The sequence below is a fragment of the Gastrolobium bilobum genome, unplaced genomic scaffold (assembly GCF_033153095.1).
Source record: "Gastrolobium bilobum isolate Gb01-03AN ecotype WA unplaced genomic scaffold, APGP_CSIRO_Gbil_v1 utg8601, whole genome shotgun sequence".
In the NCBI taxonomy this organism is placed as follows: Eukaryota; Viridiplantae; Streptophyta; class Magnoliopsida; order Fabales; family Fabaceae; genus Gastrolobium; species Gastrolobium bilobum.
This window is the reverse complement of record NW_026900070.1, coordinates 44299-116387: the sequence shown is the minus strand read 5'-3', so window position 1 is coordinate 116387 and position 72089 is coordinate 44299. Positions and strand designations below refer to the sequence as shown.

At 34.0% G+C, this 72089-nt stretch overlaps 5 protein-coding genes across 9 annotated transcripts; 2 read left to right on the top strand and 3 right to left on the bottom strand.

Annotated features, from left to right (window-relative positions):
• The first annotated feature begins 17614 nt into the window (after window positions 1-17614).
• On the top strand, window positions 17615-25058 carry LOC133295199 (putative U-box domain-containing protein 50). Of its 2 annotated transcripts, XM_061493995.1 has the most exons (8): window positions 17615-17814; window positions 17905-18017; window positions 18112-18236; window positions 18341-18773; window positions 19779-19919; window positions 20766-21311; window positions 23171-23875; window positions 24601-25058. In XM_061493995.1, the coding sequence occupies exons 1-8, from the start codon at window positions 17649-17651 to the stop codon at window positions 24799-24801; spliced, it is 2430 nt and encodes an 809-aa protein (XP_061349979.1). In that variant the 5' UTR covers window positions 17615-17648; the 3' UTR covers window positions 24802-25058. The 2 variants fall into 2 exon arrangements, with proteins under 2 accessions (XP_061349979.1, XP_061349980.1); XM_061493996.1 differs by lacking the exon at window positions 17615-17814 and having other exon boundaries at window positions 17954-18017; window positions 18089-18236; window positions 24601-25050.
• Window positions 25059-25216: 158 nt separating this feature from the next.
• On the bottom strand, window positions 25217-31560 carry LOC133295200 (nucleobase-ascorbate transporter 11-like). 2 transcript variants are annotated; one of them, XM_061493997.1, is made up of 10 exons: window positions 30901-31560; window positions 29084-29181; window positions 28802-28972; window positions 28437-28537; window positions 28049-28184; window positions 27792-27842; window positions 26986-27273; window positions 26437-26671; window positions 25763-26043; window positions 25217-25567 (listed from the first exon to the last, which is right to left on the bottom strand). In XM_061493997.1, exons 1-10 carry the CDS (start codon window positions 31481-31483, stop codon window positions 25346-25348), a joined length of 2166 nt encoding a protein of 721 aa, XP_061349981.1. In that variant the 5' UTR covers window positions 31484-31560; the 3' UTR covers window positions 25217-25345. The 2 variants fall into 2 exon arrangements, with proteins under 2 accessions (XP_061349981.1, XP_061349982.1); XM_061493998.1 differs by lacking the exon at window positions 25217-25567 and having other exon boundaries at window positions 25834-26043; window positions 26441-26671.
• A 1228-nt stretch (window positions 31561-32788) lies between these two features.
• On the top strand, window positions 32789-38912 carry LOC133295197 (protein ecdysoneless homolog). The gene is made up of 5 exons (XM_061493991.1): window positions 32789-33938; window positions 34481-34819; window positions 36606-36730; window positions 37649-37812; window positions 38176-38912. The coding sequence occupies exons 1-5, from the start codon at window positions 32806-32808 to the stop codon at window positions 38353-38355; spliced, it is 1941 nt and encodes a 646-aa protein (XP_061349975.1). The 5' UTR covers window positions 32789-32805; the 3' UTR covers window positions 38356-38912.
• Window positions 38913-40589: 1677 nt separating this feature from the next.
• Window positions 40590-44489, bottom strand: LOC133295196 (protein NETWORKED 2D-like). The gene is made up of 3 exons (XM_061493990.1): window positions 44396-44489; window positions 42225-43528; window positions 40590-42164 (listed from the first exon to the last, which is right to left on the bottom strand). Exons 1-3 carry the CDS (start codon window positions 44487-44489, stop codon window positions 40590-40592), a joined length of 2973 nt encoding a protein of 990 aa, XP_061349974.1.
• A 17395-nt stretch (window positions 44490-61884) lies between these two features.
• Window positions 61885-65225, bottom strand: LOC133295198 (uncharacterized). Of its 3 annotated transcripts, none has more exons than XM_061493994.1 (3): window positions 64587-65225; window positions 63840-64452; window positions 61885-62298 (listed from the first exon to the last, which is right to left on the bottom strand). In XM_061493994.1, the coding sequence occupies exons 2-3, from the start codon at window positions 64303-64305 to the stop codon at window positions 62243-62245; spliced, it is 522 nt and encodes a 173-aa protein (XP_061349978.1). In that variant the 5' UTR covers window positions 64306-64452; window positions 64587-65225; the 3' UTR covers window positions 61885-62242. The 3 variants fall into 3 exon arrangements, with proteins under 3 accessions (XP_061349978.1, XP_061349976.1, XP_061349977.1); XM_061493992.1 differs by having other exon boundaries at window positions 64938-65225; XM_061493993.1 differs by having other exon boundaries at window positions 63840-65225.
• Between the last annotated feature and the right edge of the window lie 6864 nt (window positions 65226-72089).

Below are 72089 nucleotides of genomic sequence, written 5' to 3'. Positions count from 1 at the left end.
GACTTTTGTAGGCCTGGGCTTACATGTCTAAATTTGATTGTTGCAACCAAACTTAGACTTGTATGAAAGCTCGTTTAATAAAAAGGCCTCAGACTCCAATTTAAAAGCTCGGCCTTAGAGCCTCTCAGTCTGACTTAGTATACTAATTTTTATTGTTATTTTATATTTTTATACTACTCATAATAACTCCCTATTTCACCCTCATTTTATTAGTTAAACAGACTTTTTGAATGATTTTATTCTATATTATTCTGTTTGGATATACAATAAATTTATGAATTTTTATGAAATTATTAGTGTTGTTAATTGTATTTTCTGTTTGGCTAAATTTTTATTGTCTTATTTTTTTTAACAGGCTAAATCAGACTTTTATTTTTTATAAATAAGACAGGTCATAGGCCGAAAATTATATTTATAACAGGTAACAAGCTAGGTCAGGCTGACACATTTAAACACAGACTTAGCTTTTTAAGACACAAGTCTGGCCCGACTCGGCTCGTTAACATCCCTACTAGTGGTGATAGTGATGGTAATCGAGGGTGGCAGAGGTAGCCGATGACACCGTAAGTCCCCCATTAGGATAGTTTATCCTATTGTGGTCAAGATAAAGTGAACCACATGATAAGATTATCATATCCTGTTGGTTCACCAAAAAATGGACAAGAGCACGACATGATAGTTTATCTTATCCTGACCACCAAATGAGCTCTTAGAGTATTTGAACTTTTTGTCCCGGTAACATCTGAGCACAAGGTGTGTTGATTAACTAGGATGTTTTGTGGGAGTCAAATTGAATTTCATAGTGAGGGTAGTTTAACCTCCCAGAGTTGTTTTGGTGAGAAAATCAGAGCTATATAGATGGATAGAGTTGGGGTCAAGGGGTGGCAAGAAGATAGGGAAACTGATTGCAAGCTTTAGAGCCATGACAAGATAAAGTGCTTCACATTTCTAGATTTCATAAATCTCATATGACAAAAATGAATGGAGTGGTGTTGTTGAAAGGGTATTACTAGTTTTTTTTTTTATAGTTTGTGTTTTGGGACAGAAAGTTATCTCATAGTTTGGTGTGGTACAAAAATTTTCATTTTTTTTGTCCTTCCATCATTATTTTGTTGTGTCCATTGACCTTTTCAAAATCAAACATTGGACAAAGCATGTTGTCTTATTAAGTGCTTAAAATTTTAACAAATCAAATGCACCATTTAAGTTATTCAAATAGAGATATCAAAACAGGTTTGACCCATCACAACCCACCTTGATTAAGGGTCCCGATGGCTTAAGTTTATTTTTTTAAGCCAAATTGGTAATACATTTCACTTTTGTTCTAAAATATCTTACTCAATCTCCGTGTGGCTCTCTTTATTTGATTTCTTATTATAAGCGGATAAATTCGCAAAAAAATCAAGGTGGATTGAGATTTACAACTCATTTTAAAAAATAAGGCGAGGGTGGTTGGTATGTTTTATGTTAGCTTGGAGATAGGGCGAGGTGGGTCCCTCATATTGCCATCCCTGAATTTTCTAATGTGTCATTGGAGCTAATGCATCTAAATATAGATTAATTTAATTAAAAAAATATGCTTGAAAATAATTTTTGTTGTTATGCTCCTTGATATCGACATGTATAACTTAATGATTCTTTTGCTTGTTAATGAAATGGTTGTTTTTTATTTTTATTTATTTATTTAAATTTAGGAGGTATCTTTACTCAATCACCTTCAACTACCTTGATTGTCGAGTAGACCTTAAAACTAATTCCTCATTGAAACATAGAACATAATAAACTAGGACTAGGGTGAAATCAATCCCCCGTCTTTCCAAATATAAAGCATGAGACCCTATCCTAGGGACACACTCTGGTCACCACTCCTCGGGGTTAAAATCTACAAAATGGTTTATTCTAAAATCTAAAAAATAACTATTAGCGACATATATATTTCACCGCTAAAGCCCATAATTTATATAATAGTAACAAATTTAGCTATGGATAAATATCCATCGCCAATTGTAGATTGCGATGGAAAATTGTTCCATCTCAATTAAAAACTAAAATACTACTTTCAACTGGGAAACACTTCCACCTCTTGTTGTTATACACATGTATAAAACATTCAACCATGATATATTCTCATCCACTACCTCACAGTTTAATTCATTTTTAATCTAGCTTTTTTTTGGACATAAAATCCCATTGTGAGTTTTAGAGACAGTACAAATCGATCCTCCACGAGGTTTGTTATTCCTTTTGAGAGTTTCACTCCAAACACATCCGTTGTTGTCTAATCAAAATATGCTACTTTCAACACTGAATGCAAAATCCAATAATTTAATACTTCTTCTGTTTTATCCATTTTTCCCAAAGCATAATTTCTCAGAGAAACATTCCATATGCACAAATATAAGTCTCAAAAGTTTTCATTGTTCATTTTTGAATGCTCTAGATCATCTGACATATCATTCTTTAAAAAAGAAACCATTTCACCAACTAACAAAAGAATCATATATGTTGATATCAATGAGCACAACAAAAAGTTTTCCAATCATTTTTTTTTAATTTAATCAATGTATACAGATAGCTATCTTTTCAGAATCACCACCATTATCATGGTGATTCTTAACGATGACTTTCCTTGATAACCATTTTTTGAGATATCCAGAGTTTCATAGTATTTGGTGTTGTCACTAATTTTCAATGCCCTTCCAAACATCCTCACTCAAAACCTCTCACACGGATAAACACCAAAGATGGAAGAAGCGAACAACCACAAGAAGAAGAAAAATGAGACTCTAGGCCCATACTTCCAAGAGAAGAAGCACCAACATGCCATGCCATGTTTTGTTTTGCTTCTTGTTATTGTTTGCTTCTTTAAATTAGGGTGTCATTCATGTTAAAGTTTTTGAGATTATGGATGTTTGGAAGTACTTGGAAAAAAGAGCGACAACACCAAGTACTATGAAATTTTAGACATCTCTAAAAATGCTTCTTAATTAGTTCTTAAGATGAAGTGAGACTGCCTTATAAGATAACTTTACGAGGCTATGAACAGGATAAGGACAAAATATAATAGTCTATTTTATCCTATATCGTATATTATTTTCTCCTTCTTGTCTATTAAACCTGCCTTTATAAAAAGTTGCTCTGCAAAATAATACCCTTTTTAAAAGGAAAAAAATATTTACTCCGTGTTTGTTTGCCAAATGGAAAAAATAAAAGAAACAGAATATAACTACTAACGGAAATAAGATATTATTTATATTGTACTAATGGAGACATTTATTTATATTTAAAATCTGAATCACGCTTCTTAATAATATATTATTAAATGTTACCACACTATTTTATTTGTAGCATTTAAAAAAAAGCATTTATAATAACCGTGACAGAAAATTCAAATTTTAAAATAATATAGATACCGAGAAGACTTTAGATTTTGAGAGATCATTGAATAATCATCAGTTGTGATACACGCCTTTATTGCATGGACACGGAATAAAACCAATTTACGATAAAATTTAATTTTATAAAATTTAAATCTTTAATCGAACTTTCAGTGGAGGTCCTGGAGGACATGTATGTCCCCAATTATAATTTCCTTGCTAATAAGTAACGGGGCATGATATGTTTACCACAAAAAATTTTTACGACCTTTACAATTAATTTAATTATCGTTGATTTCCGTCAATTTAACGGTTATAATTTATTGAAGATTAATAATTACTTAATAAGTATGACCCAATAATTTCTAATAAATTATAACCGTTAGATTGATGGAAATCAACGATGATTAGATTAGTTGTAAAAGTCGTAAACTTTTTTGGTGGTAACTATATCTTTCCCCATAAGTAACATAATAAAACAATAAATAGTATTTATAAAAAAAATCAATTAATAAATAATCAACGGCTTAGTCATGAATAAGTTTTTATTTTTTTTCTTCATACATAGGATCTCATCCACTCTCCTTTTGACCATAATTTTATCTTCAACTTATAAGAAAAATATAAAATCTTATACAAAATTTTAATGATAATATTAAGGCATCTATTGATAATCAATTCACTTATATTTAATCATCTTTCAATTATCTTCCTTAATATTAAAGTGTAAACTATTTTGTACCCAAATTTTTTTTAAACCTATATTACATGAGTATATATAGAGGAGAGTTATATGGACAATTTTTTTTTTTACAAACTACACTATGTCTTACCGTAAAACTTCATTTAAAAATATTTTACCGATAAGACATAGTGTAATTTGTAAGAATTTGTAAACAAAAAATTTGTAAATATAACTTTTCTACACACACACACATATATATGAGTTTATTGTTTCTTATGTTATAGGATATAAATTTATCTCATATACACTCATAAAAGTATGTGAGCTTATGTGAGGAGAAGAGAAAGAAAGAAAAAATATGGACCTACACACTTGTATATGTGTATAGAAAAGAAATTCATCTCCTACCATATCAGAAACATTAAATCCTATATATATATATATGGAAAAAGTGTTTGTCATTTTAAATGACAGAAAATTATGTCATTTTAAGAGAGATACAGACACCAAAAATTTGAATTTTAAATTAAAAAAAACCACTCATTTTCTCTCTCTCATGATTTTCATTTTTCTGTGTCTATCTCTATCCTAAAATGACATAACTTATGTCATTTAAAATGACAAACACCAAACACTATATATATGTAAGGGTTACTTTTCTCCTTTTGTAGGAGAAAAACAAATTTTTCAGCAGACACATATTTTCATGGGACCCACATTTTCTAAAAAAAAAAGAAAAAAAAAAGACAGGCTCGTGTGTGTATATATTTGGGGTTTACTTTTCTCCTTTTGTGGGAGAAAAGCAAATTTTTCAGCAGACACATATTTTCATGGGACCCAAATTTTTTTAAAAAAGAAAAGAAAAAAAAGACAGGCTCGTGTAGGTGTGTGTGCATCTGCGTGTGGTGTGTTGGACCCCACCATTTTTCTTTTTGCCGGAAGTTTGATCTTCTATTGTTACCGCAGAAGTTGAAACCCATATATATATATATATATATATATATATATATATATATATATATATATATATATATATGAGGTAGGATCATTTGACACCGGTGTCAACTTTGAAGTTTGACATCTCATCTGAGAGCCGTTAGATAAATAGGCAGTAGGATCCTTTGCCAGGGTGTCAAACTTCAAATTTGACACCAGTGTCAAAGGATCCTGCCTCTCTCTCTCTCTCTCTCTCTCTCTATATATATATATATATATATATATATATATATATATATAATCCTTTGACACCTCATCTGAAAGCCGTTAGATAAAAAAAGATCAACGGTGTCACATGCTTACAAATCAGAGTCGTTGACCTTTTCTTATCTAATAGTTCTTAAATGGTGTCAAAGAATCCTGCCTCATATATATATTTATATATATATATATATATATATATATATATATATATATATATATATATTAATGTTTCTTATGTTGTAGTAGATAATTTTATTTTATATATACACATAAAAGTATGTGGGACTCATGCTTTCTTTTTATCTCTCTTTTCTTTAATTACATTGCTCCACATATTTGTATGAGTGTGTAGAAAATAAATTCTATTTCTTACTGTATGAGAAATATTGATCTCATATATTATATAAAATAATTTTTATAAACTTTATATAAAAGTAAATATTTACACATTAAAAACTTTACTTAAAAATATTAATATTTAAATCATAAATGCAGATATTCATATCATATCATGCACAGATGAAAATTTTATACGTAATATGTTAATATTAAATTAGTAGAATGAGTATATACATCACTAGGTGGTACATCTGTGAGTTGTGATACACGCCTTATTTTTATTTTTTTTTGGTGACCGGTGATACACGCCTTTACTACACATGGACACGGAATAATTTATTTCTTATCGTAGTTAGAACTCTTCACTCTTTTGCATTACGGTACAGCGATAACGATCTTTACAATTTCATTAAATCAAACCACTTATTCGTCGATTTTTTGTGTGCCTGTTGGACAACACCATATTATATCCCAAAATGCATTCATACAGGAAAAATAAAAGTAAAAAATTTTGAGAAGCAATATTACGTATTTAATAGATGACTTTTATGTTTCCGGATATAAAAATTCTCTTTTATATACGTATAAAAATGTATGAGATTTATTTTTTTTTCTCTCTTTTCCTTACATGGTCACACATAAGTTTCACATAATTTTATATGTATATACGAGATAATTTTATCTTCTACGATACAAAAAATATCAAACCCTTAATAGATATAAAAAATATAAAGAAAAATATATTTGTATATTACGTGAGACAAATTATCTCATTAAATATGAAAAATATATTTTCCAAATATAAAATAGATACCTAAACATGTTATTATTGTCAGTGCTCCAGTTTTTTTTTTATAATTATTATTTACAACTGTTGGATTGATCTTACATGGGACTGAATGACGTTATCTTAATTAGTTGACAATCAATGTTTTCCTATAAATTATTTCTTTAATATTATGAAACATGAAGTCAATTCAATTAAATTAAAACAGAGGTAGATAGCATGCTCATCAATTTAAATAAGCATAAAAATATAATTTTTAGTCAGAATAGTATACATACCTCAAGCTTTGCGTCATAAAAAAAAAAGACAAAGGTTAAGATAATTTATGAATCAACCGTTAAAAATTGTGAAGAATTAAAAAGATCATGCTCAAGCATGCGAAGAATATCTAGAACAAATGTATGGTAATTAATTCGAAAAACGGACCTGCCGTGCAATTGTTTTACGAAATTAAAGTTTTTAATTTCTACGAAGATATTTAATTATTTGGATTAGATGAGCTAAATTTAAATAGCCATTTAATTTTCTTAATTTTAGCCAAACCTATCTTGCTAATTAGGGGATGAATTTTATCATTATATTTAAGGTACATATCTGCTAAATTTTATGTGAATAAAACAATAGGTTATTACTTATTACTTAAGAGTTGTAATTTAAGTAATACTTTTTTAGTTAATTATTTGATCATTGAATAAAAAAAGATGAGTATTTTAGATACCTTTTACCCTTTAATCACAATTAATGAATAATCTGTCACTTGAATAATGTAAAAATATTTATATCCTTCATTTAGATCTGTAAATTCTTTCATGGGAATTAGTCAATTTTGCACACAAGTTTTTATTTTTATTTTTTAATGTTTTTTCTCTTTTTAAAAATGTCATGGTATTCCCTATTAAAAGTTCGGCAAATGATTTAAAAAATATAAAATTAAATTTTCCTGCAAACTGTAAATTTTTTTCATGTCCTTGTAGATATGAGATTTTGTATAAGCGTGTGCATATTAATAAATATTTATTATCACATTTGTTGATTATTGAAAAAATATTTGTCTTCTTAAATGATGGTCATTTTAGTTTTAAATAATATTTTTTATTTAAAATTTAAATAAAAAAATCACTTATATTCTCCTCCGTGATTTCTATTGTCTACCTTTTTCTCTCATTTAAAATGACATAATTTTATGTCATTTAAAAGACAAACACTGCTTACCAAAAAAAAAGACAAACACTAAACCCATTGATTATTCAATATTCAGTAATCTCATAATCTAAACTCTTGTCGAGATCTATTTTATTTAAAATATAAATTTTCTGTCAAAGTGACTATAAATAATTTTTTTTAAGATGCTACTAAAAAATTTGTCGACAAAATTTAATGATATATTTTATTAAGAAACTTGCTTCAAATTTTGACTATAAATAAAGGGTTTTATAATTCTCATGTTGAAGGAGAATTGAAATCTCATGTTGTAGAGATAAAAAGCATGTGGGACCCATGTGTAAGAAAAAATTATATGTAGGACCCATGTCAGCACGGAAATCGAAGGGTGTGTAGGAAAATTATAATTCTCATGTTAAATGAGAATTATAAAACCCATAAATAAATACCTTCCGGCTTCCGTGACAACTATAAAATAAATACCCTTAATATTGCCTGTAGTAACATTTTGTTTCTTTGATTTATTTTTTCTCTTTTGCAAACCAACAAGGAGTAAACAATATTTTTCTTTTCAAAGAAAGTGATATTACTTTACCTAGCGAATCTTACTAAGCTCGTTTGGTAAACATAATAAAATGAAAACAAATAAGATAATAGAGTTGGATAAAAATAAAAAATATATGGGATTGATAAATTTATATCTTGTGGAGTATTTGATGTGTAGTAGACAAACAATATGATAAGATAATCTTATATGATATTTGAGACGGATCATATAATAACATGATATGATATTAATAGACAAAAATATTCTTTTTTAAACATAGTTTATATAATTTTTTAAAATTTATTTTTAAACTATGTTTATTACTTATTTACACATTAGTTCTTATTTTAAATAATTAAAAAACATGTAAAAACCATAATTTTAAATCAAATATAATAAAATACATAAAAAATTACAAAAGAATTTAAAATAAAAAATATTATATCTTTACCAAATAATTTTTTAAAAGTTAGGCTTTAAATTGATTGTCAATATTGGTGGCCGGTGTGGTGCATGGTCATTTGAAGTGGTGTTAGTTGTGGGGGATGGAGATATTGAGTGATGGTGATGGTGCTGACAATGACAAGTGATGATTGTGATTAGGCGTGTAAATGAGCTAGGCTTTAGGTTAAATATCCCAGATTTGTGTAAAATATTTTAGGCTGGTCTGATCGATTAGCCAAGTGTAAGCTAAATTATAAGTTTGACATGAGCTATATATATGTAAGAGAATAGAAGATTTGGCCTGAGCCTGATAACCTGTTTAAGCCTTGAATAATTATATAAAATAACAAAAATAATATTACTTTATTATTTAAAATTATTTAAATAATAATTTTATTTAAAATAAATAATATAATATAGGTCAACATGTAGGCTCGACCTAGTAAAATAAAGCCTATGACCTACTTTTTAATCAGGCTTTTTTAAGGCCTTAGCCAACTCTATTACTACACATATCAAGTCAAGCCTGTCTTAACGTAAGCCAAGCTATAATCCCTTAATAAATCTCTTGACCTATTTACACCTGTAATATTTGTGATGAGTAATTGATGGTGGCGACAACGATGGCTAGTGGTGATGGTAATGGTTGGTACTTGGTGATTAAGGATAGCGATGGCCCAAGGTGGTGGCAGTGGCTGATGGCGACGACGGTGGTGGTTGGTGCAATGGTGATAGGAAGGGTGGTTGTAAAGTGGCGGGGATGGAGACAGTGACCAATGGAAAGTGTGGTGATTGATTGATGGCAACAACAGTAGTTACAATGATAGTTGGCTATGTTGCACCGACATGAGACACAACATGATGCTCCGACATATTAATTCAAAAAATGCTAAATTTCGACACGTTAGGACACGTTTTGATATTAAATAATATTTTTAATTTATGTAGTATATATTATATTTAATATTCATTGATTTAACAAAAAAATGAATTTAAACTTATAATACCCTTTAATTTTGCAAAGAAACATAAGATATCCAAAATATTTATACTAAACTCAATAAAATGGTAATCATAATCCAGCGAATCTAATAGTTGGAACTAAAAACGTAAAGCAACGCACCAAATGATGGTAGCTCAGTTGGCGCATAAAAGCTGAGCAAGTGAGGGTGAGAATGTGTGTTTGATCTTTCCCAATACCATCTTTGGGAGGGATTTAAAGCCTTAATAATGGACCCGCTCCGAACAAGATTGCCTCCCATGGAGGATACTTATGGTTTATAAAAATAAAATAAAATAAAAAATGTAACGCAATAATGCAACCTTCGAACCCATTTTTAAGTCTCTGCAATGCGTGTTGGAGTATCGAGGAGTTTTAGAGTGTCGGAGAGTGTCGAACACAACACGTCAAGTTTTTTTGAAGCGTCGGTGCATCATAGATGCCTGGTGCCTAGCTAGTAGTTAGGTGTGGTGGTGGTGGCGGCAATGATACTGTCAAAAAGTAAATACACATAAACTGAGATAATAGTTTCTTGCATTCTTTTTCTACGATTGATATCTCTATATACATATATGCCTAGCACTTAAATTGCTGTAAACATTTTGAATTTGTAAATATCCTAGTAACATCTATTCTAACTTTGAATTTACAACATATAACGGAAAGATTAAATTACAACTTTATTGCAGAAACGTATAACGGAAAGATTAATTGAGAACAAATTTGAATTCAAACTTTGAATTCAAATTTCAATTCAACACTCCCCCTCAAGTTGGTACATGGATGTCAATCATGCCTAACTTGCTAATTGCTTCTTCAAACATTCTTCCAGAAATCATTTTGGTCAATACATCTGCCAACTGATCTTCAGATTTCACATATGGGAATTGCATTACTTTTTGATCTAGCTTTTCCCTGATAAAATGTTGATCCACCTCAACATGCTTAGTCCTATCATGTTGGACAGGGTTGTGAGTAATTTCTATGGCTGCTTTATTGTCACAATGTAGCTTCATTGGCTGCTCATAACATATTCCCAAGTCCTTTAATACACTCTTAATCCACAATAATTCACAAACACCGTGTGCCATCCCTCTAAACTCTGCTTCTGCACTAGACCTTGCAACAACCTTTTGTTTTTTGCTTTTCCAAGTTACCAAGTTTCCTTCCACAAAGGTAAAGTACCCTGAAGTGGACTGCCAGGTAGATTTATCCCCTGCCCAATCTGAATAGGTAAATCCTTCTATGCCGTGGTTCTCCTTTTTTGAGAATAGTAATCCCTTCCCAGGTGAACCTTTAAGGTACCTAAGAATCCTGTATACTGCATTCATGTGGTCCACGCTAGGGGCATGCATAAACCTGCTCACTACACTCACTGCATATGCTATGTCTGACCTAGTGTGAGATAGGTAGATCAATCTTCCTACTAACCTCTGATATCGGTTAATATCTGTTGCCACCTGATCCGGATGTATCCCCAGTGCATGATTCATCTCCATTGGCGTCTCCACTGGCTTGCAAGCCAGCATCCCAGTCTCGGCTAGTAGATCCAAGACATACTCTCTTTGGAATAGAAAGATTCCATGGTTTGATCTTGCTATTTCAATTCCAAGGAAATACTTTAACTTGCCTAGATCCTTCATTTCAAACTCGGTTGACAAGTGTTGCTCTAATAACTTCATTTCATCAATGTCATCCCCAGTTAAAATCATATCATCCACATATACTATTAAAATAATTACTTTCCCTTCCTTGTGTTTAATGAACATAGTGTGATCTGAGTTACTTTGGTTGTATCCAAACTTCTTTATAGCCAAGGTAAATCGGCCAAACCATGCTCTGGGCGACTGCTTCAGCCCATACAGTGCCTTTTTTAACTTACATACTCTATTTTTTTCAGCTAGCTCTCTTTGGACTCCTGGGGGTATGTCCATATAGACTTCTTCCTCCAAATCTCCATTCAGGTAGGCATTTTTAACATCAAATTGCCTCATGCCAATTCCTATTTGCTGCAATGGATATTAGGATTTGAACTGTGTTCAACTTGGGCACCGGTGCAAATGTATCTTGATAGTCGATGCCATACTTTTGAGTGTAACCTTTAGCAACTAACCGAGCTTTATATCTATCAATACTTCTATCTGCCTTTAATTTGACAGTGAAGACCCATTTACATCCAATGGTCTTTTTCCCATTTGGTAGAGGTGCTAGTTCCCATGTGGAATTTTTTTGTAGTGCTTCCATCTCTACATTCATTGCTTCCTTCCATTTTGGATCCTCTAATGCTTCCTGTACACAATTAGGAATAGATATACTAGACGAAAGATCAGTAGTCAAAGCATATGATTCGGATAACCTATGGCTAGACACATAATTGGTGAGAGGGTATTTAACTTTGGATTTGGGATCAGGTTCATACAAAGGTTTTGGAATTCCCTTTGTACTTCTTTGTGACTTTCTAACACTAGGTATGACAGAAAGAGGTACACTATTAATTTGATCAACTAAAGGAATGCAAATAGCATTAGGTTGTACCTCTGTAATAAAGTGAGATTGCAGATCAGGGACATCCAAGGATATTTCCTCGGATATTGGTGTTAAACTGTGTGGTGTAGCTATAGGTATTGGAGGCACTGGATCAGAAACCACAGCTGGTGATGTTAAATCAGATGTTGTTTGGCTTGGTTCTGGCAGATTTGTGCTTGCTTGAATACAGGTCCAGAACTCTTCTTCTCCATGGTGTGCAGGTTGTCTCTCCCCTTGAGAAGAAGAGCCTAATACTCCCCCTGAGTAGTAGGATCCAGATTCGCGAAAAGAAGCCTCCAAGGTAATATAGAGTTTATGTGTGACCGGGTCAAAGCATCGATATCCCTTTTGTAAATTAGAATAGCCAACAAACATGCATCGAGTGGCACAAGGATCTAATTTATTTCGCAAGACCTTAGGAATATGAACAAAAACTGTACAACCAAAAACTCTGGGTTCAAGGTTAGGGATATGAGGAATAGAAAAAAAAGATTCAAGTTTCTGTTGGGGTGTTTGAAAGCCCAAGGCACTGGAGGGAGTCCTATTGATTAACAACTTCACCCCAATAGTGTTTAGGTATATTCATGTCAAAGAGAGAAGCGCGGACTATCTCCAATAATTGTCGATTTTTTCTCTCAGCCAAACCATTCTGTTGAGGGGTGTAAGGACATGAGGACTGGTTTCGTATGGCATGAGACAAAAGAAATTGGGTAAAGGTACTGTTTTTATATTCGGTGCCATTAACAGATTGAAGGACTTGAATAGAGGTCTGGTATTGGGTGTGAACCATGTTATAGAAATGCTGGAAAGCCAAAAAAAACTTCTTTTTTATGTTTCAACAATACAACCCAAGTCATGCGAGTACATTCATTAATAAAGGTGACATAATAGAGACATTTGGAAAAAGAAGGTACTTTTGCAGGACCCCAGACATCAGAGTGTATTACTTGAAAAGGAATAGAGCTTTTATTGATACTAGGCAAAAAAAGGAATACGATGGCTTTTGGCCAATTCATAAATGTTACACTGAAATTTTGCATCATTTAAAGCAACAAACAAAGTGGGAAATAACTTGCGAAGGTAACCAAAGGAAAAGTGGCCTAATCTTCTGTGCCAGAGCCAAATAGAGTCCCTAGCTTTATCAGAGCTGGTAGCAGCAGAGGCGCGAGCCAATTGATGTGCACTCTTCTGTGGAACCTCCAAGACATATAGCTGATCACGTCTAACACCATAGCCAAGTACCATCCAAGTGAGGATGTCCTGAAAAACACAAAAAGTAGGTCAAAAAGTCGCAGAGCAATTAAGTGTGGAGGTGAGCTGACTAACATATAAGAGGTTGAAATCAAGAGAAGGAACAATAAGGACAGAGTGAAGAGAGAGCGTATCAGATAATGAAATAAAACCTTGACCAGTAACCGGCGAGGTTCCACCATTGGCAGTGGAGATGAAAGACTTGGTTGAGGGACCAACATTAGATAACTGGGTAGGATCCCGAATCATATGATTTGAAGCTCCTGTATCAATGATCCAGTTAGAATTCCCAGATAATGTAGAGAGAGCCTGAGGCTTACCCAAGATACTGGTAGAAGCAACATTGGCAGAAGGAGGAGGGTCTGCGACAGCATCAATCAAACCCTTGCCAGGGACTTTCTTGCGTGGTTTCTTGGTGAAATCCCACCAATCCGGATAACCAATTAGTTCAAAACAGCGTTGTTGAGAGTGACCTTTCTCACCACAATGAGAGCAGGTGTACGAAGGCTTGTCGTTACGGTTGCGGCCAGAAGATGGAGAAGGTCCTGAGCGAGGTGGATGTGTGAGAAGGGCAGCACCATCACTGGGCTTAGGATATCCCATAGTATGATGTTGTTGAGCTTCTCTTCGGAGATAGGCATAAGAACTTTCAAGATCCAATTTGGGATCTTTGCGTAGAATCTCACCACGAACCTGATCAAAATCGACATCAAGACCACTAAAGAAAATATGACCCCTGAGACGGGTCATAGCCGAATGAAGATGAAGAACGCCATCAACCGTTGTGGACTCTGGAGAAAGACGATGATCAATCTCCTGGAAAATGGATAACAATTCATTGTAGTACACAGAGAGTGGCCGACCCATTTGTTTGGTGTTGAAGGATCATTGGTTGAGTTCAAAGAGACATGTCTCGTCAGAGCCATCATAGAAGGTTTTCTTTGTAGCATCCCAGATTTCTTTGGCAGTCTCGAGATGAAGAAAGCGTTGCATAAGAGGTGGGCTCATGGAGTCAATAAGCCAACTCTTGACTCGTTTTTTGTCAGTAACCCAAGCATCATATGTAGGATCAGTGACATTCAGTTTCAGATTAGCATCGATAAGAAACCCAACTTTGTTGCGGGCACCAATACGCATATCGAGAAGTTGAGACCATAAGGAATAGTTGGTATCATCAAGGACAATGGTAATAGGGAGGGATGAATGATCTTGTTGGAGAATAATGTTTTGGGGAACATAAGGGTGGTTGGAATTTTCAGAAGCAGAGTTGGCCGTTGAAGAAGAACAGGAACAATAACGAATACAGTTAAAAAATGGCGTATAAAAGAAGAGGATGTGATATGAGTGGGTGGGTTCAAAAAAAAAAAATTATGATGATTCGGGGCTTCACACTTAGAAAGGATCAGAACCTTGCTTCATACCATGTCAATAAGTAAATACACATAAACTGAGATAATATTTTCTTGCATTCTTTTTCTACGATTGAGATCTCTATATACATATATACCTAGCACTTAAATTGTTGTAAACATTTTGAATTTGTAAATATCCTTTTAACGTCTATTCTAACTTTGAATTTACAACATATAACGGAAAAATTAAATTACAACTTTATTACAGAAACGTATAACGGAAAGATTAATTGAGAATAGATTTGAATTCAAACTTTGAATTCAAATTTCAATTCAACAGATACCGATGACCAGTTGCAATTATGTGGTCTGATTAATGGTGGTGGTGGTTAGTGCCTTATAGTTGCGGGTGGTGGTAGCTAGTGATAATGTTGGTGGCTGGTAGCTCTTTGCGATGGCTGGTAGCAGTGGTGGTGGCTAGCCAATGGATGGTGAAGGCGGTAATAGGGGGTAGAGGTGGCTAATGGCCCGCTACAGTTAGTTGGTGACAAGGGCTGACCCTCATGTGCATAGAGCTATATTTGCCATGAGAGGGATGTGATATTTATATCACATTTTGTTCATTCCTAACCAAAGTCTCCCCTTATAATAACTTATTCTACTACGGACATGAAAAAACGAGTCAACATATCAGCTTGTGATATCGTGTTTGATCATCAAACAATGAGTAAGAGTAGAATATAATAGTTTATCATATTCTATCCTCTTTGTCTTGAACACCAAACCAGTCATAAAAATTATAATATAAATAGGCGAAGATCCAATATATTCTCAATCTATATGTAAGGAATTACAAAAAAAAAAAATTCAACAAAAATGTGAACTAGGAAGGATTGGTCGATGAAATATGAACCGAAGGCAATCTAATTCTGACCGGTAATAGATATCCGGGCTTTGCAATATTTGATTGATTACAATTCTGTATATTCCATTTATTATAAAAGTTTCTCAAGAATTCATTAGAGGAATGTTTCCAAAAAATTAATAAAAAATTTATTCTTGCTGACATTTTTTTTTTGTTAAAATAAATGCAGATCAAACATCATACAAATTTATACTCACGCGTTTTTCATATATTCTCAATTTCTCATGGAAACTAATCAGAGAACGTATTTTATAGTTTATGCAAATAATAATTTTGAACTCGCTCACCAACGAATAAAAAGAGAAAAATAATTTTTTTTCTATGTTTGGCCAGAGATTTTGAAAAAAATTGATAATACAATTCATTTTAAATAATATTTTTAGTAAATAATGTGTATTTAATGTTAATAAGTTTAAAATACATATCAGACTTAGTAGTGAGCCAATTGCACTTGTTTGAGATAACGCTCATATTATTATATATTTTTATACAAATTCAATTTAACCTGTTCGACTAATGTCCACCAATTAAATCAAATTAATCAATGGTTTATTGATCCGATATTCTGAACAAGTTGATAACCGGTGTGAGTTTAATAAAACTGCTAATAACACATTCTACTATGTGTACATTTAACAAAGGGAAAAATGTTTTCGCAGTTACTGCAGATAAGCTATTAATATTTATTCTCAAAACGACGTCGTTTTGGTATTGAAATCTTAAAAAATTATAAATATAAAAACTAATATAACCTTGAAATAAATTAAAATTACAAAAATACCATAATTTCTGTCCTAAAACGACGTCGTATTGAGCTTACTGCAATAACCCTTTAATAAATTGTGTGCTAGAAACAAAAAAAAAAAAAAAACAAAATTTAGGATTTGTTTGATTTTATTTTGTTTTTTCGTTCTTCTAAACTGATTTGCAAAACAAATTTTGAAAAATGATTTTGAAAATTAGAGAGCAATACAAGTTGTTTGAATATAATTAGATTTAGAGTTAAAATGAAGTTAGATTTATTTATAAAATTATCACTAATGAATTTTCATAATTATAAATTTGCCATCGCAAAATAACTTAAAATTGAAAAGAATTCAAGTTTATTTACTAAATTATTATTAATGAATATTCATAATTATAAAATTGCCACTACAAAAATAATAAACTAAAATATAAATTTTGAGAATATCTCTAGGGGTTTTCTAAATTTAATTTTAAAAACTAAAAAACATTTCTTGTTTGAGAGTCATTTTGACAAAATAATCTTTACCAAACATTGTTTTAAATTCTAAAAACCGAAAATCTATTTTAGAAAACAAACAGGTCACTAGTTTCGTATTTCTGCCGATTTGTGTAACTGGGCTGTTGGTTCATTACCTAGCTAGAACAGAAGAATAAACCAATTTTATTAAATATTATTTCTAACCATTTTTTTTCTTCACACAACAGTTAAAGAAAAAAAAAAACATTTTTAGAAAATGAAAGTAATTTTGAGAGGTGTGATAGTGATACTAACTATATATGGTAATCCATATTTGCAAACAAAAATGAGAAGTTGCCACTTGCCAATGTAATCACAAGTCTTGATGAAGCTAGTAATTTCACACGGCTTATTATAATACAGAAAAAAGAACTAAAGTGAATTCAAGGGAGAGCCATGGAAATTTACGATTGAAATACAAAATGGTAAAGAAGATGATATATACGCCAAACATGACAAGGCATACACAAAAGTCCAAAGCTGGCCATCCCCTTCAACTCTTTCCTTGAAAATGCTGATAAAAGCTGTAATATAATAGAGTTTAAACCAAACACTTGTGAAAATCGCATAAGGAAGCTTTGAAAATGATGATAAACCAATAACCTTTTTGGTTTTCTTTTACAACGTTATTTTCACACTAAACCTTTGTCAACACAATCTAGACTTAAAAGGTATACGCGGGTCTCTTCACACGGGCATCCCTGAAATTGTTGACCTTGCTTCTTCTTCTTCTTCTTCTTCTTGATTCTGAGCAACTGGAGAGGGAAATTGAGTAGCTTGGAACAATCAAATGGATGCAAACCAACCAGAGAAAATCTATGTTGCTGTTGGCAATGATGCACAGGATGGATTTATGACTTTGCATTGGGCTCTCAAGAAATGGAATTCTCATCCAATTTCCATTGTTATTCTCCATGTGACTTGCAATGTTTCCGTGGATTATGTTTATACACCATGTAAGTTGGGCTTAGTGTATCAAGCTTGGTTGTTTGTTTTTTTTATTGAAATTCAATTGGGTTTCGCTTAGTTTTGTGATTCTGTTGCAGTTGGGAAACTTCCAGCAAGATCTGTGAATGATGAGAAACTAGAAGTTCTCAGGAAAGATGAGCAAGAGAAAATCAACAAGCTGCTTTCCAAGTTTGTTGCTTTGTGTGGCACGGTATTTACAATTTTAGTACTTTAATAACAGAGTTCAATTGTTTGAAATGGTTTAATTACCTCCAACTATAGTATTATGTTTATGCATATTACAGGTGCCAGCAGAAATTCTTGAAGTTGGAAAGTTTGATGAACCTATGCAAAAGCGCATGATAGACTTAATCCTTGGTCTAGGAATAACCAAATTGGTCATGGGATTTTCATTCATGAAGCCCTCCTTGTACTATTTCATTTCCTTGCTCTTTTCTTCCAATTTTTTTTTTTTTTTTTTAATGTTAAAAAGTCTTTGATTTTGCTTAATAATTCATTTTCCTTCTGGTTTAGGAAATCAAAAGGTGTCATTAGCGGATTGTTCTATGTTCATCAGCACAAGCCTGCCTCCTGTGAATTGTTCATAATCTGTGGAGGGAAGCAAGTTTTTCTCAGGGGAAAAAATGATGAGAAAACCATGGAGGACGATCATGGAATGATCGTTGCCAAAACAAGAGATAAGATAACTTTTAAAGATTGGCTAGACAAAATGTTCAATGACAAAACCAATGATTCCTTAGAAGATAGAAGTGCATCATCTTCCTCAACAAATTTAGAGTCCTCTGTGACCCCAAACCAATGGGAATTTTATCTCCAAGAAATTGAGAATTATTATCAAGAATTGCTATCTTTAAATTTGGAAGAAGGAAGCAGCGGGCAAGATAATGAAGCCTTCCAGATTAATCCAATTGAGCCAGATTTCACTGAACGGAACAATTCTAATATGGTAAGTAAACAATGATAGATATTTTCCAGAAATTTGTGGCCTTGATTAATCCTATTATTTATCTTTCGTTTTGTTTCTTCTGTGGAGTTGTTAGATTATTTGTTTCACTTTACAACATATAATTTTTTTTTCATAGGTTGTTGTCACTGTACGAAATTGAAAAAAGTAGGCGCCTGTTTGCGAAAGTCTAAATTAGCCATCACATTCCAATGATCTCCTCCATCCTTTTCTTAAATCTTACACTTTGACTTTAATTAGCATTTGATTATACATATACGGAATAAATTATTCTATTTATTTTTTTTTGAATAAATATTTTTTTGGTCCTTAACAAAAAAAATATGATTTTCATTTTAATTTTTTATAAAAAAAATTAGTCGGTTGGTTCATATAAAATTCAAAATAGATCTATTTTAGTCCTTTTGAGGGATTAATGTGAGTCTTTTTTGAATTTATAAGGGATCACGATTTCAACTAAATGGGTCCACTTTAAATTTCTTAAGGATCTCGAGACTATTTTTTTTGGTAAGGGACTAAAGTGAAGATCGCATTTTTTTGTTAGGGACCAAAAATGATATTTACTTTTTTTTTTTATCTTTGTCTATTATTCTTTAATATTATTATATCAGAATCTCAAATACTTTTATTATTTATCTCTTATGTTAAGATTTTAATATAATAATATTAAAGAATAGTAGTAGGTAAAAAAAAATATACGAAGAAATATATACATATAAACTGATGGGACCCATTTTAAGCGGTGGGTATGTTTAGGTTCCAGGTTTTGTAAGCCATTTTCAAATCTCTGTCTTGTCCTAAATCCGTGATTAGCTTTCCATGTTTTCTTTTGGACACAAAAAGTTATTCAATAGTAAACGGTTCAAATTTTATATACTCACATATTTTTTATTGTAATTGTTTATATTTTGTTTCCTTTTTATTATTTCACATACATGGTGGATTTATTTATCGAAATAATGCCTAATTTTGCCACCTACTGATCAGAGTGATGCAGAAAAAATTGAGGACCTAAAAACTAGACTGAATGAAGCCCACGAGACCATCCAATTGAAGAGGAAAGAAGCCAAGGATAGCATGGAGAGACATACAAAAGCTGAATGGGCAATTTGTTTATGCAACAGCCGGGTAATATTCAACACCAATTTGGAGAAACATGCAAAACTTATTTGTTGTTATTAGTTTTTCTTTTTCTTTTGCATGTCATTTTCAACTTTGAATTAACCTGGGTTAATTAGAAACAGTTAATCTCCGACACAAACAACAAAAAGTAATTATTTTTTTTAAGTTTTGAACTTTTGATGTTCCCACCATGTGATGTATTTGTTGGAGATTTAATTGTTTTTCCTACAATATGAAAAACAATTAATCCATAAAATAAATATTTTATTTAAAAGTTTATTCAGTTAAGTGATATATATTTAATAATTTTATATTATATCACTTTAATACAAATATAATCAATTTATTATAAATATAAATAAGGAAAAATTATTTTATCTATCTTTATCTATTATTTTCCAACATCATTATATCAAAATCTCAATAAAAGAGAGAAATAATAATTGCAGTTGAGATACCAATCTGATGGTATTATAAGTGATAGATAAAGATAAGCAGAAAAATAAATAAATAGAGGTTTTAATATTTCTAAAGTGAATGTAGATAAATTATCTACATTTACTCCCAAAATGATGTTCTTTTGGGTTGAAAAATAAAAAATTAGAATAAAAAATACTATTATAATTTTAAAATAAATTATAATTACAAAAACACTTGATTTTCATCTCAAAACAACTGTATTTTGAACATCTCAATGTAGATAAGTTACGTAGATAAGTTATATAGAAAAAGCGAACCCACAGATAAATAAATAGAATAACCTCTGCCAAATAAATAAACTCGTATATAATTAATGAAGAGTTTATAGCACCATCAAGTAATAAATTAAATTCTTATGTATTGTTTTCTTAGGTGGAAGAATTAGAAAGTCGAAGAAAGGAAGAAGTGAGTGCAAGGGAAGAGCTAAAGAAGGAGTTGGAGGCGGAGAAAGAAGAGATAGAGGAGATGAGAGTGGATGTTGAAGAGAGGAAGAGGAGGCTGAGTTCATTAGGAGAGGTGCAGAGGGAGGTGTCGAACAGGTTTCAGATATCAACAGAGGCAAAGACAAGAGCGGAGAGGGAACTAGAGAAAGCGGTGGGTGAGAGGAGAGAGATGGTGAGGGAGATAGAAGAGTTAAGGAGGCAAAGGGATGTGCTGAATAGAAGGATTGAGTTTTGCAAGCAGAAGGATGCTATTGGAATGGCTGCAAGGCTGAATGAGGAGGAGCCTAGCTGCAATTTCAGGGAGTACACGGAGGAGGAGATAAGGTTGGCCACCGACAACTTCTCACAACGGCTGAGGTTGAAGTCCGTTGGGGATTGGACCAATGTCTACAGAGGACGATTCAATCATTCCACTGTTGCAATCAAGATGCTCCATTCTTTGCCTTCCTTGTCCCACCAAGATTTCATATCTAAGGTAACCGACATCAACCAACCACTTCCTTTTCTTCGCCTGCCTCTAAATATCAATTGCCATACATACCGCTTGGCCTTTTTCATAAATAACATATTTTTTCAACCACTCTTTTTCTCATTGAGTCAATTTTTTTATTAATCTTACTTATTAAATAAATAATAAACTCAACTATTGCAGGCATACCGACAAGTTTAATGTATTTTTTTTTTAAATTTTTTATCCAAATAATGTATTTTTGAAACATATTATCAAAGTAAGACGATGAATTTAATATGGGATAAGGGGTGTGGAACTTGCTACAGCAGGACACGTGTTGAATGATGATAAGTCTAGACTTTTAGCATTATATATATATATATATGTGTGTATGAGATAGGATCAACTTACACTGGTGTAAGAATAATAAATCTTATCCGTTAAACGGATAAGATTTATTGAGAATTAAAAATTAATTAATGAGTGAGACATAATAAATCTTAACCGTTAGATGTAAAAAATCATTGGTTAAGATTTGATGTAAGACTTATTATTCTTACACCCATGTATGATGATCATGCCTATATATATATATATATATATATATATATATATATACTTATCGTTTCTCAAGTTGCTTGAGATAATTTTATCTCCGGCTATAAATCATAACCGTACAAAGATGGATTAATAGTGATAAAGGACGAGAGAGAAAAAAGAGAATCATAACTATTCAAAGGTGAATCAATTAATATAAGGAAATAAATAAACAAAATGACGTAGTTTTGAATAGCCGGAGATAAACTTATCTCAAGTTGTCAGAGAAATATTTTTCCGTATATATATTATATATATATTCAATTAAACAGGATAATATTTGAATTCAGTTTTAATAAAACAGAAAAAATTAGAATTTATTAAATTTATTACTTTAAATTATCAAGTTAAATATTACATGTATTAAATACTGAATATATGAATTTATTTGATAAAATAAATAATAAAAATACAGAATATAATAACAGTAATTATCACGTTAGGTACGAGGATTTTTTATTTTTTATTTATTATATTAATTGAGTGATAAAATATAGTATTTTCTAAAATAATCTTATAAATTTGTGTACCGAAAAATTATTTTATGTTTTTGTGCTGAAAATTTAAATTTATGAAATAATTAATTTTTTTTCTTTATTAAATGAAAATATTCAAATCCTCTGTCACCATTAAAATCAAGTATTTTCTTTCTTCATTAAAGTAAGTATTCACCATTCTTTTTCTCCTTTAAATTTGATAATTCAATTTATCAAAATACTTTTAAAATTATTTTATTTTATAAAAATGAGTTCTGGTTTTATTAAAAAAAATGAAAATTACTAAGACACACATAGTGCATTATTCTATGATTTTTTTATTTTTATTTTACTAGAAATGTGCAAACATGTACTCTGGAAGAGAAAAAATGTGTAAACACACTCCGACAAACAAAACGTTTGTATGGTGCTTTAGTTATTTAATGTTACATAGTCTCAGAAAAATAATTAAAATTTTGAGTGAATTTAGCTAAATTTAGTAGTATTTATTAAATAAAATAAAATTCTCACTTGTTCATTCAAACCGCCAACAAGCAGGCCAAATGAATATCTCAAAATTCTAAAAAATATAGCTTCTTAACATTTTTTTTAACTTTCAGAACCAAAAAAAATAAAAATAAAAACCTATTTTATAAAAATAGTTCTAAAAATTACAACTGTTTTTTAGAATTTAGAAATAAATTTAGAGAATATAATAATTTCAAGAAAAAAAAACACATAACACAATGAAACAGACCCCTTAATTCTTCTTTCTTATCTTGGATTTACTAATTACACCTGCATTTTCAGGTGAGGCTTCTTGGTGATATTAGGCAACCTCATGTGGTAGCCATGGTGGGCTTCTGCTCTGAGCCCAAATGCATAGTTTTGGAATACATGCGCAATGGAAGCTTACGAGACATGTTGTTTTCTAGGCGAAGAAACCGGGTCTTACGTTGGCAAGACCGAATACGAATAGCGACAGAAGTTTGCTCGGGCCTGGGCTTTCTTAATGCAGCTAAGTCAAGGCCCGTTGTTCATTGTCATTTGTCCCCATCCAACGTCCTCCTAGACCGCAATCTGGTTGCAAAGATAAAATGTTTTGGGCTTCAAGAGTGCCATGATGAGGGATGTAACGTAGAGTCTGATTTGCGGGCTTTAGGGGTCTTGTTGCTGCAGCTTTTGAGTGGAAGAAATTGGGCCGGGCTCGTTGAGGAGACCATGACACTTGATATGGATACAGAGGCTTTGGTTACCGTTCTTGATGAGATGGCTGGACACTGGCCGTTGGATCTAGCGAAAGAACTTGCGGGCCTAGCTATGAGGTGCTTGTCCATGAAAAGCAATCCCAACTCAGAATTGAGCATTGGAAGAGTATTGGAGGAACTCAATGAAATGAGAAGAAAGGGTGATGAAATAATTGCAAGGGAAGGACGAAAGGTAATCGTTGGTGGATGCATAGATAGAGATGACTCCAACGATGTGCCTAGTATTTTCCTATGCCCTATACTTCAGGTTGGTCTCATTATCTTTTGATATTATTTTTCGGTTTTGTTATTTAATAGTGAAAAAAATATTAGTCAATTTAATGGACATAATTTTACAGGGGCACCATATATTTACAAACTTTTTTGTTTACAAACTATACTAAGTACGACCGGTCATACTTTAATCATGCAGTGTACGATCGGTTGTACTTAGTGTAATTTACAAAAAAAGTTTGTAAACGAATCCTATCCCAATTTTATATAATTTTAAATGAAATGATCGCGTTTAATATATATTTGTTAGCCTTTTATATTCTCTTCTCCACAAAATTAGGAGGAGAAAATGATAAAATAATATGGAAGTGAGAGAATGTAAAAAATTAACAAATATGCACCAAAATACAATCATCTTATTTAAAATACAGAAAAATATTTCTGCAATTAATGCAGATAAGTTATTTGCATTTACTTTCAGAACGAAGTCGTTTTGGAATTAAAAGATTAGAAAATTATAATTATAAAGACTATAATAATTCTAAAATAAATTAAAATTACAAAAATACCATGATTTTCGCCCCAAAACGATGTCGTATTAGGCTTACTGCAGATAACTTATCTACTGTAACTGTAGAAAAAGCAAACCCTTTAAAATAATACAAAATTAAACTGTATACTTTAAAATGATAATGTTTTTTTTTTCCTTTAATATTCCCTTGAACTCAAGGTTTTGTATTTATGTGATGTTGGGTGCAGGAGGTAATGAAAAACCCACACGTGGCGGCAGATGGATTTTCTTATGAGCTGGAAGCAATGGAACAGTGGTTGCAATCAGGGCGTGACACATCACCCATGACAAATTTAAGGCTGAATCACACATTCCTTATCCCTAATCAATCCCTTCGTTCCTTAATTGAGGATTGGCAGAACAACGGATCAGCTAAAGTTGCAAATTAGAACCAAATTCTTTTTTGTTCATCGGATTATGTACAGTTAAACTGAAGGTTGTGACATAGCTTCCATCTCATTACCATATTAATGGACCAATAAAAAAAATGTACCAATTGAGTTAGCAGGTCATGGGTAGGTTCAACCTAAAACTTCTAAAAACTCTCATCCTTTTTCCCCTTGTCAGTTATTTACTACAACTCATACAAGAATGAAATATTAATTGATATAAAATTATATATAAAAACACTATTTTTTTTTTCCCCTTCAGTAGGCACTAGACAATATATTTTTATAAGTACAATTAATGTTTTAAAGGTATCCTCCAATTTGATGTTGCTGAAGCTATATTACATAAACATGTATAATTTTATCTTTCTTCTTAACGAGATGCAATATCTTTGAAGTTCCAAATCCTCCAATGACTTTCGGTTTTATGCTTTATTCCCCAAGAAAGCCCGTGGAAGAGAACAATGATTAATAGACATATCCCAGGAGTGACCTTTTCCTAGAACGAAGGTTACCAAGATTAAATATGTAAGTGAACCAAGTATTAGATTCCCAAACATTTTAACCAACAGCAACAACGGGCAACTTTCTTTGGCAGAGAATATTCGGATTGCATTGAGGGATCAGTGGCAATGTCTTCAGCTCGTGACCATATATACACCCCTCGTTCTTGTTGATTGCCCGGGACAGTATTGTCCAGTATAAATGCCACCAACAGTGTAACCACCATGTTCATGGACATAAGAGCATTGACTGCAAAATCAAGCTGAAAAGTTTTTGACCAAATAAACAAAAAGACAGGTTAGCTCATCTTTATCAGGAGAGGAAACATGTAATACCTGTATTTGCAAGAAAACCAAGTACAATGAATTAAATCAAACTTAATATGTGACATATTCCTTGTCTTTTTTCATATTTTATATTGGAGGCAAAAAGGTGTCTGCATAAAAAAGTGACTTACTTGTTCAATGCCTGAATGGAATGGACCACTTGATGCTGCCGCATAAGGAACCAGATAACTGGGCAGTATCAGACTGGACTCAGGCTGGTATTGTTGAAAATAAGCAGGGATGGACATACCAAGGAACAATGAAACGCCAACTATTGTTATGTTCCTGAAGCTGGCTGATTGACTATACTGTAAAGTCGAGAGGCCTAATGCCGCGGTAAGAGCCCACATGAAACACAGTATAGAAGCTGCCAAGGCCTGTGGAATGGAAGCAAGAAGGGCACCCACTTTTCCTACAAAATACAAATAAGCAATAGATTGGATAGCACAACAAATTAGCCTGTATACAGAAAATATCTAAACTTCAATTCAGGTGTAAGGTATCTAAATTATAGTTTATATATGACAGCTGCAGTCAATCTTGATCAGTGTCAGAAGAACATGTAAACATGTGTGTATTTTTAGGTAACTTGTATCATGATCCAAGTTCCACTAACACAAAAAATCTAATTCAACAGTCATATTTTGAGAACCAACTCAAATGCACCAAAATTAGACCACTGCACATCCTTAGATCCACCTCAGCCAGCATGCAGCAAAATGGAGAGGAATAAAAACTTAATATACAGTTGATTAAGAATTTTGAAATCAAATATGGATTTTGTCACCAAATGTTGTTGCTTTACCTACAAATGAGAACAGGATCAAGAAAGCTGCTCCCAGTTCCACTACCTTCCGACTTGCCACCTTTGTGATATCAATTGTGTGCATGTTTTCTGTCAAAGTCGTTGATCCAGTACCTGAACCCCACAGACCAGCCAATATACTACAGAAACCCTCCAGCGCAATTCCTCGGCTCACAACCCCTGGAGTTGGAGGCCTCAAATTAACTTGCAGAGATGTTGTACGATAAGTTCCAACCTGGAAAAAGGATACGCCATTCACATAGTTACTATTATAGCTTCATCTCCAATTCACGTTTGACTCTTGATTTCAACATGAAAATCTATCTTAACGATCACATATGGGATAAGTACCTTGACAATAATCACCTTGTTTAGCACTTAGTGCCTAACATGCCTTTTAAGTCTAAGAAAATCTTAATCAGAGGGACCTCAAGTTCTGTGTGTGGGTGTGGGTGTAAATGTGTACCACTTTCTTCAATTTAAGACAAATATCTTTAACTTTTGTGAAGGTTTTGCTACCTCCATTATGAATTTAAATATGATACTTACTGAATCCACAGAGGCAACCAGTGACACTATGACCATGATTATGGAAGTCCTAAAATGGAAAATAGGGATACCCCACTGTAGAGGGTAAGGAATTCTGACCCATGCAGCAGTAGACAATGCATTGGAAACATCGGTCCTGCAATGCTTCATGGTATATGCATGTTTTCTACATGCATCCATCAGAATGTTTGAACTTGGTATATTGGGATTGCATCCTTTGTAATTATATGCTCCCCCAGCAGTTAAAAAGGATGCATATATCCAAATTATTGTCACACTCAGGGGAACCTGCAAATATTAAAAAGTAATTTGTTATTATATCCACCTATATTAAAGCACAAATAAACAAGAAATGCCAAGTAAATCAAAATGTTCATTATTTAATGTCTTAACAACAAATCTGGAGCCTTGCTGAAGAATGCAGACAATATTAGAGTAACATTTCTAGGAGACTTAGAGATTATTTTTTTAATAGAATCTGACCTCACAAATATTGACCAATTTTAGTTGACAGATGTCCTTTATGCTAGAGTAGTATTCCTTTCTTTCCTCTCGGTGTATGGGACTGTTAGGTTCATTATTCTTTCGTGTGTCAATGTTCAAGGTAGCATCAAAATAAACTATCTTATTAATGCTCATGCGAAAGCAGGATAGGTGCAGCCCTGTCAGAAAATGAGAATCATCTACTAGACTTCTAGCATGATTGGGATTTGATAAACTAAAGAGTGCATAAATGAGAGATAATGAATGCCATAGCTCAACAAAGTGAAAAATGAACAAGTAATATCTTAATTTAAGATACTTACGGCATAAATTCGAAATAAGTAGCGCCCAAAGATAGATATTCTTCGAAGATACTTCAAACAAGACAAAAAGAAGCAATAATATGAGTTTCTGAATACTAGTGAAACAATATAATAAATATCTAAAAGTTCATGACAAATACAAAAGACAAACTCTAACGTACAAGCAGTAAGATATCACATTACAACCATCAGAAAACCTTTTCAGATACCAAATATCCTGTATTGGTGCCGCATGAAATGCTTGGTACATGACTCACCAGAGTGAATATTAGAACCAGTGCTATCTGGGGAATGCTAATTTCCACGCAAGTGCCAGCTTGTGGAAAACCATAGCTGAAGAATGCTAAACCTACAGCAGCAACAGTTGGGGCAACCACAATTGGGTTGATTAACCTACAACAAATGGTTGTAAAATTGTAAAAATTAACAGATTACACTCGAGTCTTAAATTTATTACTTCATTGACCAAAATAAGTTCCTGTTATGCATCTGTTTATCTATTATGTTAATGCACACACACTGTAAATATTTAGTAAAGTAGCAGAACAACAAACTAACAAAATATAGAAATTTACTAAATTGAACACTAGACGAAAGATATATATGGTGAACACAAGGAATATATGGCATGCAACTTCTTGTTACCTGAGAAGAATAGACATTAAACCACTAAATCCCAGGATGCATTGGAATATTGAACCAATAATTATAGCTCCTTGGAGTTCCCTCATTATGTGCCTAAATTTCTGCAATTAAAATATGCTGGCTTAATATGGAAACTGAGAATATCAAAACTAACAGAATAGAAGCCAAAGATTAATGTGATTGTGAACACAGGTCCACATTCTGTTGACAAAAACTGACTAAGAAAAAGTCTGTTGGAGTTGAATAGATACATCATAGCAGAAAGGATAAAGAAAAGATTATGCTGGCAATTCAAGTAACGTCAACTCCTAACATGTGTCTGATGAATTAACATTTTCTGTCTGTCAATGAAGTAATGAACTTACATGTTCTGTAAGATTCCGATATTCTTGAGCATTTATGATAACTAATGCTGGTGCTAAATACACAAACGAGCTCCCTTGAACTAAAGGCAGTCGAGTACCAAAGTAGGAGTGCAGTATAGTTGTCATGCCAGAAAGAAACAGCACTGTAGAAATTACGGTAGCAGTATCCTTCTGTCATCAGTGATTAATTTAAAAGTGAATAGATAAGAATATAAAAAACTATTATTTTTCTCAGAGCAACAAGCAGTAAACACTAAACAGTAAACAACAGCATATACTTACATCTGTTCCACCCATGGCTGGTACCATGACTAATGGGATCAATACAAGTGAGCCAGCCAATGATAGATAGTGTTGCAGGCCATAATAGATGAGAAGTACTGCAGTTAAAGATGCTAAGATTAAGTTATACTGAGGTATCAATTTTTGTGCAAGTTACAGCAACACAATTATGCTAATAATAAGATAGTAATTAATTAAGATAATGATTTGGAAATAAAACTCGGAAAAAGCAGTTCTGTCATAAAGGTCTTCTTCAAACATCATGATTGATGACCACGGATGTGGTCCCTTTCTTTGATTAATTGATTTCATGATAAGTTATCTCAACCATGTTCAAGGAGATCAAGTACTGGTATTCACAAATGGGATTCATGTGGACCTTTATTCAAAACATTTTGCCCATAGTTGCTAGAATCGCATGATTTGATACAGTTCAGCAAGTGAGCGATTCTATCATGTGAGGAATTGAAGATGGCTTTGAATCACACAATAAGTGCATGAATCAGTGCAATTCCGTATCACTAATATGAACCACACAATTTAACAATTCATCGATTTTTTTTTCCCATCTGTTCTCATTAAAAATTACAAAGTCAAATAAGCTTAAATTGTCAAATGGAAATAAACGAAAGGAGTTCTATTGAATGTACCATATTTGATTATTCCATTGCCATTTTTTCATTCTTCTGAAATAGAGGCTTGACACAATCATTCTCTCACTCTATGCATCCTATTTGACAATTCCATTGCCCTATTTTCATTGTTCTGGATTCACACAGTCACCTGCTCACTTTAGAAGTACCTTATTTGGCTATATTGTTGCTTTTTTATGTTCTTCTAAAACATAGGCTTCATGCAATTGCTTTATGTGACTCAGTTATGACTTATGATTTATGATTTTGTGTAATGAAACTTATGATTAAGTTGTTTTGTCAACTCCTAGTTTAAAATTATTATATTGAGCATTATACATCATTTATATGATATATTTCAACCTATTTTTCATTATATCTCTTAATCTTACGATTCAATACAATTTGCGATTTAAAAATTAACTTAGAGATTCACGATTTGAATTGTGATTTGATAACCTTGGCCTTGCCCTATTTGGAAATGATTCAAAGGGGATCATCTTGCAACTAGAATGGAACTTGTTGGTTGTAGGCGAGCATTCTGCCTTAGCAAGGCCGATGTAGGATTGAATTAGATCCCAACCATGACATTCATTGATGGGCTTAAGTAGGTAGGGTCGCGTCCTGATTAACAACCATAGCTTTTGACCAAGTGGTAAGCACTCAACATAATGGAACTAAAGACTGGTATTCTTAAATAAAGATCATGTTTATAAGGGGAGGGCATGAAATTTTTGGCTTTTCATTTGGGTAAACAGTTCTATAAATTCCTGTAAAGTGTAGAAATAACAATAGTAACTAGAGCTCAAAGCAGCTGATTGCATTCACGCCCCAAATCCAAAAAAACATTCATGGCATCCTCCATATTCTTAAACAAGATAATATGCATCACCTACAGACCAATTTATGAAGAGATAAATAAATCATGACCAAAACTTATTGATGGCCTTTTGAACATCCAAACACAGGGAGTTAGCTACATAGCAGTCACATTGCTGAAAATACAGCATTATGCAGTTCAAAGATCATAAGATAAAAGACAATAGAAAATAGTATCTTAAGAGTCACGAGAGCTATTTTCAGACCATCCAAAATCCGAATTCTAAAAAATAAACTGATAAGAGCTAAACAGACAATGTGTGCAAGAATTTATAACCGAGAGAAAATGGATGAACATAAACTAACCAAAACCAGGATTTTCTTTGAGCCCGCACTTCAATTCGGATGGTCCATGCCACCCTCCATCTGCAGGTTCCTCCCCTTCAGGATACAGATTGACCTTGACATCTCCTCGTAACACATCCTCCTCCTCTTTCTTTTCCTCTGGAACTGGAGCAACTGCAGAGATTCCATGCCCATTACTATTAGCATTTCCATTAACATTCCCTCTGAAACCAACCTTCTTCTCCCCATCAGGAGCCAAAGCCAAAACAGGCTCATTCCCTTTTCTCTCAGTCGTGGTGGCTCCTCCATGGGAAGCTGGTTCGATCTCATTGCCCCTGTTGGGTCTTGTCCTCCCCAGAACCGGATCTAACTCTATCTTTGGAGAGAACACTCCTCCTTTCCTCTCTAAAGACTCAAACTTTTCACTGGCACTAGTCCCTGCTTCCCCTGAGTAATCAGACACAAAACCGGTTCTCTTGGCCCAAGACCTCAACTCTCTCGGACTGTGCTCACTTCTTGCCACAAATGGCTCCACTTTCGCTGCAACACCACCATGTCTCTTTCCAGTGCCACCCCTCACATTCGGATCCTCGCCCCTCTCCATTCAAAACCTTTTTTTTTTTTTTTTTTCTTTCCAAAATGGTACTACTTACTGACAATACAGTGGAAAGAAGAAAGATAAGATTTTTATAACAAGCAGAGAGAGAGAGAGAGAGAGAGAGAGAAGGAACAGAGGTACAGTGGAACCAGAAACGGTGTGCAAAATCAAAGGAAGAGATTAACAATGTGCTTTAGTGCAGACAGTGACTGTTGAATGAAGGAAGGTGTGAAATTACCAAAACGTCCCTCTACTATCGCCGTTGATAAGAGTACTGTAGAAGATGCCAGCCAGTGCTTTAGTACTCGTTGTATTTGAATTTGCGTCGTCCTTTTTTGAGGTTGCCTTTCGGTGGAAACCAAGTCTAGTTGACAATTACTCTTTTTCTTCTAAAATCATCGAGTAAAGTGGAGTATTTTAATTGATTTATTTACACATCACAAATGTTCCATCACCTCTAAGCAAACTAACATAACATTAATAGGACCGCTTACCTGGTATGGAGGAGCACCGTTCACCACTCAAGAATTTTTATTGGAGTCGCTAGCTTCCCTAGTAAATTTTCAATATTATTGCATTCAAAATTAAAAATAAGTAACCAAACGGTGGTAGCATACTACATGCGCTTCGGTTCGTTGCTTATATTAATCCTATAACTGGCTTAAAAAATTAAAATTAAGGTTAAAGTTTGTAACAATATTAGAAGAGACTACTTAAATGAAAGATAATTAGTATATGTATAAAAAAAAAAAATTAAAAGTACGTGGAATACCAAGGTGCGAAAATTCAACCACTACATCGCTAAAAAATCGTAAATACTATGGGTTTAAAGTTTTTAAAATTATTTTACATAATTTTATCTAATATTTATTAAAATATACATAAAAAAGTGTGTGAAATTCATGTGAACCTGTCTTAAGATAAGAGAAAAAAAAAATATAGATTTCACATTATATATTTTAATGAATATTAAATAAAATTATTTATAATAGTTTTAAAAACTTCAAATCCAAAAAAATTAGAGGAGAGATATTCTTATTACAAAAATTTTCTACTATCAATTCACTACCTATCTAGTTACTGTTGGATTATTATTTTCTTTTTTTTCAAATTTTTTTTAACATTCGGTGATTCCTCCAAAAAAAAATTATACCGAAAATTTAAGATTTTTTTTTTCATTTTAATTGTTGACGGCAAAATCCTCGGAGGATTCGAAAAATAGAAAAAATATCAACTTTTTTTTTTTTTTTCAGTGTCTATAAGTTTCAAGAGGTTTATGAGTGTTTGCTTTCGTTCCCTCTCTGCAAGTTTGAAGAGCGAGCGTGGCAATGGAGTTTCCTCCTTCTTCTTCCTCGTCCATGGTATCAGACGACACCGTTTTCTACGCCATATACCCTGATTCTTCTTCTTCTTCCACCAACACCACCACCACCACCACCACCCTCCAATCGCTGCACCTGCAAATCCTGGAAACGGTGTCTCCCTTGACCAGCGAGTACATATGGCAGCACCAACCCTTCACCCTGACCCTCTCCACTCCCCCAAACCCTTCATGCCCATGTTCCTCCTCTTCCAACCTACATCACCTCCACGGCCACCTCCGTTACGGTGACAACCTCGACGACGAATGGTTCACCGTCTTCCTCCTCTTCCACATATCCCTCCGCTTCCCCTCCCTCTCCATCCGCGTCTGGGACACCGACGGCGACTTCCTCCTCATCGAAGCCGCCTTTCACCTCCCCCGCTGGCTCAACCCCGACACCTCCCTCCACCGCGTCTTCATCCGCTCCGGCGAACTCCACATCGTACCCCGTAACCGCCTCCCTTCCCCCTCTCTCCTCGATTCTCTCAACTTCCTCCGCAATTCCGGACCCCAATCGCGGGCCTCCGACCCGGTTCAGCAAGCCGTCAAGAACCGGATCGCGGAGTACCCGGAGAGAGCCAGGAGGAACATGCACAGGGTTAGGGTTAGGGTTCCGTTGTCGGTGGCGCAGGTTCTGAGGCACGAGCCGTGCATGATTTCGCTGGCGGTGGAAGGGTTCTACGACAGGGACATCGACGCCATGAAGTTCGCGGCGAAGATGGAGAGGTTTTTGGAGAGAGGGAGAGAGGAGGAATTAGTGCGCGTTTGGGTGAAGATGTCTAGGGCAATGTATGCGCAGTTGGTGCAGCAAAGGTTTCAGGCTCCCAAGTGTTACCCTATGATGCCGGAGAGGGACAAGAGGGAGGAATATGTGGAGGCGGAGTTGGGGATGAAGATAGCTTGTGGGTTGGAGATGATGTATCAGCAGCGGAAGCGTGATGGGGTTGAAGGTAAGGGCTCTACTTGGGAGGCCTTTAAGCAGAGCTTGGAGAAAAGTGGCTACTTCCAAGGGCTGCTTCCAGGTTCAACTGAGTATCAGAGATTGATGCAGAATGCTCAAGAGTACTATAGAAACACTTCTCTGCACTCCAGGGCCAGGTTGGTGGACTGCTCTTTCATAACAACTATTATATGCCATCACATTATCTTATATGAGGACTCATTTGGATTGGATAGCTCAGTGTGGGAGATACCCATTGTTTTTGGAATTGGGAAAGAGCTATTGATTCAAATTAAGTCTTGTTTCTAAGTTGGATGGAGATGGGTACTTAGGTTATAATATTATTTGTTTTTACCTCCCCAGTTTATCTTGTTTTATCGTTACTAAGGTTATCGATTCAAAGAGCTATTTTGTTATATTTGTTTACGTATATGACACTAGAGAAACCTGCGAGTACTCATTTAGATAGATAGAAAGAAAAATCCTTGGACTTACCACTGAGCTCAACAATGTAGTAAGTACCTATTGTATTTGGAGGGTACCTATCGGTTCAAATTAAGTTTTTTTTTTTTGGTAGTTGGATGGGGCGTTGGTGATTAGTCTACTTAGGTTTTAGTATAATAATATTGTTTGTTCTTAGCTTTACAGTTTATATTGGTTTTTGTTGTTTTATCATTGCTAAGGTGAAAATTTGTTGCAGTGAGTTGATGAATGCTCCTGTTAGACGCATAGATGAAATTCTTGCTTTGCCACACTCGGTGGATGATTTTAAGGGTCAGGTTGTTCCTCCATCTGATGATGATTCCTGGCTTTACAATGGAGAGGAAGAGTTGAACTCTGCTCTTATGGAAAGACAAAAGGAGATGGAACTTTATGACTTAAAACACAAAAAGAAAGGGAAAGCAAAAGAGGATCAAGATACTGGTCTAACATCTGGCTCAAATGCTGATGAGTTTGATCCTGGTGATATAGCTAAAACCATGAAGGCATTTGTCCATACCTTGTCAAGTTACAAGGGTGCTGAAGCTCCTGAAGACAGGTTAGTTTAACCATGTACTTATTTAACATATCTGATATGCATGCTTCAGACGCCTATTGTATCGACTTCTTTTCAAGGAAAGGATGTGGGTCATGAAATAATTTATTTTTCATGATGTTGATGCAGATACAGTTCCATATATTTTTTTTTAATACGTGTCTAAGTCCAACACTCCAACCGGTTAATTAAGACTGATATTCCCAGAAGCTAACTATGGTCCTGTTTGAATGAGCTTATTTAGGTTTATCTACTGCTATAAGAAATTATGAAGTATTGTACCAGAAAAGTTACTTATGAAGTATTGTACCAGAAAAGTTACTTATGAAGTATTTTTGTTTTGTTTGGATGAGCTTATTAAAACAGCTTTTGAAATCCAATAAGCTGTTGAGCTTCTTTTCATAACCTAAAGTGAAAGCTGAAAATTCTTATAATAATTTCTTATTAACTAAAGTTAACCTTGATGAATTGGCAAAACTCTATTCTTGCATAGGCACTTCTCAAAGCCCCTGTCCAAATTTTATTTACTATTTAGCTTATTCTAGACCTGTCAACCCCATCCCTGTTATTTCAACCTATATTAGAGATATTAGAGCTAGCTTGCTGAATCGCAACCAGAAGCAGGACCACCCTCAGGCAAGACCCTGTGCGAAATGGGTAGCCCCACCCCAAGGTTGGTGGAAACTTAATGTGGACCCTGCTGTGAAGCAGGGACCTGCCCTTGCAGCTTGCGGAGGGCTTTTAAGGGATGAGCATGGCTGCTGGGTCTCTGGTTTTATGTACAAAGTTGGTAGCTGCTCTCCCTTAATAGCAGAGCTTTGGGCTATTCTTGTGGGAGTACAAATGGCATGGGATTGTCACGCACAACGCCTTATAGTGGAGAGTGACTGCCTTATTGCCATCCAAGCAATCAACCGGGTAGATGAAGTTGGCTTTCAGCATCAGCTTATCAATAGCATTAGGTGCTGGGCTAACAGAGACTGGTCATTAACTTTTGTTCATGTTAGTAGGAACTGCAATGCGGGTGCTGACCGCCTTGCAAAGCTAGCCTTTACTTCTAGGGAGCCCTTCATTTTGTTACCTTTTGCTCCCTCTGTATTGAATCCTATTTTGGATTCAGATCTTTCTTATCTGTAGCTTCTTTTGGGCACTTGCCCCTCTGAAATACTAAAAAAAAAAATCGCACTTACAGCAATTGAGTGTATTTAACAAGTTCTACTTAAATAAGTACGTATATTAGCTATTTATTTATCCAAACAGGATTGACTTCTGGTAAGGTAAGCACTGATATTTTGTTTCGAAAACATGTTCCATTCCCTTTTATCTTTTTCTCTTATTTATTTTTCTCTCTTATTTTTCATTTCATTTTCTCAATCTTTTTATACTTTTCATTTGAGTTCATCTATCACCGACCTCAACTAGTTTTGGATGAAGGTGTTGTTGATGTTGATGTTGATTTTTCATTTCTTTTTATTTTATTTTTTATCTACTACTATTATTATGATTTATTATTTATTTTTCTGTTTCTTCTTTGTACTCAATCTCTTCTTGCTTTTTATCTATGTTCATTGATGCCGACCCCAACTAGTTTGGGAAAAGGTGTAACTGATGTTGACGTTGGACATGTTCCATTTGTTATATGGTAATAAATAGTGATTATTCCTGCTACTAATTAATTTTTCCTGATGCTGTCATGATAAATACACATTTGGGTGATACTCAATTTGACACCTTTGTGATTTTGCTATATCACTTTATTATGATGATATCCTGACGCTGTCTTGTAAAGGAACAAGGAAGTGGACCTTGACGTGGATCAATTTATTAAAGACTTGGAATCAACAATGAAGCATCCTGGTGTTGAAGTTGCCGATTGTAATATTGAAGAAGGATCGTCATCTGACCTGGACTTTGGTGAGTTCTTCACGTTTATGTTTACTTTGGAGCAGAGGCGGACCCAGGATATTTTTTTTATGTCTGCACATTTAGAGCGGGGGTTCGGGGGCGCTGGCCCTAAATTTTTTTTTTTTAAAAGATCATGATCATGATTCAACTTTTGGTTCCACTTCAAAAGTAAAGCTTTGGTGAATCAACCAAAGTTTTAAGGAAATAATAGATAATGATAATTAAAAAAAATAAACACCACAAAAAGACATTTGGAAAATAGTATAATTGTAAGAGTTAATCGATCAAAAACTCACCTTTGTCAATGTCTATTTGATCCAAAATTGGCCACTTTTGTTTCACAAAAAAACGTGAAAAATCCCGTGCGATTCTCCTCCACTTGATGAAGATTGAATTTCAAGAATCTTGATGTTTATTAAGATTTGGAGCTAATAAGGTTTATAAAAAAAAAAAGGAGACAAAGCAATAGGCTAGGGTTTAAACTTTAAGCTTTTATTTGTAGGGGTTGATTGGGTTGGACATATTTTTACCTTTTCCTTTAATCTTCCTATTTCTTTTTTTTCTTTTTCTTTTTACTTGACTTGAATCACCCATTCTATGTGAATTTTTTTTCTCTCCCAATTTTGTGTCTGCACTGTGTCTGCAAGTGCAGACACATGCACCAAGCTGCGTCCGCCATTGCTTTGGAGGCATTAATTATTTTAGTGAAGAAGTTTTCTCTATAAATTAAGAAATTTTACGTAAATAGATGGTCTCTTTAATTGCTAAATGTTGACCCTGTTTTTGTTTGCCTTTATTTTCTGCTAATGGATTATATTTTTAAAAGAGTTGTATTACATTTCTGTTTTTTATGATATGTCATGCATGTGCAGATTTTGGTTCACAACATCTTTTAGGGTTCTTATATTTTTATCGATAATTATGTAGATGATTCTGATGAGAGTGATATGGCTGAATCTGCTGAGGAGAATGAGGATGGAGAGGATACTTTCATGCAGTCCTATTCTGATGCTATGAATGAACAACTGAAGGCAACCACCATTCAGAAAAGTTTTGTTCGTGCTAATGAACAAATTCCAAAGAAGGATGAGGTATCTTTTTCTTTTTTGCATTTACATGAGGAAAGAATGTACTAAATGTCAATGCTTAATGATGTATAAATACCAAACCTCACAAGGTCAATTGAAACGAAAGAAATAAAATAAGTAGTTGTGTCACATAAAGATGTAAATATGTTTCATTTTGGCTATTGGTTATGTTGCTAAAGCATGGATTCTCTTTATCTCCCCCTGCTCCTTCCTTTCCTGATTTTACCATTTTATATGATAATCAATAGGGGCAAAAAGAGGATACTTGTATGTTAGTTCAGTTTCTATTTTATTCAGCAAACTTTCGCAAGAGCTCGAGTGCAGTCAAATGACTGAGATTTTTTTTTTTTTTTAATTCACTTTCAGGGAGCATCAAATGCAGCAGAGGATATGGATGAGGGTTTTTCTCCTGTAGATGTGGATGTTAATTTAGTAAAAAGCTTCCTTGATTCCTTTTCTTCCCAACAAGGGCTTCCTGGCCCGGCTTCCAATTTGCTTGGGCTCATGGGGGTGCAGTTCCCACAAGATGCCAAGAAGGGCAAATGAGGTTACTAGAATTTTTATCCAGGTTTATAAGTATTGGGATTCTCAAACGGTAAAGTCTCCGTATGACGTTTCATAACCTGTTTGCCAAGATCTTTTTTCCATGGAGGGTAGTCACCTGCTTGCCTGAGGGCTGGAATGTTTACTAGTGATGGTGGAATTGCACCAGGTTTTGGCACTCGATTTGTAAAGAAGCGTGTGATTTCCTTGCCTTGAGAGAAAAGCAATTGAACGTATATACGTAGCAAGTTACTTGGCTGTAGTACAAGTGGCAAGAAGAGAGGTGTAGGAAATTGGGAATGGAATAGTTATATCGCGAATCAATGTACATCAGAAGAAAAGGAAATCATGTTTGCAATATTACAACCAGATTTTGGATTTGATGTAGTAGTTTCCGTATAAATAGGACCATATTGAAGAGACTAATTGAATCTGATAGATACAGCTGGTATTTACTTACAAAATCATCTTGGCCATGCAGTTATTTTTTATGTCAAATTTGTGTTATCGACTATTACCACTTTTATTACCATTTAATGAAATTACAAGTTATTGTTCTAGTTTTGCACTGGGTGGAAAAGAATATTAAATTTTATCTCATGTCAGTTTGTGTAAGCAAGCAAGAAAGTACCAAACTGTAATACTTTTTAATACTTTATCAAAATTAAATTCTTTTGTATATGTCTGATTGCTTAAACTGCAGCAGACATTTTTTATTTTTGTTTATACATTTGAACACACATACAAACGCAGCAGACAATTTTGCTCTGCACTTCTTGTGTTGGTTTTGCTTAAATTATATATATATATATATATATATATATATATATATATATATATATATATATATATATATATATATATATATATATATATATATATAGTGGACCTTGCAATTATTGTTGCTTGCAGAGTTGATGTATGATCATAGAGGTAGTAAGAGATAAAAATGAAGTATCACGGAGAAACAGGTGGTATTAAGGCTTCGCTTGCTGGGAAACAACTATAATAAACAAATATAATCTAATTAGTTGGATGGTTGGATGTAAAGTTATGATGTAATTCCTTTACCCCAATGGTAATTCGTTTGACGTTCTGCATCTCTAAATGCTTCCATATTGCGCTATGAAAATGATATGAGCAATTAGCAGTAACGCCTATAGTTAAGAGCTCCACTACTTTCTCCAGAAATGGTTTGTGCTGGCTTTTGTGTTGTATAAGTTTAAACATGCACATCTAGGTTGTTTCTGGCTGCAGTACTTTCATCCTTAGCAATCCAATGGGACTCTAACATTGAAACAATTTTATGGGTAGGACTTTCATAAAGAGTTAGAAGAGAGAGCACCTTTAGCAGGAGAAATCTAGAGAGAATTTAACTGTTACCATTACTATTACTAACATTTAATCTTTTCACTGCAGAAGCTGATGCACTAAATTGGCCTCACATGGCTTGGGGAAGGGAAGCCAAGACAGTATCAGATGTATTTGGTTAACTAAGAGCATTAGGCATATACAATATTGAAAGCATGCAGTTTTCATGAGTCCTGTAGCCCCACATTCCTTGTTTTGTGTTTTTTTGCCATGAATGCAGTTGCTGCTTGTCCTCATCTTACCTAATTGTGTAAGAAAATGTTGGAGCAATTAAGCTGGGATCACTTGGTATCTAAAGCACCTTATGCAATTCCTGGGATTTATGTTAATATTTTATTTTCTCTTTGGTACATTTTTTCCTGCCAAATGATCGAAGTTGTGTGTAGACAGTTTTTCATGAACACATTAAAACATTCCGTGTCTTTATGTATAAATTTGCATAGATGCATCTGTGCATGTGCTGTGTGATTCTGTCATAGAATTTCGTAACTGTGCATGTACTGTGCATGCGCGATTCTGTGCATCTTACTTCATAATTTGCCTTTAGCATCCTTCAAAAGATTTCATTCAAAGGCAGTTTGGTATCAAAAAAGACAATTGCTAATGTGGAAAATGAACTCATGATACATGCTGGGAAAAAAAATAAATACTCAGAATACAAAGAGAAATGTACACCAAAGACTACATTTTGTCATACTTCAGCCAACTTATGGACAAACAAAAAAAAGGAAAATGAATCTCTTCCCTTCTAGTAAAATGGCACTCTCAAAACACTCTAATGTAACCTATAAAAGGATTTTCAGTAAGAGATGAAAAACTAAACAAACACAATAGGAAGCTAGGAAGGTATTTTACATATTTCCCTGTCACTTGTCAGCCCGGTACTTTCTATGCATTCCAGGGGTCATGCAGGAGAAGATTGATTGTTTCTTTGGTTTGACTCCAAAGATAAATGACCTAAGAGGAACCCTGGCCTGAGTCTCTGAATGTCTTAGCTGACCATTTTGTTGTCTCTTTGAAGCTGAGAGCCCAAATTGGTCATTCAACTTTACAAGAGCCTTTTCAATTTCAAGTTGGAGAGATGTTACAATATCTAGACCTGCTTGAAGTTCATCAGCAACTCTGTTGTTTTCCTGCTTCATGTTCAAAACCTCACCTTGGAATTTGGCAGCTTGATGGCTTGTGAACCTGAAGTCATCATCTTCAGCACTGGCTTTTAATGCCGTTGTTATCTCTTCTTGTATGTCACACAAGGATGAGAATCTACCTTGCATTTCTTCTTTCAGCAATACACTTTTTTCTAACCAGACTGTTATTTCATTTTGGATCTCTGTGAGGTGCTTGAAAATCGGTCGAGCATCTGATTTTAGAGAATACTTTATGCTTCCACTACCCTCTGATGATTTCCCTTTTTCATCAAGTTTTGATACCTCAGACTGCAAATCTTTGATAGAGGTCTCAAACTTCTGTATCTCAGTGAAATAAGTACTGAATTTTAACCAGAAAGTTAAGTTCTCCTCTAGAATTTCATCAATTTTCAACCGGAACTTCTCTTCAATGGCCGATGTAGATTCAGGTTGTTCAATTTTTAAAAGTTCCTCAATGCTTTCTTTTTCCGATTGAAGAATATCATCATTTCCCTCCAAGCTTCTCTGCAGGAGACCGAGTTTCTGACGTAGAAGTCCTATCTCTTCATCTTTCATGGCATTAGAAGTCTTCAGTTCTTTCAGCTGCAAACATGAATCATTGTTGTCTCGATTTTTCTTCTCCATTTCAGAAAGTTTCTTCTTCACATCTTTGTAATTCCGAAGAGTATTAGTGTACTCAGTCAGAAGAACTTGTTCTCTATCCTGCATTCCATTCATAAACATTTGCCGCCAATCAGGTTCATCTTCTTGTGCTATTGCTTGCTCCTTGGGATCAACTTTGAGAGTATTCTCTGTCTCAGGTGATCTTTGCTTAGCACCATTTTCTAGCTGTTTCTCGAAACTCTCTGAAGAACTATCTTCTTTGTTACTTGCCTGGTGCTGGCTGACTACTTGATTTTCAGTAATAGTACTCACAGCAACTGTTGCTTCTTCATCACTATTGCCAGGATTGAGAGTCTTCTCTTGTTCTTTTAACTCTTCTGGAGATTTGTTTTCCACTGGGGTTGCCTCTTCCATTTCTAAGGAACCATTGACATTAACCTCATTCACTGACTTAACCTCATTTTCCAGTGAACCGGTGACCTTAAGTTCATCATCTGTGTGTACACCATTTTCTGGTGAACCAGCGACCTTAAGCTTGTTATCTGATGTTGGATTATGTTCTGCAGTACCGGCAACCTCAAGCTCCTTATCTGAATTTTTAGCATCTTCTACCAAACCAGTAAGCTCCTTTTCTGACTTTTCATCATTCAGTATGACATTGCCTTGATTCAAAGGAACTTGTGCTTCGGGCTCATGTTTCAATTCAGCTTGGGCTGATGAATTCTGTTGCGTCTGTGATAAATATGTGACCTTAATCTCCTCACCTGGCTGCACATTTTGGACTTTCTCTGAGAGATGATCAAGTTTACAACGTGCTTCAGTGAAATGGGTTTGGAGATTGCTATTCTCTTCTTCAACAACTTGGTTTAGATCCTGTACTGCATGCAGTTTTTCTTCCATTTCCCTCAGTTGGTCGTACAATTTATTTTTGTCGTTGATCAAACTTTCCTTATCACCTTCCAGATTTCGAATCTGGTCTTGAAGTTCATCAGTTTCGGTTTTCAATCTATTTACTAGAGCATTCTGGGATGAAACTGCTGTTTCCAAGCTGATCACTTTGCTCACAAGCTCATCAATCTTCTCTGCCATTTCTGCCACACTAAGAGATGATTTGGAGCCAGCTTCAAAGTGCTCTTTGAGGTTCTCCTGTAATGACTGTAATTCCTGTCTCCGCTGACTCAATCCATCCACATCTTCTTCCAAGTCCTTTGTTTCTGCTACTTTTTTGACATCTCTTTTGGCCCTTGGCTCTTTAGAATTGCTTTGATCATAATGGAACTCGTCCATGAGAGAGCTTAACTTGGCCTTGACATCCTTTATCCTTTTGGATTCAACTCTGGTTTCATCAAGTGATCTTTCTTGTTTCTCTTGCAACTGGGCCAATGTCTCTTGGCATGATTTAAGAGCAGCTTCTGCCATCAAACGACGAGCTTCGTCATCTTCAATAACAATACCTTCTCCAAGTTCATCTTGCAGAATGGAAACTTTCTCTTGCAATTCCTTGATCTGCTGCTCAGTTTCCCAGTACCTAGCAATGGCATTATCATAAGAGCTCTTCACGAACTCTTTCACAGTTTGTAGAGCCAGAATCTGTTTCTGTAGCTTGTCAACCTCTTCAAGTGCCTCCTTTCTGCTCAATCCAGATTTAGCAACTTTAGGAGCAGCACCTGCGGTGGTTGTCTTCTTGGATTGAAATTTCCTTGTGGCTGTTGCTGTTGTTATGACACTTCTTAAATCTTTAAGGGGAGGCTTTGGAATATTTGTTTTGAATCCTTCTGGTAGTTTTTTTGGAGGCCTTGGTGATCCATCGTCATCCTCTTCATCCATAAAGGGGACTCGATCAGGAAAAGCAGAAGCTATGGTGTTGTTGGCATTTTGCAACTCTGTTGATAAGTGATCGTATCGTTCGGCTAAAGCTCGGTAAGCCTTGTATGTAAATTCCACAAAGTTTATTAGCTCTGGTCTCTTTTTGTAATACATTTCTGCTCTCTTGGCAAAGGAGTCTCCATCTTCCTCTATGAGCTTCAGAACATTTTGCACTTTTTCCTCCATATCTGCATTTTTGCTTATGTATTTTAGCTTGCCAGGAACATAGATGCATCAAAAGCACATAAAAGTTGGTTGTGTTGATCTTACATTGGCATCTAGCCAAAGTTCAATCAAATTCTAATTTAATTTTCTAATTAACAATAAGCAAATAAGCTCCTAGTTCAATCATTACATGCACATATAGGATAGATTAAGCATCTCTTCTAAAATCCTAAAAGCATAGGAAATAACTTCAATAGTATCCCTAGTTTCTCAAATCAGTATTATGTTTAAAGCAAAAAGTGAGGCTGTACAACATGATCAACGTTTAAAATTTTTGAAAAGCATTATATCAAAAACAGGAGAAAAAAAAATTTGAGTCATGGGAACTGGACAAAAATAAGATGTGAACTGAATGAAACATTGGGTTTTGCGAATATAAAAGAGTTGAATCCCAAAAACTCTATAAAAACTAAAAAAGTGACAGAAAAAGTGTAAACCTTTTGATTAGTTCTTGAAACCCAGTTTTGGAAATCGTAGTATGCAGAGTAGCATATTCAGAATCATATAAAAAAAAATTAAACCTTTTGAGTATATAGAACAACATCAGATCTTCCTTAAACCTCCAATAATGCGACACTGAATTTTCTGATTACTCATAAAAATCTTATATATACTACTCCACTTTTATGTAAGGCAAGCATAAAACTTTAAGGTTTAATTCCACAATGAATTGAAATTGATAATCGAAAGTTCATATACATTAATTTAAAGTTGTAAGCAAAGCAATAAGTTACATTTTTCTGGCATGAACATGTACAAAAATTCCATCATAAATTGGAAAGTTGATCCTGATTTTTAATATGAAAAAGAAAATGAAGAAAAAAGCTCACCTTGAAGGTTTTGCTCCATCCATTTTGATTGCTTTGTTCTGATGTGGCTAGCCCACCACCATGAATATGCATTGCTTGCCGCTCTCTGCAACATATTGGTTTCTTCTTCTTCTTCTTCTTTCTTATCTCTTTTTTTTCTTTCCCCTTGGTCCCTGATACTGAGATCTTTACAATGTGAGAGTCAAAAAAACATGCAAACAGTGTTTCTCCTTTTATTATTCTCTTCTCTATCTATTAAAGATGGGAAGAGAAGACATGGATTCCATGACAGCAAAGGAGAAAAAGAACATCATAGAAATAAATAAAAAAACATGAAGAAAAAGAAAAAAGAGATTCAATGAAACAGAGAGAATCACAACAAGGGGGGTAGAGAGAGAAAACGTGGGAACTAAGATGTTTTGCTAATTATGGGATCATGGAGGGGAGCAATCTTCGCATGAATTCAATGACCAAACCTTCCCTTTTGAAAAAGCGTTGAAATTAAAAAAGATTAACATATGACATTAGCAACGACCCACGTGCCCGTAGCATGTTCCACTTCCACCTTTGCTTTAAAACCCACGTTTGAGTTTTCTTTTTCACAGTGTCTTTAAAGTTAACCAAACCGACCACAATAAAAGAATCTATATGTACCTTTATTTCCCTCTTGTAACTCTCTAGTAGTTTTCTTAATTTTATCGTACAAAAAAGTTGCTTAGAAAAGCTGTGACGATGGTGGCCATGGCCGACTTTTGTCGCAAAAAGTTGACACTTTGTGTAACGAGGCACCTAAATAGAAAATTGGGTTTTTCTGTTATTTTTTGCGGCATATACCATTCGCTACTTTGGCATGTACTCATACTATAAATAGAATATGGTATACTAAATTGTTTTGTCCTTTTATTTATTTTTTATGAAAGTTATATATATAAATTATTTTCGTTTATAATTTTTATATTTATATCTTAATCGTTGATTTTCATCAATTAAAAATTATTATTTTTATAAATCAAATTCATTAATTAATTATTAATGTGCAATAAATAATAATCATTGATTGACGAAAATCAACGATTAAGATATGATTATAAAAGATTGTAAACAAAAATAGTTTGTAACTATAACTTTTCTCTTTCTTTTAATTGATAAGTTTGTATTGTTTTGAGTAATTATGTTCTTTATTTATATTGTGTAATAAAGATTTGCAAAGAAAAATCAAATTCCTTTCCAAAGATAATTCTTCTCTATTGTTTAACACTATCATATAATATATAATAAGTAATTGATTGGTCCTATTCCAACATCGTTAATTTGAAAAAAGTTAAATTTTTTAAAAATAATAATCCGTGTATGTAGATTTATGTGAAAAATATATATTTAGTTTATGAGTTTGATGTTTGTCATTTTAAATGACACAAATTATGTTATTTTAATAGAGAGATATACATAAGGAATAGAAATCATTGGAGAGAAAGTGGTTGGTTTTTTTTTAAATTTAAATTTTAAATAAAAAATTATTATGTGTCTATCTCTCTCTTAAAATAACATAACTTTATGTCGTTTAAAATAACAAATACTTTTCCCTTAGTTTATATAACACAATTCTAAGAGGTCTTTCTTCTATATGTTACAAAAAAAAAATTAACCATTTGCATCATCCTACAAACTATTTTAGTTTATAAATTTTTATAATCATATCTTAACCGTTGATTTTCGTCAATTAACAATTATTATTTTTGTGAATTAAATTCATTAATGAATTATTAATTCGCAATAAGTAATATTGACGGAAATAACGATTAAGATATGATTACAAAAGATTATAAACGAAAACTGTTTGTACGTATAACTTTTCTCTTTCTTTTATTTGATAAGTTTGTATTGTTTTGAGTAATTATGTTCTTTATTTATATTAAGTGTAATGAAGATTTACAAAGAAAAAAAAATCCTTTCCGAAAGATAATTCTTCTAAATTTGTTCAACACTATCATATAATAAGTAATTGTTTGGTCCTATTCCAACATCGTTAATTTGAAAAAAGTTAAATTTTTAAAAAATAATAATCCGTATATGTAGATTTATGTGAAATACATATATATATATATATATATATATATCTATATATATATATATATATATATATATATATAGTTTATGGCTTTAATATTTCTAAAGTGAACGTAGATAAATTATCTATATTCACTCCCAAAACGATGTCGTTTTGGATTGAAAAATTAAAAAATTAACCATTTGCATCATTTTACAAACTATTTTCGTTTATAATTTTTTATAATCATATCTTAACCGTTGATTTTCGTCAATTACCAATTATTATTTTTATAAATCAATTTTACTAATCAATTATTAATTCACAATTAAGATATGATTATAAAAGGTTGTAAACGAAAATAGTTTGTAAGTATAACTTTTCTCTTTCTTTTAATTGATAAGTTTGTATTGTTTTGAGTAATTATGTTCTTTATTTATATTAAGTGTAATGAAGATTTGCAAAGAAAAACAAAATTTCTTTCCAAAGATAATTCTTCTCTATTGTTCAACTTCAACACTATCATATAATAAGTAATATTTTGGTTTGGTCCTATTCCAACATCGTTAATTTGAAAAAAGTTCAATTTAAAAAAAAAAATAATCCGTATATGTAGATTAATGTGAAATATATATATATATATATATATATATATATATATATATATATATATATATATATATATTAACATAATTCTAAAAGGTCTTTCTTCTACAAATGTTAAAAAAAAGCTAACTATTTGCATCATTTTACAAACTATTTACGTTTATAGATTTTTATAATCATATCATAACTGTTGATTTCTGTTAATTAACAATTATTATTTTTGTAAATTAAATTTATTTAATTATTAATTCACAATAAATAATAAGGGAAAAGTGTTTCTGCAGTTAATGCAGATAAGTTATCTGCATTTATTCTTAAAACGACGTTCTGCAGTTAATGCAGATAAGTTATCTGCATTTATTCTTAAAACGACGTCGTTTTGGGATTGAAATCTTAAAAAATTATAATATAAGGACAATTATAACCCTGAAATACATTAAAATTACAAAAACACCATGATTTCCGCCCCAAAACGACGTCGTATTAGGCTTACTGCAGATAACTTATCTGCAGTAACTGCAGAAAAAACGAACCCAAATAATAATCATTGATTGACGGAAATCAACGATCAAAATATAATTATAAAAAGTTATAAACGAAAATAGTTTGTAAATATAAATTTTCTCTTTCTTTAAATTGATAAGTTTGTATTTTTTTTTGGGAAATTACAGGGAATCGAACCGCATACCTAATACACCTTAAACACACCCAACACCACTAGGCTATCCCTAGTGGTGCATTGATAAGTTTGTATTGTTTTGAGTAATTATGTTCTTTATTTATATTAAGTGCAATGAAGATTTGCAAAGAAAAACAAAATTCCTTTCGAAAGATAAATTTTCTCTATTGTTCAACACTATCATATAATAAGTAATTGTTTGGTCCTATTCCAACATCGTTAATTTGAAAAAAGTTAAAATTTTTAAAAATAATAATCCTTATATGTAGATTTACGTGAAAAATATATATTTAGTTTATAAATATAACATAATACTAAAAGGTCTTTCTTTTTTTTGGAGGTTACAAGGAATTGAACACAACACCCTACACTACACACACTCCTAACACACACACCCTACACTAAAAGGTCTTTCTTCTATAAATGTTACAATTTTTTTTAACCATTTGCATCATTTGTTTCCAAAAATTTGAACGCGTTATCGCATCGGACCAGTTAAGTAAAAAGAGAAAAAGTAAAATAAGATAACAAAATAATATTTTCGTGGGATTTATATTATGAAATATAAAAAAATATATCATCACCCTTAATATTTACTTTTATATTTATTTATTATCAAGTTTTCTCACTCTTCATTTCTTTAATTTTCTCTTTTTCCCTTAGTAGAGTTTTTTTAATTAAAAATTTTCAAGATCCTTCTCTTATTGATTTTTCTAAATTTTGAAGCAGTAATTACTAACTCCTCTAAACTCCATTTATAGTAATAGCGGACCTATGTTATTGCACATGACTCCAAGTGCAGACAGTAGTAACTTTTGAAAAGTTTGGAATTCTTAAGTATCGACTCTCAAGTTTAGGCTTTTTGACCCTTTTACCCTTCATTAATTAATTAATAACCATTTATTCCCTTATCCAAAACTATCTATCAATATACCCCTCTTTAATCGATTAACTTGAAGATTTAATCGATTAAATGGTCAAAACTGGCAAAAATGATTGACTTGAAGATTTAATCGATTAAATATCCCTCTTAATCGATTAAATATCCCTCTTAATTGATTTAATCGATTAAAACTTATATTTAATCGATTAAATATCCCAAATAAGCATGAAAACATTGATTGAATGAGACAAACACGGTACTAGAGGTTATTTGAATTTTGAATTTAATGTAATAGGAGTTGATTGTGATTTGTATTTAATAGGAACTGATTGCGTCCTATTAAATACAAAACGCAATCAGCTCCTATTAAATACAAAACGCAATCAGCTCCTATTAAATACAAATCACAATCAACTCCTATTATATTAAATTCAAAATTCAAAATTCAAAATTCAAAATTCAAAATTCAAAATTCAAAATTTAAATAACCTCCAATACACGAAAAACTGATTGAAGATTCTGCTAAGTATTGTTATGATGAATATGCAAGACGGGAAGGGTTCGTTGTTTGCCTTGATCGTTGTCATCGTTCCAAGGTTGACAATAGGATCACTTCGCGCCGTTTTTCATATAATAAGCAAGGTTTTCATGTGAGAGGTAGAAACGGAGTCAGGCCTGTTCATGTAAATCAATTCAGTTTCCAAGAATCATTTTTCTTTTCGTGCTATTGCTAAATCAAACCATTAACAGTGTTTGCATTTGCTTATCGAAGCAAAAAGACAAAAAAACACCGTAACTACTTCAGATAGATTTTAACCATCAACCAATACATTGGAACTCAAATTCTCTCAAAGAACTGAAAGTAATTCATATTTAAAAAAAATAAAAAAAATTCTCAATTTCCAAGAATCGTTTTTCTTTTGTTGGTTTCTTTGTTTGATTGGTTATCTATGCTTGTTGATTTGCTTCATATGCATGGAATCTTCTTTTGTTTATGGAGGAGATTTGACCTTTGTTGCCTGTTGGGAGATTTAATCGATTAACATGAAGATTTAATTGATTAAATCTTCAAGTCAACCATTTTTGCCAGTTTTGACCATTTAATCGATTAAATCTTCAAGTTAATCGATTAAAGAGGGGTAGATAGTCTTGAATAGAGAGAAAAATGGTTATTAATTAATTAATGAAGGGTAAAAGGGTCAAAAAGCCCTTAAGTTTAAGTGAGTTTTTTTGGTTTTATGTTGAAACCACTCAAAATCTTGATTGCTTCCGAAATCACCTCGAACATAGTGCCAACATGTTTGGCATCATCTGAGGCAAAGTCAAGTTTGGCTTCAAACTTTTGTTGACAAAATTATCCTTTTAGCTTAATAATATATTACTATTCTAATAATATTCAAATAAGTAGAATTCATTTTTTTATAATGAGATCGCAGATATTTCTTTTTTTTTTTTTTTTGATAACATATTTCTTTCTTTTTAAGTGATGATTGGTTTAACGCATACATGCTAACTTATGTTGAATGTGATATATTTAATAAGATTGATAATGAAGATATAATACAATATTTTCAAGGAATAAAGAATCGAAGAATGCTTTTATAATCGTTTTATTGTAATAGCTTAATTGACTCTTGATTATTATTATTCTAGGTTAAGTTGAAACTTTTTTTTTCTTATTTATATTTTTTTATTTTTTAATGCATTTAAAATTTTATTTTAAAAAAATCAGGGACGCTATCTCCGAACCCTCGTCATTAAATGTGCAGACATAAATAAAATTTTTTGGGTCCGCCACTGATTTATAGGAATGATAAATTTAATATTGTAATAATAAAATATTATTTACCTAATAATCATTAAAGAAAACATTCACATCTGAAATGTTTTGGAACTTTATTGGTTAATAATTTATGATTGCGTTATGATTTTTGAAATGTTGTTTATGGTTAAATTATAATTTTGGAGAGTTGTTTTTAATAATTTATCATTAAATTATTATTATTTATAAAAAATGAAGGAGTTACACAACATTTTTGTATCTTTTTGGGAGATGGGTGTTTTGTTGATTTTTGGTTAGATACACAAATGGGTCCTAAACTGTTTGCCATCGATCAATTACACTAACCAACACGTACTTGAGGAGCTGTAAAGGTAAAAAGTTTTCTGTTTTTTGTTTTTGATGCATTAAGAAATTAAATACAGAACCTATTATATAATTACTTACACTCTTCATCACTAAGCTAACCTTCCCTTGTGGCTTTGTAAAGGTGAAAAGTTGGCTAATGTACTATTGATCGTGGGACGTGAGATTGGTCATGCGAAACTATTATGGTATTCTCATTGTACCCTTGAGTCAGTCGACAGGCCAATCAAAATCGGACAATGACTGAGATGTGTACAGAGAAGAGAGAAAAATATTTTTTAAAGCAAATGTCACTTTTTTAATTGAAGGCAAACATATTAAGGGTGTACAAAAAATGCGTTCTTGGTTGTGGCTTCGAGCCTTTCTCCATGAGTAGATTCTTGCCAAGATTAGCAACATTCTCCCACCTTCCACGGTGAATGGTTCAGGATTTTGACCGTACTAGTTTGTTTTTCAAAAAGTTTGACCGAATTGAGCTCTTGGTCAAACTTATTACCAGATTAATGTAGAGAGACGTGGCATCTTACATGTCGTGTCTAAACGTGATAGTCTACCTGTCTCGTTTAATGTTGACAAGAGACGTGACACCTGACATACCACATTTAAACGTGATAGTCTACCTACTGCATTTAATGTGACTTTGTCATGAGGCATAAGAAACAATATTTATGTTTGTCGTTACACTAAAAGTGGCAGTGTGACTACCACGTTTAGACATGACATGTCAAGTGTCATATCTCTTATCAACACTAAACACGGTAGATAGGCTACCACATTTAAACACGATATGTCAAGTGTTACGGAGGCTTTAAAGAGGATGAAGACTAATAAAGCCTTGGGACCTGATAGTGTCCCTATTGAAGTGTAGAAAGGCCTAGGGGATGTGGCAATAAAATGGTTGACCAATCTTTTCAATAAGATTCTTCAGACAAATAAAATGTCTGATGCATGGAGGAAAAGTATGATTGTGCCTATTTACAAAAACAAGGGAGATATACAGAATTGTTCTAACTATAGAGGTATTAAGCTAATAAGCCATACTATGAAGTTGTGGGAGAGGGTTATTGAACATCCTTGAGGAGAGATACCAAGGTTTCTGTAAATCAATTTGGATTTATGCCAGGAAGATGTACCATGGAAACCATTTTCTTAATGCGATAATTAATGGAAAGATATCGAGAAAAGAAGAAGGACTTACATGTGGTGTTCATAGATCTTGATAAAGCATATGATAGGGTTCCAAGGAAAGTTTTATGGTGGGTTCTGGAGAAGAAAAAGGTACCATCAAAGTATGTAAAGGCAATCAAGGATATGTATGATGGGGCTACTACATGTGTGTAAGCTTGTAACAGAACATCAAGTTATTTGCCTATCACGGTAGGTTTACACCAAGGGTCGGCTCTAAGTCTGTATCTCTTTGCCTTAGCTATGGATGAACTAACAAAAGATATTCAAGAGGAAGTGTCATGGTGTATGCTTTTTGCAGACGATATTGTGCTTATCGATGAGAGTAAATACGGTGTTAATAGAAAACTTGAATATTGGAGAAGAACGTTGGAATCTAAAGGATTCACGTTAAGTCGGAGCGAGACTAAGTATATGAAGTGTGAGTTTTCTATGATAAGAGATGTAGACCAAGATTACAAGAACCAGCACCGTTAAATTAGGAATTTTTAATTAATGTTTGCCACCTACATGTTGGAAGGCGATGCTCATGAGTGGTGGACGAACACCTCTCACGTCTATGAGATGCACGGTCATGTGATTACATGGCCATTCTTTGAGGATTTCTTTCTGGATAGATATTTTCCTTAAGATGCTCAGGAGAGGAAGCGGGGAGGGTTTGACAGACTGGTGCAAGGTTCGATGTCAGTTGACGAGTACTTGGCTAAGTTCAATGAACTAGTCGAGTTTGCACATTTTCGGATTGCTATGTCGACCCCTACATTCTTGGCCTCTAAGTTCCGCAGAGGACTTAATGAGGAGATTTCATATCGTATTGCTAGTGCTGCGTCTAGAGACTTTGGTACACTGGTACAACAGTGTAGGGACATTGAGGATGTCTGTATTGTGAGCAAGGCCAAGAGGGCCAAGGTTGCTAAGGTAAAAGGAACTGGTAGTTCCACTTCCTGGAAAGACAGGAAGTTTGCTGGAAAAGGCAAAGGGAAACAGTTGGCAGCTAGCCAGGCGCCTAGCCAGTTCAAGAAGACTTCTACTTAGGGGAGTTTAGCTAGACCTCCTATTCCCAGATGCTCGGGATGTGGGAAATTCCATGTGGGGCCGTGTGCTACCGACCAGTTGATCTATTTTCAGTGTGGCCAGGCGGGCTACTACTCCAGAGATTTTCCGTCGTCGACCGCGAGAGCTGCAGCGGTTCAGGCAATTCCACTTCAGATGGTTCCCCTTTCACCTACAGCGGCACCTGCAGTGCCACCTGTCACTGGTCGTGTTTACACCTTGGATCAGCAGCAGTCGGATAGAGCTCTGAACCTGGTTAGAGGTACTGTTTCCATTGGTGGAATTGCTGTTGATGTATTGTTTGACTCTGGGGCTACACATTCTTTCATTGCAACCCCGATTGCTGTGGGGCTTGAGTTGCCCAGTGTTGTTCTTTCTCCACCGTTGCGGGTGACTACCGCCACCGGAGAAAAGTGTGATACCTCCACTGTACGTCGAGATGTTGTGTTTCAGTGGGATGGCCGTGACTACTCGGTAGATCTGATAGGATCGCCGATGGATAATTTGAAAATCATCCTTGGCATGGATTGGTTGTCCAAGAATTGTGTGATGATTGATTGTTGCGCAAAGCGAGTGGTGATGCCTCCGTGTGATTCCACAGCCAGTTCCTCACCTTATATTACAGAGCTGCAGGCTATGAGAGACTTGAGAGCAGGGGCATTTGGTTATGTCATGTTGGGAGGTTTGGTGAGTGGGACACAGGAGGATATCACTAGCATTCCTATGGTGGGGGAATTCCTCGAGGTGTTTCCTGAGGAGATTCCTGAGTTTCCGCCACAGCGGGAGATAGAGTTCTCCATTGACTTGTTGCCTGGTGTGGGGCCTATTTCATTAGCTCCATATCGGATGTCTCCACCAAAGTTGGCAGAGCTGAAGAAGCATATTGAGGATCTTTCGACAAAAGACTTCATTCGACCGAGCGTGTCTCCATAAGGAGCACCTGTCATTTTTGTGAAAAAGAAAGATGAGACTATTCGATTGTGCACCGATTACAGACAGTTGAACAAGGTGACAATCAAGAACAAGTATCCCCTCCCTCGTATTGATGATCTGTTGGATCAACTCAGGGGTGCTTGCATGTACTCGAAGATTGATCTCCGGTCCGGATACCATCAGATTTGGGTCAAGTCGGAGGATGTCCCTAAGACCGCGTTTCGTTCGAGATACGGTCACTATGAGTATTTGATGATCCCGTTTGGACTCACCAATGCACCCGCAGTGTTCATGGACTACATGAACCGTGTTTTTCAGCCGTATTTGGATCGGTTTGTGATCGTCTTCATTGACGATATCTTGATATACTCCAAGACTGAGGATTAGCATGCAGAGCACTTGAGGATTGTGTTGCAAGTGTTGAAGAAGAAAAAGCTTTATGCTAAGCCTTCGAAATATGAGTTTTGGCTCAAGTTAGTGAAGTTCCTTAAGCATGTGATTTCTGCTGAGGGAGTTGCAGTAGACCCGAACAAGATTGAGGCCGTGTTGGATTGGGAGAGGCCCAAAACGGTTACAGAAGTGAAGAGCTTCTTGGGTTTGGAAGGTTACTACCGGAGGTTCATTGAGAGATTCTCCAAGCTGGTTCTACCATTGACTCGCCTTACCCAGAAGGAAATTCCTTTTATGTGGACTCAGGAGTATGAGGAATGCTTTCAGGAGTTGAAGGAGAGATTGACAACTGCAACAGTGTTGACTCTTCCTAATCCTGTGGAGCAATTTGAGTTGTATTGTGATGCCTCTGAAAAAGGGCTGGGTTGTGTGTTGATGCAGACCGGAAGAGTTGTTGCTTATGCTTCGAGGCAGTTAAAGCCTCATGAGGACAACTACCTGACTCATGACTTGGAGTTTGCGGTGATTGTTTTTGCTTTCAAGATTTGGAGGCATTATCTGTATGGCATGAAGTTTGTTGTGTTCAGTGATCACAAGAATCTGAAGTACTTGTTTGATCAGAAGGAGCTGAACATGAGACAGCGGAGATGGATGGAATCCTAAAGGACTACGACTTTGAGTTAAAGTACCATCCTGGCAAGGCCAATATGGTGGCTGATGCTTTGAGTCAGAAATTTGTGAGTCTGTCTAGTTTGATGATGGGTGACTGTGATGTCATTGAGAAGTTTCGGATTTGTCAGTGACCTCTTTATTTGGGGGTGCACTTCTCGAGATGGAAACAACAGAGGTTATAAATGAGCTGATGGAGAAGATCAAAGAGGCGCAAGTGTAAAAGGAGTGCCTGGACTATGTGAGAACCAAAACGGTGTGTCTTGGAATGAGGATGGATTACTGATATTTCAGAAGAGGATTGTAATTCCTCGAGGTCCTTTGACTGAGGAGGTGATGGCAGAGGCTTATAAGGGCCAGTTTACTGTCCACCCTGGTGCTACAAAGATGTACCAGAACTTAAAGAGAAATTTCTTGTGGTCGGGCATGAAGAAAGACATAGCTGTGTACGTGTCCAAGTGTTTGATATGCCAGAAAGTGAAGATAGAACACCAGAAGCCGTCTGGTAAGCTTCAACCTCTAGAAATTCCGCAATGGAAATGGGAGAGCATTTCCATGGACTTCGTGGTGGGATTGCCTAAGACTCAAGCTGGTTGGGACTCTATCTGGGTCATTGTGGACAGATTGACCAAGTCTGCCCATTTTCTTCCAGTAAAGGTGAGCTTCACTACTAAGCAGTTGGCCAGACTTTATGTTCGCGAAATTGTGAGGCTTCACGGGGTGTCCGAGAGTATCATCAGTAATAGGGACCTGAAGTTCACATCTCGATTCTGGGAGGCCCTGCAGGGAGCTTTTGGTACTCAATTGAGATTGAGTATAGCATATCACCCTCAGACTGACGGACTGACTGAGCGGACCATCCAGACTTTGGAGGACATGTTGAGGGCTTGCACGTTGGAGCAGGATTCAGCATGGGATAGGTACCTGCCATTGGTTGAGTTTTCTTACAACAACAATTTCCATGCTAGCCTGGGCATGGCACCCTACGAGGCATTGTATGGTAGGAGGTGTCAGACTCCTACCTATTGGTTTGAGGTTGGAGACAAAGAATTATTTGGCTTGGATTTCGTCCAATATACCACCCAGCAGATCCAGATGATCAGAGAAAAGCTGAAGCAGGCGCAAAATCGCCAAAAGAACTATTATGATGTTAAGCATCGTGCACTGGAGTTCAGTGAGGATGAGCACGTGTTTGTGAGACTTTCACCTGTCACTGGTGTTGGTCGGGCTCTCGGAGTGAGGAAGCTTAGCCCGAGATTTATAGGGCCATACCAAATCTTTGGTAGAGTAGAACTTGTTTCCTACCGGCTTTCCTTGCCTCCGAACTTGGCCAATATCTCGACGTGTTTCACGTGTCTCAGCTTCAGAAATATATTGCGGATCATCGCACGTGGTGCAGCCTGACGATGTGGAGGTTCGGGGGAACTTAAAGGCTCCTGCGGACCGCTCAAGATTCTCGATCGTGACGAGAAGAAACTGAGGAGCAAGATCATTCCGATGGTCAAAGTACAATTGACAGGAAGAACTTCTGAGGAGTGTACTTGGGAGAGAGAGGACGAGCTTCTCCGGCAATACCCCGAGTTTCGGGACAAGAATGTTTCTGATTTTGCGGACAAAATCTTTAAAAGGTGGGGTGAATGTAAGAACCCGCACCGCTAAATTAGAAATTTAATTAATTAATTATGAGATTAATGAGATAATTCCATAATTGACACTAATAATTATGAGAAGGCTTAAATAATTAGGGTAAGTGATTAATAATGTGAAAAGTCGCTTTTCTGACGAAAAGTGTAGATATTGGTTCTCCCTCACGGTATAAATGCGTATCGATGAAGTATCCCGGAAAATTATGAAAATTGTGTATATATTACTAGAATAATATATAGGACTAGTATAACAAGTTTGAAGTCAAAATAATAAGAATTGGTGTCAGAAATGATACTGGCTACGTAAAAGCGCGTACCGACAAAGTGCTGCGAAAAATAAAATAAAAATATGAAAAATCTTAGAAAAATGGCTAGGTTCAGAATCCTAAGTTTGAGATTAAAATCCTAAGCGTAGCTATTAAAGTTAATACAATGCGATTAAAACTTAAACCACTATAAATGCTTGTTGGCACATGATCCCAGGTCATTTCTGGTGCCTCCTACGTGAGAGTTGGCTGCTGTGTTTCTCTCCAAGATGACCACCCTTCCCTCTTCCTCTTTTGAGCCAAAGTGACTACATTTCTTCACTTTACCTTCATCAGAACACCAGTGTTGGGTGTGGGGAAGACTTGAGTGGGTGAGAGGCTCTTGTTTCTGAGTTGTGGGTACTGTTTAGTGAGAGTCTTGGGCTGAGTTCTTGAACCTTGTTGTGGAAGCCATTGTCATGGCATTGTGAGCTTCAAGGAGTGATCTTTGAAGAGAAAGAACCATTCTTGGTGTGCCATTTTCGTGCATCTTGAAGTCAGAACCTTGGGAGCTTCATAGAGAGCTCCAAGAGCACCTCTCTTTTCTATTTTGGAGCTTGGGGTATGTTCTTCACCTTTGATCATGAGTTTCCTTGTTAAAGATCAAGTCTTGGCATGTAAAATGAGTTAAATAGGTAACTAACATGAATATGAACCTAAAAGTGTATAAAAACACATGCGTGGACGCTGAATTGGGTTAAAAGTTGAACCTTGGGAGTGATATCTCGCGAAATGCAGAAATTGCATTATGTCGCAAAATATCCGGATATGGGTTGGAGATATCTGGATATTCTGAGAATTTCGAGAGTGTGACTGTTCTGTTCATACAAAACTGTATTTGGGGTTTATGGAGCCTAGATTGGTTAGTTGAACCTCTGTAATAAATATTCTAAGTCAGAATCAATGAGATTAAGGGCTTATGGCTTTGGGAGAAGCCTAATGGCATGAGACGTTGTCGTTATGTCATGAACTATTGGTGTATGAATATTGATATGATTATAGTCTAAAACAGATTGTGATTGTGCTGTTTGGTGACATTGAGCTAGTGTGGACTTGGCTTGGATTGATTGCTAAAGAGGTAAGCTTTTGTGTCCTCGGTTTAGCCATTGTTGGTTCCACCATACCCCATGGGGGAATGGTTTATATGCATGATGTGTTTTCATGTTTGAACCTTTGAAATGCTGTTGAGCTGTTATGTGCAAGTGCTTTATGATATGCATGTGTTGTGCCACCTAGACGGTAAGTCTAAGTATGTGGAGACATACAATAGGATGACTATGTGGGTGGGTGTAAGTGGTGTCTTGCACTGATTGTAGGTAATAGACGTATGTAAATTCTGCATTTCTTTGGCCAGTAGGATATTTTGACACGCATGACATGATTATTCTGCTGCATTGCACTGATTTTGGAACTTATGCTGTTTTACTGTTTTTAGAACTTATATTGCACATGTAAGTGAGCTTGGGGTGGAGAGATCCTTGAGGACCCCTTGTCTTACTGAGATTCTGTTTAGAGATCTCACCCCACGTTTGGGGCACATTTTCAGGTTCAGGTAACTCGGGGGTTGATACCTCGGGCGGCAGGAGGCCGGAGCTGAGTTGAGATATATGTTGTTTATGATGATATGCTTGGTTGCTGACATGTTCTTTATTTACTATCATGTTGTTTGATTTGAGACACTGTTGGGCTTTGTTGCCTTATTTGGTGAGCATGGGGGTTGTCCATGCCACATTGATTGACTATGTCTTATTTTAGAATTGAGTGGTATAAATGTATAAGGATATGGTCCGAACTATGTGTTGTAGTTCTGTGATTTAGATACACACATATTTATATTATGAGGATATTCAGTGTAGTTAGTTGTCTATTTGCAATTACATACAAGCAATGTTTTGAATAAGGATTAAGTAATCAACTCGGTAATTAATAATGACGTCATAATTGAAAAGAAAAGTTAATTCCGCATTTTAATTAAGCGTAGCTTAATACGATGACGTGATAACAACCGGGTATACACAGGGCGTTACAAAAGATCCCGTGCATCTAAGTGGTTAAGAAGTACCCAAGAAAGATGTTTTTAAATACCTGGGCTCCATTTTGCAAAAAGGTGGAGAGATTGATGAGGATGTAAATCATAGAATCAGAACAGGGTGGATGAAATGACGTAGTGCATCTGGGTTTTTGTGTGACCGCAAAATCCCCCTTAAGTTAAAAGGAAAATGCTATAGAACAGCAGTAAGACCTGCAATGCTATATGGAGCTGAATGTTGGCCAGCACATAGACAACATGAACATAAAATGGGAGTAGCACAGATGAGGATGTTAAGGTGAATGTGTGATTATACGAGGATGGATAAGATAAGAAATGAAGATATTCGACGAAAGGTAGGAGTACTACCGGTGGCTGAGAAGATGAGAGAACATAGATTGAGGTGGTTTGGGCACGTAATGAGAAGGCCCATGGATGCTCCCTAAGAACAGAAGTTTGTTACCAAGAGCTCAACACAAAAAAAGGTAGAGGTAGTCCGAAACTTACTTGGGGGAAGGTAGTAAAACAAGATTTAATGGAGTGAGATATACATTGGCTGACGGTATGCCTTAGAACGGAATGGAGAAAAGCTATAAGCATGGTGGAGGTTAGACACGTTGTTATTCCTATGTTCCAGATGGTCCCTTTTTAGTCCTTTTCCCCTTCATTTCCCCTTCTTCTTCTTTTCCCTTTCTTTTTTACTTTTATATATATATAAATATATATATATATATATTATTCTATTTATTTATTTTTTATTTATTTTTACTTTTATTTTTATTTTTTCAACCTTTTTGTATCTTTTATTTGGGTTCATCTACCACCACACCAATTAATTTAGGATAAAGATATTGTTGATGTCAAGTGTTACGTCTTTCTGCATTAGTCAGGTAATAAATTTGACCAAAAATTTGATTCGGTCAAACATTTTAAAAAACGAAAAAAGTGGTTCAGATAGAATTTATTTTTGGTAAAATCAGCATACTACACCCTTATCAACGCTAGCAATAGATACGGAGTACATATATCTTCTATTTATTTATTTTTGATAAATCATGTGTATCTTTTACGAGAGATAATTTTATTTGAGGTAAATTTAGGAATAAGACTTTAAATCTTTCCTAAAGATAATCTTAGTGGAATTGAATATATGCTTTTATCTCACATATTCAACTCCCATATTCCAACTAAACTATTATCGTTAGTATATCTTCTATTCTTCTAGTATTACATTGTGAGGATAGGGCTCACGAAGTCACGATTATGTTTGTTTGTAGTCTTTTTTTATTTTTATTTTCTCATTTGTATAAAAAAAAGTAACATCTCAACAAATTAAAGAAACAAGAAATATCTAAAAATATTAATGTTAATTGTTTGCTTGCCACATTTTCAAAATTTGACAACTAATTTATAGACAATAACAACAAAGTGACAAACTGACAATCAGTCTATGTTTTATATTTAAACTCTTTTTTATGATTGGAAGAGTCTTTTATATATATTTTTAATACTTTTATCATAAAATACCATGAATTCGCACAAAAACCAAATTCTTTTGTAAAACATGAATAAGGATGGCTAAAGTTACATGAATCTCAAATGAAAGTTAAAAGACTTTAAGTTATTAAGAGTGAATTAATTCTGAGGGATTCATGAGCAACCCCTTTTTTATATAATTGTTACAATAATTAATCATAAAAATAATATATTATCATACTTAATATTGAAAAACATACATATCAAATATTAATTAATTATAAATCAAATAAAAAAAGATAAATATTTTTGCTTCTTCTTCTTTAAACTCAAGCAAAAGAAGAAAAAATTATGGTATTTTTTTTGGGAAATATTATATTTACCATCTTTTTTTCCTTACAATCACTTTTATTGTTGTTGGATTAAAATCAAATCAACAGTCTCACTTAATATTATTTTGTAATCATTAATTTAATTTTGATCCGATTATAAAAATGATTGAAAGAAAAAAAAATTGTAAATATGGCCTCCCTTTCTATTCATGTCTCCTCTGTGGTTTATTTTTAGTTTTCTCTTCTCTTCTCCCGTTGTATAACTGGCTACAAACAATGCGTTATAATTCCGAGGTCAAAGTCCTCTGTTTCGTTGTAACTTCATAATAACAATGTGAAAGAGACAATTACAAATAAAGAAAAAAATATATATAAAAGAAACAATGGGAAAGAGGCAGAGACAACCAAATCATTTAATCATAGTTTTAGTTTATATCGTCATGCACAAGATATGGGGATCGTGTTGAAATGTCAGTTCTATGAATTCCAATTCCTCATAAAAAAAAATTAAGTAATGATAACTTGACAGCAAAATGCTTGTATATTCTCAAATAGATTTCGGCCAAATAATTATTTCTTTTCCTTTGTCCTTACAAAATTTTCTATATTACCACCCACGCTTTCAAGTCAAGCCTCAAGGCTCAAAAAGGAAGAATCTTATCCAATTGAGAGAAAATATTCAGCATATTTATTCTATTCTTCCTTTCTATGTGGTTCATCTTTGCATCGCACCTTCATGTGGTCCCACGCATTATATGCCAGTTTTGATAAAAGAGTTATACAGAGTTACGGTCCCCAAGATGGAGAGAAAAAAAATTGCAAAATGAATTTATGAAGAACTGACCGAAAAAGAAAAAAGAAAAGAATATTGTTTCCTAGTTTGTGCGTAGTAAAAGTGGATAGGATAATTTATCTTTGCATATTGCATTTCCATTTCTGCACATACTAAAGCACCCCAAAGACAAGTTTATCAACCAAAATGTGATTAAAGCCTTAACTTAATTTATATTTTTATTTCTCCGTTTACATAATTTGAGATATTATAATAAAAAATGATTAATAAAAAAATATGAATAGCTAGTTAAGAAGGGCAACCGCATTACCCATTCAAAATATTTGATTACTTTTACAATTGTATTCAGTTGTCATGAGCAATTATTAGAGTACAAAAATATCTAATCTTTCAAAATATGACAAATGCAATCCTCCACTATAAGTCTATAACTCCATATCATGTCCATGCGAAATTCTTCATTTTTTTATTTTTTGATAAGTGGAATTCTTTTCATTATAGTAGTGATTGGTTATATAGTATTTTTCTAGATCGAAAATTTCCATTTCAATTTAAGCTTTTACAATAAGAGGAGAGGAGGATTCTATATACAAAAAGTACAATGGATGAATAAAGGATATTCATGGATTATTTTGCCTCCTCTACTACTAGAAGGTTGTCAGAGAGGTCCGTAGTCATAGAAGATGAAGTAGTTTTCTACGCTTCAAAATTCTGAATAGAAGCAAGCCATTGTTCCATGTAATTGTTGCCAGCTGCAAATTCAATCAGTACCCCAAAAAATTAAGTACGGATGGATGGCACATCCCCTAGTTAAAAGGCAGATACAGATATAATATTACAGATGAATGCATTAACAACCATAAGAAAAACTAGTACTGTGAATGAATGATTTTACTCCCCTGATTTCCAACAAAAGTATAGATCCAAAAGCGTTGCCATCATTAATTACAAGACAACTTTCCCTAGTTTTGAATTGTACAAATAGCTCAATTGAAGATGGCAGGTTGTTATTTTAAGCACAATAATACCCAACTTGCAGTTTGGAGTATGCAATTGTTGTTCAATCAACTTGATCCGTATGTCCTAGGATGATTAAGTTTTAACGTACGGTCAACCATGAAGATCTGGAAAACAAGAGCTCATTTTCCATGGACAAGAAACAGTTCAGAAATAGAAAAGTAGGGTTGTTCTGCTTAGCATAACTTATTACACATAATATCATATAGTATACGCTTATCGTTAATTTCTATTTACTATTAAAAATTGCAGAGTTGAACTGAAGTAATGATCTACAAATCCAACTCGAACGGCCAGATGATATTGTGCTCAACAATCAACCAAGGGTAAGCAACCCAAAAACCAGAGGCTAAACATAAGAGAAAAGATTGAAGTCACTTAAGCTATTCAGGGTCATATGTTAAGATTGGAATCAATTTTTGTCGTAAAATTACTAATACCGAAGAATCACAAAAGGAAGTCCGCAATCATTTGACTGTGGCTTGTATAGCGTGGAATTTAGGACCTTAAATAATTGTAAAGTTAAAGTTACTTGAGAGCATAACTTTTTTCTCTATCATAAAAGCAACTTAGTAAAATTTATTTACCGCCCTGAGCAAAGATTCCAAGCTAAGACCTTGTTTTCTATTAAAATAAAATTTTGTTATCTGAAAAAAGAAGTGCATGGCAGAAGTATCAGGAAACTGCTGGAACAGAGAAAGATACAACAAACAAAGAAAATTAACACAGAAAAGAAAGGCAGTATCTTTGCAAATCAGACATGAAAGCACCCAGAAAATAAAAGAGGAGCCAAAACCCACATAGACTAGAAAAACATGCCCCAATAGTATCCAGACACACACACACACACACACACCCCAACAAAAAAAAAAGACCTCGTAGATCGATACATTTGAAGACAATTCTATGAAAAAAGGGAAGTATTTGTCTTATGTATTTGGATTTTGCGAGCCAGAAGCCCTAATCACCATTGCACTTATAGTTACTAAGCGGTATTAATTATCAATATAACAAAATCACAAACAAAATAGCCATGATGATTATGACAGACAAATTTCTTCATCAGAATTAGAATCATCAACAAGAAGGCCAAACGAACTAAAAAATCATGAATTATAAAATACATATAAAATGCACCGGAACAAAGTTTGTTTGTCCTTAAAGGAACAGCATAAAGAATTAACTACTCAGAAAAAGTTGAACAGTGCTAAGAAAGAGAACAACATAACTCAACGAAAACAAATTATATATTTCAAGAGCACGTTCTGAATCTTACCAGAAGAAAATTCATTTGGGAGGTTCTTGATGGCACTCAAAAGCTCGTTATTTGAACCCTCCACCTCCTTGCATCCAGGTCTATAGCAAGGAACCAGTACAGCAAAACTATTATCCGACTCATCATCACTCTGAAAATCAGAGCCATGAGGCTCCAACCACCCAATGGACCAGTCTGAGTCATCAGATTCAGAGCCTGACAAACAACCACCACCATCGGATGGCACCAATACAACATCATACTCTCTATCAATTCTCCTTTCTTCCCTGCTCTGCAATTTCCGTTTAACCTTCCTGTGAGATGGAGCAATCTTTGTTCCCTTCACCAAAGGGAACTTCATAGTCTCTCGTTCCTTCAAGGAAAAACCCCATTCAGAAGATGAATTCAGAGGAGAGCCACTAGAAACTGGCTCTTTCTCCTTGCCACCCCATAACCACCATGAGAAACGTGTCAAAGAGACAGCCATACTTGCCAATTCCAATAGCGATTCAAGGCTAAAGGGTTACAATGAGTGAAGCTCTTTTGGAGGGCAAAGATTAGTGAAAGAATGAGGGAAAAGCCACAGACTTGGAGGCCAAAAAAATTGAGACACGAAATAGCCAGTGGTTCCTGCCTGTTGCAGTAACCACTATATTAGGAAATGATCAATTCACTAACAAAAGGAAATCAATTGAACAACTTTGGCATAAAAATGAATTCAATCCAACAAAACCATCAGCATAAATTATTATTGACAAAAGTACAAACCTTTTAAAAAAAGCAAAAGCAAAAGCATGAACGAAATAGATGCAGTAAATTTGTCAAGGTTTCCTCAAATATCAAACCCAATTCAGCACGTTGAAGAACTTAGCCTAGATTTACTGACCCACTTCCCAAAATTGAATGTCGGGAACAATTCTCTCAGGCATATAACACTCAAAAACAAAGTTCATTATCCGAATTCCAAAACAATAAATTTTAACTTCTTTTTTTAATTCCTCAAAAAATGTAAACCGCAAATCTCAATCACAATGACACAGTCATGCTCAGTCTAATCAACGCGAAATCGACAAAGAAGACGACTCGAATCAAACCCAGTAAATTTTTTTGAGTAAAGACCTTTGCTTTGGGTCAAAATCGGGAATTTGCCCACACTCAAATCATCAAAGAATCACCGGAACATCCCAAACTCCTCGCCGGAAATACCGATCCTTTCAAACGGCTATGCTATTGGAAACAAAAGCAGGGGAGATCGGAGCAAGAATTTCTCCGGCGAAAGAAAAAAGCCGGCGACACAATGCAAAGACTCAGTGAATTAAATTCGAAACCCTAACTCGCTAACTCTCTCTCTCTCTCTCTTTCTCTATCTAATCGGCTTCCTCCTACTGCTTCTGTTTCTGGGTGCACTGAAGCAAACCCAATCACTCTGAAACTCGTTTTCTTCAGAATTTATAGAGCTATTTTTCCATCCTTTTCATCTCGCTGCATCCAACGGTCCAGATTGCACCGATTCTTCTGATGTACGGTGAGAGAGAGGGTCTTACACTCTTACTATGCATGCTCATTCATTTAAACAATAAAAATAATTAGTTTGGTCTCTTTTATATTTAAAAAATAAAAATTTTGGTTTAAATCTATTAATTTGTTTAAATTTTTAATAATAAAATAACATTATTATTTAAATATTTAATAATTAAATAATATTATTTTATTTTATTTTTTAAAATCATTAAATAATAATTTATTTATTTTATTTAAAATAATAATTTGATATAGGACAGTTTATAGGTTTTGTAAGTGAAAAAAAGCTTCTCACCTATCTTTTAAATAATTTTTTTTTATATCTGAATTTGTTCTATTTTTTTGTAGTAAACAAATTTGTTTTATTTAACTTTACGTAGCAGGTCGAGTCTAATCTAATATAAGCAGAATCGTAAATTCCTATTAAGTCGGCAGATTCATTCATACCTCTACAATTACAATATATGATAATTAATAATATAAAATATGATATTATATTTGTCTATTCAATTTATTTTTTCTAATACTATTAAATCATAATTTTAGAAAGAAAAAAATTATAAATTAATTGAGATTGTAATTTAATAACGTTAAAAAAGAGGAGATGAAGTAAAGGTGAAAAAGAAAAAGGTAGGAATAATCTGCTATTACAAAATAAATGTGTTTTTTGATCAGAAACTATTGGACGTTGATTCTATGAGAGAGATAATAACGGTCCAAAGTTGCTGACGTGAATAGCCATTACCCCAATCATGGGATGCATGTGCGTCCCACTTGTCGACACGTGTCATTAAAAATCAGCCTATGAATATTGAGAACGTGAAAATAAATTATAAAGAAATAACTAACTAAGGAATAATGATAAAGTTAACCTAAAGGAGCCAAGTGTTTAGTTGTTAGTTTTTCCTCTTATTAGTGATGATAAGTTTTAATAATTATGGTAAAAATTAGCAACTATAAATACTTAAAAATACATTGTAAACAAATATTTGACAAATATAACAAAAGATTAAAACAAGATATTATAACAACTCCACAAAGTTAAGCGAGAAATCAATTCAAGTTTATCTTCTCTAAATTATCTTCTATATCAAGTAGGAAACTAGGAATCTGCTTGGCCAGTTGTCGCTGTCAATGTCACCATTCATTTTAACATTTTTACGTCAAAGTTGTTACTTTTTTTAGTTATTAAATTGGAAAATGATGCAGTAGAAATCAAATTAGAAATGTTTCTTTTTTTTGGATAAAATCAAATTACAAATGTTAAAAAAAGAACTATAATATTTACTATGAGGATTGATTTCAAAAGGATATAATTAATTTTGAAAAGTTCAAAATTTTAATTAATCAGACACCTAGTTGAATCATTCGACTAATTAATATTCCATCAAAATGAAATCAGAGTTAGAAAACAAAGATAATTAATTGGGAACCATTAATTTTCTGTGCTGGATATTAAAGTTGCACAAAGACAAATCATTTTCATGTTTAAGAAGGCACGAAACACGTTGGTAGTTGATCCCCAAACTTCTACGAAAATTAATAAAGTCGGTCATAAGTTTTTCTACGCATAAACTGAAGGTGGGTGTCCATGGAGTAATCAATACTCAAAGTATATAGAATATGGGAATAAGTTATCTCTAAAAGATGGCATAGCCAAAGAGATGACAAGTATTGACGTACCAAAAACGTTTTTTATTTTATTTTCACATTGGAATTTCTTAGAAAGAGCTCCTTCTTCAATTGACTTTTGCTGCTTTGGCTCTCTTTTTTTCAAAGATTTAAATCATCACCGTTTGGCTAACGCGTTATTGCCATTGATGGCACGACATTTAAATCATTGAGTTGCTAGAATTGATGTTTGAATATAGTAAGGGAAGCTCACGTATGTATATTGTTACACAAGATCCAACATATATTTATGTTTTAGATATTGTCATTGACCTAATTATATTTATCTTCTGCATAGTATTATTTTTGAACTAATTAACTTATTAAGTCCTTTTCCTTGTTTGTATTGCAACGAAATACAATCCAATTACATATTAAATACACATGATCTCACAGGTATAGAGCTTTTATGATCTAAAAATTATACGTATTTTCATATTATTTTTTACACAATTATACTGATTCCATTTTGTGGTATTTTTTTTTTTGGTGATGCAAGGTAATCTGCATGCTCTAAAATGTATCCACCAAGCATTATTGTTATACATTTTATTCAAAGATAACTACTCTTAATGAATTTTATGTCATTTTTAAGATATGTTTAAGAAAAAATTCTGCAAAATCGAAATTGAGCTAGATATGTTAGAAAAAAAATAATATCAAAATTTATGGCTTCCAATCCATTATTAAAAAAAATAAAAATCCTTTGATTGCACATATGCTATTTGTAACATCCCCGTCTCAAGCCGGTTCAATTAACATGCATATGATATAAACAGAAACAGCGGAAGACTTAACTTACGAAAATACGAGCTAACTTTTTCTTTTTCTTTTTAAATTCTCATTCGACGTAAACGAAAATCGGACAGAGTTTCCTCTATAAATCGAACAACTGGGGATTTTTCAATCCCACTCAGAATCATTTCCTGATAACAGTTTATACAGCACATCAATCCAGAAGTACCAGTCATGCAAATATAATCTGATACCCATCCATGGGCGCATGCATAACTTGGCTCAGTGCCACTAATCTAACAGCATGCAGTCCAATACATAAACATAACTGAATACTACACCATCATATAACGTGCCTGAATACTCAAATGTACATGCATCAAACTGACAGACATGTACAAAACATATACATGCCATATACAAAATAAAGGATCAATGTCATGATCCATCAAACGCGGAAATACAAAATGACATGAATATGCTTCCAAAAATTAGTAGCCTACAACCACTCAAAATCCGATCCGTCAACTGCCTCAGCCACGTGTCGCGTCCCTGCCTAGTGAGGACTCACCGGGAATCTGGGCACCTGAAAATATGTCCCCAACGAGGGGTGAGATTACAAATCTCAATAAGCTCCAGGTTTATAGAGAATTCTCCATACCCCTGGCTCACTCCTGCATGAAAGTCAGATACAGAGTATACAAATACAACATATAACAGATATCATAACAGGACAGAGCATATATCCATATCATATCAGAGATGTGCGCCGTCATTCCCAAGGGAGGACCCCAAGCGGAAATCAACGCACGTGTTCCTGAGGGAGGACCCCAAAGCGGAACCAGACATATCAGAGGCGTACACCATTAGTCCCGAGGGAGGACCCCAAAGCGGACATCAGAGTACTATACAATCAATGGCCAGAGATTGTTACAGAAATCATATTTCAGAAGTCATATCAGAGCAAAACATATAATGTTATCAAATAACTCTATATGAATGCATCTATACAAAGCATCTAAATCACAGTCATACAGTCCAACCATAGTTCACTAACCATGGTGGAGCACTCAAGCAAGAAAAGACTCCTTAAACATAGAGCTTACCTCTTGAAGCTTTACCAATACCCTTACTTGTTGCACAAGTTACTTATATATCTTCAAGAGATTCTGATTCCTTTTAGTCCCTAGGTACACCTAGAGCAAGAATCCACAGATACCAATTAATAAAATGCCATCATGCCTAGCTTTCACATAAGGCATATATTTTATCGCTTCTTTTCATTTCTTTGCATTTTTTCCAATCCTATGCCAATACACAAGTCTAGACCCCTTTATAACCGTTGGTGTTCTTTAATTTAATCATCCATTCCCTTACGAATTTCCAACATAAATCATAGCATTTTACTTTAAAGGACCGTGGGCCTAAAATTAGGAAATCAATATATTTTTCCATGATTTCTTTTCAAACCATTTCACTTCATGACTTATCATTTTCATACTTTGAAACACACATTTTATTAAAATAAAAATGTAACAAAATATACCCCTATACCACCTTCTAGGTCGAACACTATAAGGAAATAGGCAAGGGTTTTTTTCTTTTTAATTACATGTAACTTACACATACAAATGTATGTTTCTATATTGTTCCAACTTAATGTTTGGACATCAAGTCCCTCACCACTCTCCATAGTCGAATCATAGGGAATCAAGACACAAAGTTTTTTTCCCCTATTAGCCTTCACACTAATTTACCAAATTAATACTCACTCCAACACATTAGACACTCTAAATATATCAAATAAAATTTTGCACAATGACCCTTATACAACGCATCATGACCAAACCTAGGGGTGTACAAACCAAAAGAATTTTTCTTCATTTAACACGTGGATGTTTATTTCATATGCTTATATTCAAAACATCAAAAATCCATCATCAAATTTCCTTTTAAACTAATTTATTTCACACCCAACCCATGCTCACAATTTCTATGACTCATATCATCAAAATAACATCATGGAATTAAAGGTTTCTTACCCCTAATCAACTTCCCAAAGCCTAGAAGATATCCACCAAGCAAAGCTCCACCAAAAATGTCATTTCTCCTCCTTGATGAATAGTAGCTCGAAAATGGGGGAAGGAAAAACTCCTCACACACTCAACTATAGCTCAAATTGATTGGTGGAATGGATTCATTGAGTGGTTTCCAATCAATTTCATGTGGTGGGTCTTTGAATTTGGAGAATGGATGATGAAGAAATCAAAGAAGGAAAATTTGAAACCCTAGCCCCTTCTCCTCCATGTGCAGCTCGGCCATGCAAGAGAGAGAAGAAGAAAATCTGAAATGAATAGTGTTTCATTTAAGTGACCAGGCTATATAGGCACATGTGGCCCTTTTCATCGGATGTTTTTCTATTGCGTATTTTAACTTAAATTGACCCTGAACTAACTTAAAGCTACAAACATATTTTTATTTTTCTAAAATCATTTACATTAATATTTATTTCCTAAGGAACAATATTCATAATTCACAGTATGGTTTCTGCACCGTTTTTGACGAAATGCACTGTGAATCACTAACTGTACTTCGCTCACTTCTGAACTTAAAACTTATAAACTTATTATTTTCTTGGGCCTATATTGACTTGCTTGGCATATATTGGACTTTCTTATTCTTATTTCATCAATTATTTGTTTCTAGACTCTACCGGTTGCTTAAACAGCAGTACAAAATATCCGGTAGAAACACTATTCACGAGATTTTCACGGAAAGTGCCAGACTATACAATTTTTCGTTCTGAACTCATATTTGACGTCAGAATTGTCAAATTATGTCTCTAAAATTGTTTTTTTAATCATTTAAGCTCTACCGATTAATTCACAAAATTGCAAATTCTCCGGCAGAACGCACTATTCATAACATAGTCATGATTACAGTCAAAATACTCGAAATCACTCACTGAATCTAATTATGGCCTTTAAATCCTTAAATTAAATCTCTAATTAAGATTTACCATTTTGGGTCATTATACTATTACTTTTTTGAATTTTTTTGTTTTTATTTTTTTGAGACTTTCAATTATTGAGAGTCATTTTGGATTCCGACTATTTGGAGTTGAGTCATATATCGTAAACAACTTTGGACCATTTTAGACCGCAATTAAGTTGAGCCAAGTAGACCCACTTAAGGGGACAAACTATTCTTCACAAAACTTGAACCAGAGACCTTACTAAAGAATTCTCCACAAAAAAAAAAAGGAGACCTTACTATGCTCATTATCACTCAGACAAAAAGACTCGTACCTCTCAAACACTTCTTATAATATATATTATTGTTGTTGTTGAATTATTATTAGTATTATTATATTTTTTTTGAAAGATCGAAACTGATATTATGCTCAAATTAAATCTAATTTCATCAATATAATTTTCAATTCAATGTTATGGGTGATTATACACTGTTTATTTGTGATTAGTTATCTATGGGTGAGTTTATACAAACCGAAAGTTGAAAAAGGATGAGAATATATTTATATATATATATATAGGTTTAACTTAGATAAAGTCACATACGGCAGATTTTCGCTCTTGCATAATTCTTGGAAGAGAATGTGAGATATTTGGTTTAGCACGGAAAAGCATTGGTCATCTTTGAGGACGAATGAACGTGTTTTGGTATATATTTAGACAAATGTATTTCTTCCTTCATATAAGAAAATTTTTCTTTAGCAATCGATTTTTAACAAAGTCTGACTAATAGGACTTTGTTACAGTAATCAAGCTATCAAGCTGCTTCATTTTTTTCTGTATTCAAACATTATCAACTGACGTGGCATAGAGCGAAAAAAGTCTTACTTGTCAGATTTTGTTGAAAAATTGGCTGTTGCAGAAAAATTTTCTTATGTGAAAGGAGAAAATAGGGACCCATATATTTATTAGGTTTGATATTTCTCATATTGTAAGAGATAATTTTATCTCCTATATACACATAAAAATATATTGGGTCATGTGAAGAGAAGAGAAAAAAAATATGAGCCACATACACACTTTTATATATGTGTAGAAGATAAAATTATGGGTTCACTTTTTCTGCAGTTACTGCAGATAACTTATTTGCCGTAAGCCCAATACGATGTCGTTTTGGGGCAGAAATCATGGTGCTTTTATAATTTTAATTTATTTCAGGGTTATAATAGTCTTTATATTTATAATTTTTTAAAATTTCAATACCAAAACGACGTCATTTTAGAAATAAATACAGATAACTTATCTGCAGTAACTGCAGAAACATTTTTCCCTAAAATTATATCATACAACGTAAGAGATATTAAACCCATAT

What these genes read in the sequence shown, in the direction of transcription:
- LOC133295198 (XM_061493993.1), bottom strand. Translation starts at nt 64,305, where the DNA reads ATGGCTGTCTCTTTGACACGTTTCTCATGGTGGTTATGGGGTGGCAAG. An exon ending in CCCAAATGAATTTTCTTCTG is followed by an intron (nt 62,299 to 63,839) that starts GTAAGATTCAGA and finishes TTGAATTTGCAG; the next exon opens with CTGGCAACAATTACATGGAA.
- LOC133295199 (XM_061493995.1), top strand. Translation starts at nt 17,649, where the DNA reads ATGGATGCAAACCAACCAGAGAAAATCTATGTTGCTGTTGGCAATGAT. An exon ending in GGATTATGTTTATACACCAT is followed by an intron (nt 17,815 to 17,904) that starts GTAAGTTGGGCT and finishes ATTCTGTTGCAG; the next exon opens with TTGGGAAACTTCCAGCAAGA. An exon ending in TCCTATGCCCTATACTTCAG is followed by an intron (nt 23,876 to 24,600) that starts GTTGGTCTCATT and finishes TGTTGGGTGCAG; the next exon opens with GAGGTAATGAAAAACCCACA.
- LOC133295196 (XM_061493990.1), bottom strand. Translation starts at nt 44,489, where the DNA reads ATGTTGCAGAGAGCGGCAAGCAATGCATATTCATGGTGGTGGGCTAGC. An exon ending in GATGGAGCAAAACCTTCAAG is followed by an intron (nt 43,529 to 44,395) that starts GTGAGCTTTTTT and finishes GCAAAAATGCAG; the next exon opens with ATATGGAGGAAAAAGTGCAA. An exon ending in AGCCAGGTGAGGAGATTAAG is followed by an intron (nt 42,165 to 42,224) that starts GTCACATATTTA and finishes TTGAAACATGAG; the next exon opens with CCCGAAGCACAAGTTCCTTT.
- LOC133295200 (XM_061493997.1), bottom strand. Translation starts at nt 31,483, where the DNA reads ATGGAGAGGGGCGAGGATCCGAATGTGAGGGGTGGCACTGGAAAGAGA. An exon ending in TGGTTGCCTCTGTGGATTCA is followed by an intron (nt 26,672 to 26,985) that starts GTAAGTATCATA and finishes TCCTTTTTCCAG; the next exon opens with GTTGGAACTTATCGTACAAC. An exon ending in TCCATTCAGGCATTGAACAA is followed by an intron (nt 25,568 to 25,762) that starts GTAAGTCACTTT and finishes AAAACTTTTCAG; the next exon opens with CTTGATTTTGCAGTCAATGC.
- LOC133295197 (XM_061493991.1), top strand. Translation starts at nt 32,806, where the DNA reads ATGGAGTTTCCTCCTTCTTCTTCCTCGTCCATGGTATCAGACGACACC. An exon ending in TCTCTGCACTCCAGGGCCAG is followed by an intron (nt 33,939 to 34,480) that starts GTTGGTGGACTG and finishes AATTTGTTGCAG; the next exon opens with TGAGTTGATGAATGCTCCTG. An exon ending in AAATTCCAAAGAAGGATGAG is followed by an intron (nt 37,813 to 38,175) that starts GTATCTTTTTCT and finishes ATTCACTTTCAG; the next exon opens with GGAGCATCAAATGCAGCAGA.